Source organism: Lycorma delicatula, chromosome 1 (genome assembly GCF_047948215.1).
Source record: "Lycorma delicatula isolate Av1 chromosome 1, ASM4794821v1, whole genome shotgun sequence".
In the NCBI taxonomy this organism is placed as follows: Eukaryota; Metazoa; Arthropoda; class Insecta; order Hemiptera; family Fulgoridae; genus Lycorma; species Lycorma delicatula.
Genome location: NC_134455.1, coordinates 361,544,840 through 361,616,928, shown reverse-complemented (window position 1 = coordinate 361,616,928; position 72,089 = coordinate 361,544,840).

Below are 72,089 nucleotides of genomic sequence, written 5' to 3'. Positions count from 1 at the left end.
AGAGAACGAAGGAGAATTCTTGGAACAGGAATGGATGAAATTTCAGTGATCTAAGAACCTGCTGCCTGGCCGAAAACCAGATGATCATAATAATAGTATATCAAAACCGGTATGAAAATAAACTATGATATCAAGAACGATTTGAGAGAATGAACATCAAGAGAAGGAGAAATTTCGAGGAAATTACATTAAATGCAAATAAAGAGCATCATAAACTGTTGTTGAAATAAATTGGAAAAAAGATTATGCTCATAAACTGGTTTAAAGATATGTTAACTAAAATCTAATGTAATGACCCATTTCGATTGTTAAGCAATTATCATCAACATGGACACTAATGGAAAAGTACAGAGTGTCCCATATAAAACCCAACCCATCAATCACTCATCCATGAAATTTCAAAAGTCAAGCTTACTCCCCTACTCGTTACTGAAATGGACTCGTCCAACATCTGAACATCGCGGCGACGCAGTAGAACACTACCGATAGTAACAACAATGCAATCATAACGTTCAGTGTATAGTTTGAGACAAGATGGCGTTTTCGCTAGATGAACGTGTTTTCATTGTTGAGTCGTACTTCAGTACTAAATCAGCGGTTGCAGTGCAAGATTTGTTTCGCCATAAGTACCCAGATAAACCAGCTCCTAACAAAACATCATTATTAAGGTTAGTTGCAAAATTTAGAGAGACCGGTTCTGTTAATAACAAGGAACACAAAAGATCTGCGTCAGTGTTGAATATAGATACAGTCACTGAAATCAAAGACCGATTTCTCGCCTCGCCAAATAAATCGATCAGATGTTTGTCTGCTGAAATTAATTTGTCTAAATCAACTATTCATCGGGCGACCAAAAAATTACAATTACGACCTTATCGCATTCAAACGGTTCATCGACTTCTTGAGCCCGACAAAGAAAAACGGCTACAATATTGTCAATGGTTCCGTCGAGTTCTGCGTGAGGGAATTAATGTTATCGATTCGTTATTTTTCACAGATGAAGCACGGTTTAATTTGGATGGCTACGTAAACAGCCAAAACAGTCGAATTTAGAGTGCTGAAAATCCCCACGTTTATCACGAAAAACAATTACACCCACAGAAGTTGGGCGTGTGGTGCGGAAGAATGCGGAAGAACATCGCGGAAGAAAATAATCGGTCCTATTTTTTCCAGGATTTTGTAAGAATTTTTTTTAAGGAGAAAATTTTTTAATGAAAATATTATATCACAGGAAGGTATTACAGTTATAAAAATTGATATTTAAAGATCCTTTGAAAATAAAATTAAATGATTTTCACGTATCCAGTTTTGGAGCAATGAGGCGGTCGAAAATGTTTATGAAAATTCTATATTTCAACAATATATAGTGAATAATGAACGATGTATTCTAGGAGATGACTTTGATCTACTTTCTCCATAATTTTACTAAATTCGAAACGAAATATTGTTACTTTGTTGCTCAACTTAATTTTGCGAGCACCTTTGTTTATTATTTGCTCGATGCTTTTCCATCGATGTTTTCATTATTTGATAATGTTTTTAATAACTTTATACTTGATAATGTCTTTATACTTTCGCTATGTTATTCAAAGACATAAATGTTTACACATGCGTACGAAAACAAATTATATTCGAAACTTAAGTACTAATTTAGCGTAAACGCCAATGGTATTAACCACCATCTAATGACGAATTCAACAAATTATAAAATCGTTATGTTAGATAATTTGTTTTAAATTTAATTTGATTAAAATGTTGTTTAATTATATCAAATTTAATTTCTATATCTAATATAGAAATAATTATTACTATTATCATTATTATTTATGGATCGTACAAATATTTCACTAATTTCATGGTAAAATAAGTAATATTTTAACCCCGCTGAACTGACTTTCCATGTAGATACGAGATATCTCACGAAGTTAATGACAGAGACAGTTCTCCCAAAACGGGCATAAACGTGAATGCGCACGCACGTCTTTGCGTGAGAACAAAATTTTTGTTCACACACAATGACGTTTGTGTATCAGTTTATTGATAAAATAGTGGAGTAGAGAAAAATAAATAGAAATTGCGTTGGTTTCTGACAAATTATTTTTGCTTACTACGGTAATCAAAATAAAGTTGTACTTTGTGGTTGATTCTTTGTTTGGTCCAAAGTATCTTCCTATCTTTATTTAAAACCTTAGTAGTAATAGTGTTTTATGGCGAGTTAAGCTTGGATGCCGGCATTCGGGAGAGTTAACAGCGTTTTCACGAATAAATTCTCCTTTTGAAATACAAATAAAGTTTTCGATCAATGAATCCTGCCAATCATTATCTACCTTAGTCGAGAGTTCTAAGGTTTAAATCCTAATAAAGACAGTTACTTTTATACGGATTTGGATACTAGATCGTGGATACCGCCAAACGTCCCCGTGGTGGCAGTGTTGGGATAGGAAGATCTGTAAATAGATTAGAGAACAGACACAAAAGTACATGATATCTTCATGAAAATTAAAGGATGAAAAAGGCGGTGGGTAGGTCATGTACTAAAAAGAACTGATGGCAGATGGGCAAAATTAATACTTGAATGGATACCAATAGATGTTAAACGCCCTCGAAAAATACCATAGGCTCGTTGAATTGATTATATTATCAAGTACACTCGATCGAATTGGCACAAGATCCTTTTAGTTGGAAACATGCCTGGATCCTGCAGTGGCTCGACACCGGCTGAAATGATAATGATATACAGACTGAGCAACATAAAACCGTACCGATAATGAAACCGCTAACCAACACTATTTATGAAATACTTTCACTCAACTAGCGCTACCAGTGGATATATATGTTACTACTCATTATTTGTTTTATCAGGTGGTTACGTGTCAGTGCAGTATACGTTATGTTATGTTACGTGGTTATGTTGCAGTGCAATATTGTGAGTGCAGTTCTGTTTGTGTAAAATACCTTATTCAATCCAGAAGAGGATAGCTGTAGTTAAATCCTACATTCGTTCTGGATCGTTTTAAGAATCACATCATGTATTCGTAGAAAAATTTTCGAATGCCTGTATTCCAGTGAAGAGCAGCAAACAGGATTTAGTTAAAAAATGGCGTACAACAGGTTCGGTTTTAAATTTAAACGAAATAGGCAACCCTTTGTTAGGACTCTACAGGCCACTGCTGATATCGAAAGGAGAATTACTGCCAGTCCAAAAAATATCACTAGGCAAGTTAACCCAACAATCTGGTATTAAATACACATCCTTGTCAAAAAATTCTTCCTGAATTAAAATTGAATCCATACCGCGTTAAAACTGTGCAACAGTTGAAAGAGAGAGACAAATCGAAACGACTTGATTATTGCAACTGGCTTCTCGAAAACATTGTTGGTAGACAGATAGATTCGATGTCGTATTTGATATCACACGAGGCATGGTTTCACTTATCCGGCCATGTTAATTTGCAGAACACTAGGCATTGGATGGGAAGGAATCCTCACGAGTAATTCGAGCGTCCACTTCAGGATGAGAAAATTGGTGATTGGTGTGGCGTTTCCGATCGTATAGTGGGACCAATATTTTTCGACCGGATGGTCAATACACAAGTTTACCTCAGAATTTTCAAAGGATTTCGCAATTAACTGATAATGAAAAAGAATAGAGCTTCTTCCAACAAGATGGAGCAATGTGTTACACATCAAACGTTTCACTGAATCGCGTTCATGCAGCTTTCACAAACGATCGAACTGTCAGCAGAGGATGGCACTTCCACGTTCCCCAGAGTTGTCTACTTGAAATTTTTCCTTTGAGACTACTTAAAGGAGGGATTTTATGCATCTAATCCCCACAATATTGATGAACTGAAGGTGAAAAATCAACAATAAATCAACGCAATTGACTACACGGTTTGGCGTCAAATAACTCTCAATGACCAGTCGAGCAAAAAAGTGCATCGATGCCGTGGTGGTCATTTTGTATATCTTTTGTAGAAATAAGGTAAATAAATGCAACATTTAAATTTCGTTTTATGTTTTCTCATGTAATTCATCCGTATCATTCATAAATTTCATTCCAACCTGCCGATTAACCTGCCGATTCTGCAGCGGTTGCGTTGTCGGTTTGCTTATGTTGCTCACTCTGTATATCTTACATATATATATATATATATATATATATATATATATATATATATATGTGTGTGTGTGTGTTTCTAGTTGTGCTTCCTTAAAAAATGCTGGTCCTTTATTTCGTCTTCTTATTCTTCTAAACTAATTCGTAATGAAAATTTAAACGTCAATAATGTAATGATAAAACATAAAATCATACCAACTGTAAGCGGTGGAGCATGGTGTTCGGGGCGTTACAGTACGCTATCTTTGACATTTAATTAGGCTGCATCCTGAGGTGAGAGAATAAATAGTTGATCACGTCTTTAATCAACTCTTCCAGAGGGAGCTCACTTAATTCTCTATTCATTCCAGCATCTTAAGGGGAAAATCAAATGTAGTTTATAAAGAAGGACTAAAACAGATTTTTTGTAGTGTTTCTACTCTTCCAAAACAACACATCATCTACGAAAGCTAAACATCGCAGGTCAACAATAATATAGTATATGAATATTTCCAGGAAAATTCATCAACAGAAACAATCTGGAAAAACTAAAATCCTCGCCAAAGTAAATAGACCAACTTATCAATATGCAAGTTTGTTTTTAGTGTATTATATATACTCACTAAAACATCAATCTTTAAATTATGATAGAACATATTCTAAATAAAAATTCAAAATTCATATATATTTACTAGCATCCCTGTCTGGCTTCATCCACTCTACACGGTTACTTACGTTCCTTTTTACGGTCAATTTTTTTTTTTTTTTTAGGTTTTTTAGTCAAGTAACCGGAGACAGATGCAGCCAATTGCGTCACACATACAGTAACAATGGCAGTGGCTGTGTTTGTTGCTGCGCTGCGCTGTACACTGTTGTACTCCCTTAACTTTTTTAATTTCGTTCAAAAAACCCGAAAATGGTTTTTATATATATTTATCTGAAGAGTATTTGCAAGCTCAAATATACTCAATTCTCATTTAATAAACTCGGAATTTCGAAAGGTTTGCAAATATCGTTCAAATTTTTTACTGCTCTTCACCCCTTTCAAGGTTGAATTTTTAGAAAATCTGTAAATTAGTTTTTAGATTTTCACATAAAGATTACACACACCAAAAGTCAAGCTGTTATCTTCATTTGTTATTGAGATGTTAAAAAAATAGCCGGGTCTCAAACAAAATTCAAAAAACCCATTTTAACCCTTTAAACTTGGAATTTCAAAAATCTAGAATATAATTTGAATAAATCTTAGAATCTATATAAATAAAAATGTAAATGTTCGTTTGTTCAAAATGTTAAATCTCCGAAAGTTCTTGACCGATTGTTTTGAATTTTGACACAACGTTACATTCGAATACGCGCGTGTTTCTATATACCTACCACTTATATACCTAAGATGTCACACCAGTGACAGGTAAAAACATCCTTTTAAAAAAAAAACAGCGTTATTTGTTGGATGTAAAAGCAACACACGCTATACTAAATATTTTACGATTTCATTTTAATGTTTCCGATATGTGTGTTCGCTATAGACTAAAAAAATGCTGGGCTGATTTACGCGCGGGGAAAACGGGAGAAAGGGTAAAATCGGAATAAGGTAAAATCGAAAAAGGTAGTAAGGGAAGAAGGGGAAACAGGGAAAATCAAATGGAAAGGGGAAAGAGGAAGTGGGAAGGAAAATGGTGGTGGAAAGGAAAGAGGAAATTTGGGTAAAGAGAGAGGGAAAATGTGGGAAAGTGAGTGATGTAGAAAGGAAAATGGGAAAAGGGGGAAAAGAGAGAAAGAGTAAAATAAAAAGATTAAATTTTGCGAAGTTCCGTAATGTTCATTTTGTTAATGTTTTTTTATCAAATTTTCAATTTTATTAATTTAATCTATATGTGTAAATATATATACTCAAATCTAGTAATATGAAAGCATTAACGAGTCTGTTAGTGTACTTATAAATAAATTTATTTATATTTTTTAATGAAATATTTATACTGGGAATGAAGGTGGAAAACTGAATTCTTGCTTTTCCTTTTCATCAACTCAGCATGATAAGAATTTATAATCAAAAAGGTAAATTACAACCATTTATTTTATTCATGAGTGATTTCTCATTACAAGCTTCTTATGTATCTTTTAATCCGTATAAGTTGTACTATGAAGATAGATGAAATTAAATTTTTAATTTTGATTTACCTTTTGTTTTTTTCTTTTTTTTTTGTTGACAAAGCGTATCAATAATCAATTAATTAATAATAAATTTAATTAATAATTTATTAATTAATTAAGATATAATTAAGTATTTATGTTATATAGATGATAATTTGTGTTTTGTAGATGTATGTGACTGCCTGTAACAGCACAGTTAATCATTCTAAAGATAAGTAAAAAAAAGTACACACAATCACACACATAATGCATTTATTAAACTCATTCAACATTAAATAAAACTGATTTTTAACTCAGTTTTTTTATTAAACTGTCCATTTTTCTAATTACTTCATTCTATTTTTTTTTATCTTACTTTATTTGTATTAATCCATTCCCCAGTTATTTAAAGCAGAACGATTCTTTTTTAATTATTATTTATTTTGAAAGGAAAAAACACAAAAAATCTACAGTGATTTATTTGAATCATTCAAACAATGGAAAATATACGAGTAAAATATTATAATTAAAAAGTTAAACAAATATTTAAAAAATATAACGGTAAAATATTGTGCTATCATAGTACTGGTGTGCAGTAATTACACTTTTTGTCATGTCCAGTCTTAACGAGAAATTTTGTCAAGAGAATCTAGAGCTTATAAATTGTTTTGTTTATATGCAACTAGAAACAAACTTTTGTTAATTACTTTGAACAAATAACAGGGCAGTCTTTATTAATTTAATAATAATGAAAAAAAAAATCCATATTTTGTAGGATAAAATAAATATTACAACTGTTTTTATTCTATAGTGTTCAAACAGTGATGTAACATTTTGGAAGAACGTTTTCTTCTTTGGTTACTGGTTTAATTGAGAAAATACAGGAAAAATGAAAATAAACAATGAAGCAGAGAATATTTATTCATTGTCTTCCAATACATTAGATGTGCCAGATATACCCAGACTGGAATGCTTTTCCAGAAAAGTGTGTGTGGATGCACTAAACAAGTTCTCCATCAAGCAGCTGTACGACAAGTTCCATGATACAAGGAATGTGGCAGATGCAGCCAATAGTGGTCGACGGAAAGTGCTGACACCAAAAAAGTTGATCGACGTGCAAGCTGCATATTCGATTAGTCCCAAGAAATTTGTGCGACGGCTGTCTAGCCAGTCTGGTCTCTCCATTGGTAGTACCCACATGTGCGCGTTTAAAGGTGCATATGTACAGAATTCATGTTTTTAAGGAGTTGTTACCTGCTGACACTGGAAAACGTGTAGCTTTCTGTCAGCGGTTCATGAAATATGTAATGCTAGATCGTGAAGAACTTGATGATTGCTTTTGGTCTGATAAAGCATGGTTCCTCCATGAATGCATAGGATTCCCGAATTTTTTGTATGGAAAATCCACATCAGCTGAAAGAGTCTACTCTGTCCGAACAAAAATTGGGTGTTTTTTTGTGTAATTTCAAATAGGCGGATCTTCATGACATTCTTTTCATGGCATTATATCAGTGAATCGTGATATGCAGATAGTGCAACAATTTGTAAACATTATACCTGCAGACCGGCTAGAGTGCACGTGGTTTCAACAGGACAATGCTTGGCCATACAACCAACAACACTATGACTTTCGTGGATCCGTGTTTTAATGGAAAAGTGATTTCGAAGGAGTTGTGGCCCCCTCGATCTTCTGGTTTATCCCCTTCTGAGTTTTTTTGTAGGGATAATTAAGGAATTCTGCTTACAAAACTCATCCTCACACCGTTCCTAACTACGGAGCGAAATTGAACAATGTGTCGCTGCAATTCCTCAACAAACGTTACATCATGTTTAAGAGCATACAACGTCGTATTCAATTATGTGAATCGCAAAATGGACCACCACTTTCAAAAATTATTGTAACTTACTCGTTTTCCCATAAGGTTGCTCACTTTTTGAGCACTCTAGTATTATTTATCAACTCTAGATATTGTTTTTAACAAAGAAGTTTTCTTTAAATAATGCTTGAAAAAGAATTTTTTCTTTACCTTTACTATGCTTTTTCTATTCTTACCTACTGTTTTAAACAAAATAGATTTAACTTTTTACATTAATACTTTTGCGATATCAAATTATCGTTTGTTTTTACGATTTTATTTGTTTTCAAAATTAATAATATTTAATTTTTTTTTCAGAATCTTAGTTAAATGCTTTTATTGGAACAAGAAAACGTTCAAATTAACCACATATTTCTCAACTATTACTTTTTATTTTCATTTAAAGAAATATTTAATTTTCTTCCTTCGAAAAAAAGATTTGGCTAAATATGTTTCGAAAATGTTTAGATACTAATTGTAAATATTTGTAATCAATGAAAACTATAGAGAAATATGAGAAAACAATAATTGCGCAAGCGTTAACGCGTATCGATAAAATATTGTACCGCACCAATAAATCGGTCTCCAGTGTCCGACTAAACGAAAGACTCGAAGCGCCCGAAGTAAGAACGGATATCGGATTTGGCAAGAAAGACCAATCTTTTAACTTGATCCTCCCTAATTCGAAGCACGAGTTGGCAGTAGTCGCATCTTTTACTCTTTTGAATTTTTTCTTCTTTTTCTATCTTTAACCGGCATAATTTTTTTATTTTTCGATTTATATTTTTGTTAATCTATATTATCGTTTACTCAATTACTTTTAATACAAGGTATAAAGTAAATGATTTAAAGATTTTTAGTATAAAACTTAGTTTTAACATAATTAATTTGTTTTATTCTACTAACAGATCTTACAATTGTGTAATCGATTGCATTAAAAAAGATTATTATTCAGCCTAATTTGTTTTAGATCATAGAATACATAATGCCCTCTTTAGCTCGTCACTAATGATTTGAAGAAATGAAAATGTTGAGTGAGGGAGAATATTTCATCATCGATTCGTCAGTAAAATTCACCCAGCAAGAATACTCCTTTTATATCATAAAGCAGTTTTCAATAATCCATAAGAATAACATTAAATAACTATAAAAATGTATTATATTTTATGGTATAAATATATTAATTTTCTAATATAAAGCTATACATATTAAATAATGTGCAAATTGATTATTTTAAGTGTATTTTTCTAAGGATCTCTAGCTAAAAAAATTTAAATATGGAGTCATTTATTTTTTTGTTCAGTAATTAAAAATAATAAAAATTATTTTTCCAGTATGGCACCTTACTTTTTTTTTATATAAAGATCTACGTTTGTTTTTTTTGCTTTTTTGGGGATAGAGTATTTCCCCGACAAAAATTTTAATTTTTTTCGCTATTTTTCCCTAAATGTAAAATTTTCCTTAGATTCAGAAGCTATATTTGTTCTCCGGTCAGACCTAAAAACACATAAATTCAACTTAGACTTAGCCTCAAAGTATAAATTTAAAGGTGTAATTACAAGTGCAAGAAAAAAATGTTACGAAAATGTTACACGGTTTATATTTCATTATACATCAATTTATAAAAAAATATTTTGACAACTGTAACTGAATAACTTTCATGAATTTAGGGTACTAACAACAACAAAAACTTTTACAATGAAAAGCTTCAAAATCCTGAACATTTTTAGCTACTTCTTGAGTTGTGACTGTAACACAGCTCTAACCCCAATGTTTTTCTTTTTTATCCCCAAATCACAAATATAATTTAAATAAATCATTCGTATGAAGAAAACAAATGAACCGTTCATGCGCTGCGCGCAGTTGCTCGGTGAACCAAGTGGTCCGCTCTGCGACAATAACAGCTAAAATAATAGTGTGCGGACATACATCAACCAAACCCACACACTATTCTTTTTACTGCCTAATACAAGGAAGTATTGCAATCATGAAAAATCTTGGTTTTCAGATTTCAAAAGAAATATCCATTTTGACCATCCCTGAATCCATTTTGACTAGTTTCGGCGTGACATTTGTACGTATCTCGCATAATTGAAAAGATGGAATGTTGAAATTTTGAAATTAATATTGTTGTAACATCTAGTTGTGCATCTCCCCTTTTGAATGGACTGCCCGAAAAAAGTCCCAAAAAGCCCAAAATTCAAAATATCTGGATTTTGAAATTTTTCTTAATTGCAGTAATAAATCATCATTGACATTTTTTCAACGATATATCATAGCTGGTACTTATTTTCATTGGTTCCAGAGTTATACCCAAATAAAAGTTTAATTAATAAATATTTGGATCTTAGGGGGGAAGGCACATCGGTTCGAATCAGACTTAATCTCCTTTTTTTTAATTTAAATATATTGGTTTATTAATAATTATTTGACTCTGATTGTAAAAAAAAATTACATTAAATAATTATTTAATAATATTAAAAAAAAAAAAATTTTTTAAGTTTTAGAAGTTATCACTGAAATAGAATTTTATGCACTTTTCATTTTAAAAAATGTATATACGCTTACAAAAGCGTGATGTGATGTCCACATCAGATTTTTTATGGAAAATATTTTTATGGGAAGGTCCCGTTCCGTTGCCGGGCCTTCTGTGCGCTCAATTTATAATATACCTAGAGGTATATTATAAATATAATCTTTACATGGAACTAGCAGTTAATGATGTTAAAGAACAATTTAGATTCGGAGTAACAGTACAAGGTGAAAAGATAAAGATGATACGATTTGCTGATATAGCAATATGCTGTATAGCAATATATGCTGAAATAGCAATATAGCTATATGCTGATATAGTAATTCTAGCCGAGAGTAAAAAGGATTTAGAAGAAACAATGAACGGCATAGATGAAGTCCTACGCAAGAAATATCGCATGAAAATAAACAAGAACAAAACAAAAGTAATGAAATGTAGAAGGAATAACAAAGATGGACCACTGAATCTGAAAATAGGAGGAGAAAAGATTATGGAGGTAGAAGAATTTTATTATTGGGGAAGTAGAATTACTAAAGATGGACGAAACAGGAGCGATATAAAATGCCGAATAGCACAAGCGAAACGAGCCTTCAGTCAGAAATATAATTTGTTTACATCAAAAAAGAAGAGACAGACTACATATTAAGGCTTTTAACTATATTTTTCCAAATGCTTCTTTCTTCATCTATTTGTCGCAATACCTCTTCATTTGTAACTTTATCCACCCATCTGATTTTTAACATTCTCCTGTAGAACCGCATTTCAAAAGCTTCTAATCTTTTCTTCTCAGATACTCCGATCGTCCAAGTTTCACTTCCATATAAAGCGACACTCCAAACATACACTTTCAAAAATCTTTTCCTGACATTTAAATTAATTTTTGATGTAAACAAATTATATTTCTTACTGAAGGCTCGTTTAGCTTGTGCTATTCGGCATTTTATATCGCTCCTGCTTCGTCCATCTTTAGTAATTCTACTTCCGAAATAACAAAATTCTTCTACCTCCATAATCTTTTCTCCTCCTATTTTCACATTCAGTGGTCCATCTTTGTTATTTCTACTACATTTCATTACTTTTATTTTGTTCTTGTTTATTTTCATGCGATAGTTCTTGCGTAGGACTTCATCTATGCCGTTCATTTTTTCTTCTAAATCCTTTTTTATTCTCGACTAGAATTACTATATCATCAGTAAATCGTAGCATCTTTATATTTTCACCTTGTACTGAGATCCGATATAAACCGCATATTCTCAAATTGGACCGATTACAATACTTTCCCTTCTACAGCTATAGTGCTAGACGGGAAAAACGTTCTCGTATAATTTTTTAAGTAAAGTTAACCCGCCGGGGATAGTCTAGTGGTTAAACTCATCAAAAACTCAGCTGATCTTCGAATTCTAAGATTTGAGTTCTTGCAAAGGCAATTACTTTTATACGAATTTGAATACTATATCGTGAATACCGGTCTTGTTTGGTGGTTGGATTTCAATTAACTATACATCTTAGGCGTGATCGACCTGAGTCTATTCAGGACTATATGTTTACCGGTACAGTTACACTTACGTTTGCAGCTTCAGGCTTGGCAAGCCGATTGTAGTCATTCCATTTATCTATAACACACAGCCAGATCTGGCAGCAAGCTGGAAAAACTAGTTGAAATATATATATATATATATATATATATATATATATATATATATAACTAAAATTTCCTAAATTAGTACTTCTATTTTCACTGTGTTTTTTTTAATTATAATTCTATTATTTTATTAATGCTGAACATTTGGAAAAAAAACAGTTAAATAGCTATGATGAGAATGTTTTCTATCTTCCATATCGTTAAAAAAAAAATGAATGAAGTTCTCTTTGCAATTTAATTCATTTCATGTGGTAATATTGGTTGATATAAAATGGTAAAAATTACTCAGTTGCTTAGAAATACATGTTTTGTTCCGAATAAAAAGAAAAGAAAAATCTATTATAATTGTTATTATTATTTTCATTGAATTCGCTTTGCCGTTAGCAGTTTTATAAATTGATATACTTTTTATTCATTTTACATGTGAGTAATGAAGCTCGTTAGCGAAAGGAAATTTTTAAAGACTATTAAAATTCTATTTAAAGTCAACAAATTCTTCTCATTTAAATATATATACTTCATTAAAATTACAGATTTTCTCCTCCTTACTTCTTTATACCTCATAGCTGCATAATAACAACAGTAAAATTTATGTTTTAGCTTAAACATTTTTTTTTTTTTAACTAAAACTTAAGAGGGCTTGAGGCAACATATATAAACATATTTTTTTATTTACCTAATTTTTTGTTAGGTATACATCTATACATAAATTTAGATGAACATATTTTTGTGTTTTAACACTGTTGGGGCAAGTTAGAAAAATAAAATGACACAGCTCGTATTTGCCAAAAGAAATTGGACTTTAATTAGAGAAAAAACAAGTTAACCTTATCTTAAATCATAACCTTAAAAAATTGAATGAAATTACAGAATAAACATAACTTAATTCTATACAGAATTTATACAAGGAATATCAGCTGAAATTAACATATCATAATTATAATATTAAAATGAGAAATACATAAACATACATTTTTGAAATAATCATTATGAAAATCTACAATTTATCACACAAATAAACTGCATATAGGTTAATAATATGAAAATCTGCAATTTAACAAAGTCTGAAAACAAAGAGAACTTAATCATCTTTTTTACAATTATAAACTTATAAACATAGCATCAATAAACATAGTTTAACTGGAAAACTGTTGCATTACTGACATATTCTGTAATAATGAAAATTATCAATGAACAAATGTCATTAACTTAGAAAAAATAAACTACAATAATTCCAGTATAAAAAAGAGTTAATTACAATATAAACAAATTGTAATAAGTGATCATAATAGAGTTCATTTAATAAGTAAACTATCTTGAAAATATGAAATTACAAAGAAGTCCAAAAACATAACTTCACATCAGGAGTTATTTTCTTTAGATTAATTTAAGAAAATTAATATGAATTCAGTACATGAATAGATAAGAATTAATCTCTGCGATTAACAAATTTCATTAGATTAAATGATAGAGTCAGTATTCAAAAAACATTTCAAGTGAAAAGGTAATTTACCCTCAGTAACTGAATTTTGAACATAGACTTTTGATGAACAACCAGAATATTATTAATAATAGTTATCAATAATAATATATGAAATATGTCACACATGAAAAATAATAACATAACCTATATCTAAGCCACATTTCATGACTACACTTGAGTGAAGAAATGGCTGTTTAATCTTGAATTTCAAATTCAAAATGTACAATTAGTTGTGTATTTCACTAATTTTAATAAAAGCATAACTGTTTAATATAGAAAATAATGAATAATTTGAACTTGCCGTAATCACACATAAATATTTGTAAAAGATGAGCTCATGAAATTAAAGTACCCATATATACATACAGTTTATCCTTGGCGTAGGCTACAATGGCGAATTAAAATAACAGAGGTAACAATTTGTGAATAGAAATTGAATAATACGTAGCATCTCAGATATGTAGCAACGAGTTTGGAGAGATTCTGCATAGATGAAATTGGCTGGTTTGTAGTAACGGTACCACTTTCAATACTGAATCAATACTGAAATACTGAAAAATACTGAATACGGTTTATCTACTGAATCTAAAAATTAACTTAACAAAGAAACGAGGCAAAACGAAACATAGAAATCTGTAGAATTCACAAAACACTGACGAGTAGAGCAAAAGAATATGATGACTGAGAAATACCACAACGTTTATGAAGGCACGAAGACGACGAGAGTATTAACACAATAAACGAGAGAGAGAGAAATGCAAGCTGGTCCTCCAGCCTGGAGGACCAGCCTGGTGCTCCGTACAACGTGAGAATCTGAACTGGAATGTAATGAAATCATTTGGTTACTAAAAGAATGTAACTTTGAGTCCAGTAATGACATAAAAGAAAAAAAAATGATTTCTGTCTCACAGTCCTTTAAATGGCGTACAGCAGCTATACAGTATAACTATCGACTTGTACTCCTTTTTTTAATAATAAATTTATTGTATACACATTAGATTTAGCCGCAAAACTAATACAATACAATAAGCAATTATACTCTAACAAGAGCGTTATAACGGACCTGAGTAACGGATTCCTACCGATTAAGAAAAAATTAGTAGAAAATATGATGATTGGAGGAATCCAGAATGAAGCTTAAAGGAATCATTTTAGTAAAACGAACATCGTTTAATAATTGTCCTTTGTAATATTGCCCGCAACAGATGTTCAATGAAAAGGGGTTACCGGACCAGAGTAGGAATCTCATGGGAAAATGTGAGGGCGGACCATCATCATACTTCGAGTCGCGTCGTTCCTGCAGGTAAAGAATATAGGAGTGTAAACCCTCCGGAGAAGACTAGTTGACGGTCAATCTGTGAAGAAAGTCTGGGAGAGAGAGCTACGATAAAGTTCTGCAGGTGTTCTAAGCGAGAAGTTATTACGCGAGTTTGAAGCGAGAGTATTCTGCGAGGAAGTCATTGAAGATGCGATTAAGGTGACGTGACAAGTAATTCCAGAGTGGGCAGTACATGAAACAAGAAACAGTTCGGTTAGTTACCGTTACACTATAAGTGAAAGAGATAATATAATAAATTTCATTCATGAATTGTTAGGGTAGTTTTATTTGTGAACAGCAAAAGTACGTTATTTTACTATCTATTTTACTATTGTTTTTAATACAAGTGGTTAAAAGTGTTAAGATTAGAAGTCATGCCAATGTCTTTTGCAATGGGACTGGATTCAATATTTAACTACCTGTAAATAAATCTGACGATTGCTTTAAATTCTGATTTGTATATAATCACTGTTTTTTTTTTATTATTACAGACATTTATTATTATTATTATTGTTGTTGTTGCGGTTGTGATTATTTGTTTATTATTGCCATTTATTATTATCATTGTTTGCTGCTGTCATTACTGTTACTATTCTAATTATTATTGTCGGTTTATTATTCTTATTATCATTGTTATTACTAATTTGTCTTATTTTATTTATGTTCTTAAACTAATAAAATGTAATTATGTAAACATTTCCAACTGTCAATCTCTCAATATTCTGATCGAGCCGCGAACACGCGCCAATAGGTTAGACAAAAAATAAATAAATTCCTACACATTCAATTACATATTCCTCAAATTCCTACATTCAACTAATGAATACCCGAGACGTTTTATGTTCTCAGGTCAAATAAAGTAACCGACCAAGTTGGTCTAGTCGTGAACTCGTCATCGCAAATCATCTGATTTCGAAGTCGAGAGTTCTAAGGTTCAAATCCTAGTAAAGGCAGTTACCTTTATACGGATTTGAATATTAGATCGTATATACCGGTATTCTTTGTTGGTTAGGTTTCAATTAACCACACATCTCAGGAACGGTCGAACTGAGACTGTAGAAGACTACACTTCACTTACACTCATACACATCATCCTCATTCATCCTCTGAAGTAATACTTGATGGTGATTCCCGAAGACTAAACAGGAAAAAACCACACATCTCAGGAATGGTTGAACTGAGACTGTACAAGACTAAACTTCATTTACATTCATTCATATCATTCTCATTCATCCTCTGAATGAATGAATCACCTTACGGTAGTTCCGGAAGTTAAATATAAAAAAATAAAAAGAAGAGGTCAACTAAAGTGTTAAAACAAGTCGATAGGATAAAGATAATGGAGAATTAACGTCGTACACTTTACGTTTCCAAATTTTTTAGGTAAAAATTAGTCCCTACTTTTCTGCTAAGAATAAATAAAATCGTTTTCAGAATACAATATTATAAAATAACTGAAGCTTACTGAGTTTGACCTCTATTCTCTACTTAAAAAAGGTTTTAATTTTAAAATTATTTTTAAACAAGTAAAACTATCGAGAGTTTTAAATAAATAGCGGATTATATTTAAAGCATATTTATGCAGCTAACCTTTATTATACGAATATGTATTATGTGGAACAAAAGAAACGGTGTAGTATATATTTAATTGTTCAAACGCAGAGAGTTTCACAATAGTTTTGTTTATTCTAATACATGTAACGGTGGCTTGTATTGTGTTATTTTTTATTAAAATATTGGAAATATATAGAGTTAAAATTTACATATTCATTACTAAAAAAAAAATATTGAACCTGATGCCCTTTCTCATACTTAACTAGGATTTTTTTTTAAATTAACACATAATTTTACAATAACCTAGCAGTAATTACCATAAAAAAAAATTTGGCCTAACTTAAAAACACACAAAGTAATTTCGATTAATAAAAATAACGTTTGCAGTAAAACCTTTCTCTGAAATTATTTTTTTTTTAAATTTGATCGGTAAATAATAATACATTACATAAACCATGTAAGAATTGAGTATATATTCTACCTTCATGAATAAAAAGAGGAATGCTCCTGCATTTGCCTGGATATTATTAAAGGAAAACGTGTTGAAATTCAAATCAGAACAGCATCGAAAAATAATTAATTAAGAAGATTAATTAAGAATTAAAATTAAGAATAGATGTAATTAAAGCATTATAATAATTAATTATTTTAACAAAAAAAAACTCTAAACTTAAAAAAATATAATAAACGTAGTTGTAGGACTTTCCCGTCACGCGGTTTTTTTTTCTGATGGACGGCTCACACACACAAAAATTAATTAAAAATATTTATTATTTTATTTAAATATAATATTTTTTATTTATTTAATACAATGATTCTAAGTAAAGCGCGCGCGCATACCCTATTTCATTCGCGCGGCTGTGGCGGTACTTTCTCTTTCTCTTCATCTGTTTAGCCTCCAGAACCACCGTAAGGTATTACTTCAGAGGATGAATGAGGATAATATGTATGAATGCAAATGAAGTATAGTCTGGTACAGTCTCAGGACGACCATTCCTGAGATATGTGGTTAATTGAAACCCAACCACAACACCGGTTTCCACGATCTAGTATTCAAATCCGTGTGGCGGTACTAGTGGCAACTTTATACTGTTTTACACTTTAAATATTATTCATTTATTTAACTTTCCTTTCTTTTTCCTGTTTAGCCTCTGGTAACTACCGTTTAGATAATTCTTCAGAGGATTAATGAGGATGATATGTAACGAGTGTAACTGAAGTGTAGTCTTGTACATTCTCAGTTCGACCGTTCCTGAGATGTGTGGTTAATTGAAACCCAACCACCAAAGAACACCGGTATCCACGATCTAGTATTCAAATCCGTGTAACTCACTTTTTTAACTGTACCTCTCGCAGTGACGTCACAAAATAGCAGGCGACTACAACAGCTGTACATCAGTGCTACACTAGCTCTTCTTCTAGTGGAACATATACAGAAGCCCATATAACCCATATACAGAAATAAACTGACCAAGTTTGTTCAAAGTCTGTCCTGTAGCCCTGAAGGAGATATAAGGTGTGAGACACCAAACACACACGTAAATAAGGACATCCGGAAAATTTCCATCCGGTTTTTGGGTTTTCTGGGTTTCTTAGTGTCAATACGTCAAGATGTAGTGAATACCGCATATGGCCAAATTGCACCGATTACAATACTTTCCTTTCTAAAGCTATAGCTCTGCTATAGCACTGAAAAGTCTGAAAAGTAAAATGAAAACGGAAGTAAATTAAGATCGTTTCTGGTAAGCCGAAGAAATGTGTTAAGTTGCACGAAAACAGTTCTCTTTTCTAATTAAAGATGGATGTTATTGTTTTTTTATGAATAAGGGATTTGTTTAATTTTCAATGTATACAACTATAAAAACATACAGATAACTTAAGATTCTTAATTTTCTAAATATCGGTTTAAACTGTTTTTATTTATGGGTTCCAAATAACGAACTGATAGCAAATTTTTGTACCTTTAAATCTTCTCCTGGCTTTTTGAGTGAATTCTGAGAGATAATTCTATACATCAGACATAATAAATAGCATTAATAACGATGACAAAAAACTAGGCGTTTTGTTGAGGGGATTCAAAGAAAAAAAATACGTTTCAATCTTATTCCAAATGAAGTCAATTCGATCGTCACAAAAGAAATTTGAAAAATTCCTGAAATTTTGCTTGATGGAAAACAGAGATTTGTCATTAATGGAGATTCTATTCGTGCGATTACCAATGTTATTTGTATCTGAGAAGCACAACGATACAATTTATTCATATTTAAAGTTAAGAAGGTTACAATATTGGAAATTAAATGTTACAATAGATACAAAGAACTGGTTTTTTGAAATGATAATGTAAAAGTGATTTTTTTTTTTTTTGTTTTAAACGACGATTATTTTTAATAAAGAGACGTAACACAACAGTAGTTCGAATTAAATTTTATTTTTTTAGAATCGGTAAGCATATTTTTTTTTCGGCTTATTATGTTTGTAAATTGTTTTATGTTACATGTTTTATAATTTTTTATTTAATTATTCATTTAAATAATTATTTTAGAAAAAGGTCTGTGACAATGCGTAATTTGAAAAGGACATAAAAAATGCAGTTTTAGAATGATTCTCTTCATTAATATGTAAGGAAAGAAATAGAAGTGTAATGAATGAGATAAAAATATTATTTTAAAGAGAATGTAATGTTAACGTAAAAAAACAGCTCATGTGTACTTATGTACGCATGCAATAAGATGTACTTCTTTGGCATACATAAAAAAATATTTTTTTTACGAATTCAAAAAAATTTGAACTGAGTCAATGATCGATAGACGACATTAAATACTATGAATAAAAGTTTGAATAAATAACATATAAATAATGTTTATTTTATACAGTTTAAAAAGTATTGGAGAATTCGTTGTCATATAAAACATGGTTCATCGAATATATTTCGATTAGTTTAGTTCCATTAATTCTTCGGATGAAGACTGAGTAGACACGAGGGTTATCAGCGGCTTATGATGTGAAAAATATGATACAAATAGTTTTATTTTATAATAGTGTATTTTATCAAAGATTTTGTTTTTGGTAAATTAAATATTATTTATGTAAAATCAAGAATTTATCTGATGTGTGCTATTTTCTATTTCATTAAAAAATATAATTTTACTCATAAAAAAAAATACTTACATAAATATAACCTCAAATCTTGTTAAATAATTTTTAAAAAAATAAATAAATATACACTGCAATATAAATAAAGTTTTATGAATATGAATATGAATATGATCAATATTCATAGTTTAAAATATCCGTCTTCAGAAATCCGTGTATATAAATATATATAATTATTACAAATCAATGTCTGTTATGCTTAGAACTCGTACTAATCACTTAATTACATTGAAAAACTGATGAATTACACACTACACGCATGTGCGTGCAAACTGATCTACTTGGGCCTGCGCAAATCTTCAGGTGTGTTACATCGGCGCGCGCAACTTTCGTAACTTGCTGAAAATACACTCTGATCAGCTTTTCCTAACGCGCCAAAAGAAGTATAACTTCTTTTGACAAAATATAACTTCTTTTTCGACCAAAAAATTGGTCGAGACTCGAAACTGAGTCTTCAAAGAACAAAACTATACGAAGGAAGCAGCCTTAGCCACTCTACAAGTCCATCCCCAAAAGCCAACTCATACTGTAGAACGAAGGATGTAAAAGTAACACCACTTCTTGTCAAAATTAGACAGACATTCCCAGTCATATTGTAGGTTTATTATAAAAGCATTTCTATACGTTATATTCTTTATACCTTTAGTTAAATCTGGTACATCATGAAAAAAAAATGTGTATCATGAACAAAAAATATGTATATAATTGTTTTATCTCTTTCGCTAAGTGCTTGCAAATCATCAAATTTTCAGGTAGAGGGTGTCTTGTAAAATATTTGAAAATTGTAATTCTAAAATATTTTGCATATATTACTTTCATACAATTATTTAACAAAACTTGGTCTCATACACTACAATGTGTACATTCAGTCAAATTTTTTTTATGTTTTTCAATCGTATATACGACAATTGTGTACAGTTTTTGAGCTTTTTATTGAAATTAGATCGTTGACTTTTTTTTAATGAATGACAATTTTTAATACAACCTAAGATTATATCACATAAGAAAATTATGTTGCACGAATTTAAAAATTATCATACTGAGGGGTTATCTACCCTAAGAGGGATCCTTTCCACTATTCAATCTCCATCCTTCTCTATTCCAGATAAACGTTTAAGTTGATGTAACCATTTTATTTCACATCTTTGCTCTCTTCAAAATAAATCAAAATTTGACAGACATTCCGGCCATATTGTCCCGACTTCGATAGATTAAATATACGAACATTGGTACTAGTGAATTATAACAGCGCCACTGTTGTTTGGAGGTTAACCAGCGCGACTGGTGGTGAGTTCAACAACAACATTCTACTTCTTATCAGTAAGATAATAAAATAAAAGTATTTAAGTTAACGGTGAACTTATAAGTAAAATGTGTTCATATAAAATTTGGGATCTCCCACATCCAATTAACATGTTTAGCGTATTAACATGTTCGGCGGCGTTCCTCAGGGATCGATCCTCGGTCATATACTATGGAATGTGGCGTACAACCGCCTTCTGAGTATGGAATTACCGGGGAATTCCAGGATGGTTGCGTACGCCGACGACCTAACACTGCTTGTGGCTGCAGGTACCGAGGACCAAGTTTAGAAGACAGCCAACGAGGCCATTAGAAAAATAAGTGGCTTGCTTAAAAAAATGTAGATGGAGCTGGCTCCAAATAAGATGGCGGTGCTGTCGATGGTGAGCGGCCGAAAACTTGAGATATTTCCAACAATGTGGACGGCAACATAATAAAAGAAGCCAGGTCAGTAAAGTATCTCGGTGTGCAAATTGAGAGATCGGGGCGTTATACAATCCATGTTAGGGAATTGGTGGCAGAGGCAGAAAGAACCATAATCGCGTTAAAGAAGATTATGTCTACAAAAAAAGGACCTAAATTCAGTGTTAAAGGCTTACATTATCAGTGACTGCATCACTACTGCTATACGCACCCCCAGCTTGGAATTCTGTTCAACAAATTAAGAGGAGCTGTGGGCTACTTCAGTCATTTCAACCCAGACTGGCGATCGAGTTCACGATGGCGTACAGGACCGTATCGAGGATGCGGTCGGTGTGTAGCCGGAGTGCCACAGATCACCCTCCGTATAGGCCTGGTTACCAGAGCCCACGAAGGGACTAGCCAAATGCTGATGGAAGAGTGGAAGGCGTCCTGGAAAGTCTCTACCAGTCTCTAGGAGCATGAACCAGGTGCTTGATTCCTAGACTGGAACGGTGGGTCCGGAGGGGTTGTGGGGAGTTGTCATACTTCCTTTGGCAGTTCATTTCAAGCCACGGGAATTTTGGCTCGTACTTCAATAGGTTTAAAAGAAGAGCCACTCCCAAATGCATCTACTGCGGGGCGGAGGACACTCCAGAACATGTGTTCTTCGTCTGTGGTAGATGGGCTACTTTTAGGGCATTACCTGAGCAATCAAAATCCGGGGAACGTAGTTGAATTCATGCTAGGAGGGATCAGGCAATGGGTGCTTGTATCAGCGATGGTATCAAACATACTCAGCACGAAAGAAGAGGAGGCTGCGAACTGGTTCGCTGTTTGAGTTGACAGTGTACTCCGAAGGATATTGCTCCAGACCACAGTGGAGGTTGAGTCTTGTGAGGTAAAGACCTCTAAGTAAGGCGGAAAAAAAAATCACCAAAGAGCGAGAAGATGAAAGAAAGCTTCCTGCGGAGCTGTCATCAGTCCGTGCTTGTGTGGACGGGACACAGTATTGAGGCACGGAGACTCTGAATTCCCTGAGCCCTAAGGCACCTCCCGGGGCTGTTTAATGCTTAACTGCTAGTCCGGCACCGGGAGGGGAGTTGATGAGATAGAAGGTTTAGTCGGTAAGGCGCAGGCACACACACGCTCTCTAATAACTTCTAGTGGAACCTGTTAGCGAGCTCGACACTTAGTTTGTAAATAGGGTTCCTCCGACTCACCGGAAAAAATTTTTTAAAAATAAGGTTAGGTTAGGTTAACTTATAAATAATTAAATTAATAAATAATTCAATTTATTATTTTTTTTTTATTAATAATATTAGTAATAATTCAATTTCTAGTTTTATGTTTCTACTTTATTCCTAACATCATAAATTTACAAACCTGTTATATATAACCTTCCAACCATAGTGACGCCGTTATAATACAAGTACCCGAACATTTCTATAAGTTATATTCCGTATACAGTTAATTAAATCTGTACATCTTGAACAAAAAATACCTCACTCTCCTTTATATTTAAATAAAAATGTGCAAGTTTTTTTTATATCTATTTTAATAAATGTTTGCAAATCTAATTAGGTTTCAGGTCAAAGATATCGTGTAGAATATTTGAAAAATTTTAAGTAAACTATTTATTATTAGTCACTTCGTATGATAATCCGGATATCAAAAAAAAAAATTATATCTGATCAAATGAATCAAAACTTTATCCACATATTGCATTGTATTGTCTGTTATATTTACTTTCATAAATAATTATTAAAATTTTATGTTCTACTAATTCGTTAATTTTAAAAATTCAAATGAAATTCATTTCAAAGTAATAGTTTTTTATACAATTTTTTCATTATTAAATGTTCTCTTAATTAAACAAACTTTGGAGAGAATAATGTAAACAATACTTAAAGATTGATTGAGATGATCAAATCAGGGTTTATTAAATACGATTTGCTTTACGCATACCCTCACAATAATAGACAGTACAATATATGTTAATCGTATAAAAAATATGAAAAAGACTTCAAAAATTTATTTAAGGAGTTCTCTTTGTTTAATGTATTCGATGGTGAATGTTAAAAAGTATTTTACTGTTAAAAACAGTAAAAAATTTCATAAATATTTATACTTGTCGACTTATTTATCTTATTAAACATTTTAACAGCTACCCAGAAATTTATGTTTCTTAAATATTTTTATATTTTTTTCTGTTTCTCCTAGAAATAATAGAAGATTAACGCATCATGCGAATATCTTACAGACATTTTTATGGTGTTAAATTCTTTTTAAATATTTTGTAGCGAACAAAGCGTCAGTTGATCTCAGCAGTTAGAAAAACTGCTTGGGTAATTTTGCATTAAGCGTTTTATCTAAACGCGAACGGAGATGGCTTGCATTTAATATTTTATTTAGAAGTATAAAAATGTAATACAAACACATTTCATGGTAAATACTATTTATGCCGTTGATTCTTATCTACCTTATTCAACTAAAAGCAAAGTTATTGCCTGGAGTTTTAATACTCTCTCTGCTGTATTAGTTTATTCCAATGGGCAGAGAATTTTCTTATAATCTATCTCAATTTTATTCGAAATATTGAAATGTAATAGCCAGCAATCAAACTTTTTTTAGATGTCTTTCTCGACCAGTTTTTTATTAAATTTTATAAATTAAGCGAGTTTTATTTGCAGAAGTTTATTGATATACATTAACCTATATTTATAATATTAAATAGTTCATAAACCGGCGTTGCTCGGGTATTTGTTTATCCCAATCTTCTATTAGACAGGAGAAGAAATAAAATATATCTAAACCTAAACTCAAAGTATAATTTTATTTACAGTTTTTTTTAAAAGCAGAAGTGTAGTATACTAATTACAAGGTGAAATATTTTACAAATTCACTATAATATTAATTTAACACTAAACTTTATTATTAACAACATTATTATTTTCCCTTCAGGAGCAAGAATAAATAGGTTCTTTGGTAAATACTTGATGATTCTACCGACACCGAATTCTATTCGTTCTAGAACCTTCTAGAAGGTTCTAGACTAAACTTGGACTAAAATGCCATCGGGACTGTCACCGATCAACCTAACGACTCCGAAAACTATAGATCCAACACTAATATCGGTCGTTTTCGATTATTTTTATATGTTAGCCCCTTCCCAATACCCTAAAGTGCTAGTGGTGGTGGGAAAGGCAACCACAGTATTCCTCCACAGTATTTTTTTCCAGTATTATTAAATAAATCATACGTGTACCAAGTTTGGTTGAAATTGCTCCAGGCGTTTCAGAGTTATGATAGAACATACACCCAGCTAATATAGATACATCCGTTCAGATAAAAGAACGTATAGTATAAGCCTCTGTCTTCGCAGATAAAGAGGAGGAAGAGTATCGAGTTTAGCAACAAAGAAGATTTGTGGTATTCGGGAAGAGTGATCGAACCAAGTTTTGACCGAAAGGCAAATCTATAGTACTGAAATATTTCGTAATTAAGAGAAGTGAAGGAGATTTTAATAAGACAAGTCCTTTCGTGATAGCCCGGATATCACGGGAGCTGCTGGTGGACCAGTAAAAGATGAAAGAAAGACTGCAGTAGGACTGTTCGTTGAAACGGTCAACGGCCTACAATCTTCACGGTGTTAAAGGCGAAGAAGATTGGACTATTAGACGTTGAAGTATCACCAAACGGAACACTAAATACGTCGAAGGGTGTAGATGTATGACTTGCTTAACTGCACCAAAGAGGAGATCATCGAAGAAATCTGTAAGTAAGGAGTTATAACTTTTTTTTGCTTTTTTTAAGAGGTGGAGGAACCCCATTTACGGGCGCCAAAGCAGTGACGGACTCGCTAACAGGTTCCACAAGACAGTAAAAAAGGCGTATGTATTCCTGCGCACTAACGACTAATCCTCCATCCCTGGTGACACGCCCCTCCTTGGAATAGCTGGTAGAGCATTACTTTAGAAGGAGGAGGGTAGGAGGTAAGTGCCTAGACACACATTTAGACAACAAAACAAATAGCAAGGCACATACACGCACAAAAACAGATCCAATCCTAACAAAAAAAACAGCTCAAAACAACACCAAAGCATAACGTACAGAAACACGCTCACCAACAATTCTCGCAACACTTATACTTACCATACGCATACTTACATGCCATCAGCTTTAGCTCGGAAGTGGGGGAACCCCCCGGGACCCCAGTCGGTGGAGTGACCGCGGCTTTATTGGATCCAGCCGACCCCCACAAGGTCAGGGGGGCCCTCTAGACACTTGCCCGCGGCCCTTTTCCCCACACCGAGACCTCTCTCTTTTTCCTGTTTAGCCTCCGGTAACTACCGTTTAGATAATTCTTCAGAGGATGAATGAGGATGATATGTATGAGTGTAAATGAAGTGTAGTCTTGTACATTCTCAGTTCGACCATTTCTGAGATGTGTGGTTAATTGAAACCCAACCACCAAAGAACACCGGTATCCACGATCTAGTTTTTCAAATCCGTGTAAAAATAACTGGCTTTACTAGGACTTAAACGCTGGAACTCTCGACTTCCAAATCAGCTGATTTGGGAAGACGCGTTCACCACTAGACCAACCCGGTGGATTCCCACAACTGGACCTACCGGGACTCTATTTAACCTGCGGCTTTCTTCGGCAGAACGTAATTTCTTCATAACGGATTTAGCATATCGGGCAAGAGCGACCTACTGATTCTCACTGGTTTCCTGGTATTCTCACATAATTTCCTGGAGGTCCTCAGGTTCAAACATTTCCTCTCTGCCAATAGCACCCACGATCTCCTCACGCTCTACCACAAATCTAGAACAGCGAAAAATTACATAAAAAGGCGTCTCTTTAACCCCACAAGCAGGGCAGCTATCTGAGTGAGCCAAACCTATAGATATACGCCCTAAATTCACCATGGCCTGCCAGCAACTGAGTAAGATTTAAATCCTGTAAACCATGGGTTCTCCCAGACCATCTCTCAACATCGCAAATCAACCTGTAGGTCCATCGGCCCTTTGCACAGCAGTCCCACCTCTGCTGCCAATTCCTTAACATTTCCTCAGTAATTGCCGCACTCAGTTCTTTCTTTTCAACTGAGGTCATAGCCCCGTATTCGTGCATCCTCTTCCTATGCTTAATCATGAAGTCAATCGGGAGAAACCCGGAAATGACCTCCACAGCCTTCAAGGAGACAGTCCTGTAGGCTGTCGCAACCCTGAGACAACACTTCGTATGGAGAGCCTCTAATATGCCTCTGTATTTTCTATACTTAATAACATCCGCTCAAATTTCTGCACCATACAGTAAGGAGGCATAAGCCACTCCGGTGAGTAGCCTTCTCCTCTGTTGCCCTCGGTCTCTTAGATTCGGCAAAATGTCCGCAATATAGCACATACTTCTCTCCGCCTTTTCAGAGGCTTCAAGAGCATGCCTACCAATTCTCAGTCTAGCGTCGATCCAAATGCCCAAAAATTTTATGGCGGCATTAGATTTAATTCTTCTACCCTCCAACTCAATCATCACTGTTGGTCTGCGTTTAGCAGAAGAAATTACAACCATTTCGGTTTTCTTCGGCGCCGTAATAAGTTAAAACTTGTCCTCGTTTGAACACCCGGCGTAGTGGAGAAGTACAGCCCTCCGCGCTGCACGTATTAACATTCAACAAGCCAAAGTGCCCAGAAAAAATAAAGGCTGACTTTCACATACAAGACGTCCGTCCATTCGTCCTGACACCATTGCGATGCTTTGAATGTCAGCGGTATGGACCCATAGCGGCACGTTGTACTAGGAAACAGGTCTGTGTTTGTGGTGAACCGCTCCATCCTGATGACCTATGCAGGGATCCACCTGTCTGCATCAATTGTCAGGGGAATCATTAATCTAGAAATTGCCCATTATATAAAGAAGGGGTAGCATTCCAAGAGATTAAGACCATTCAAAAGGTGTGTTACGTCGAAGTAAAGAAAACTATTAAAACTAGATCACCAAAGACAATGTCATATTCTGCAGCCTCATTCAGTGTAAAGGATGTTACTGTGGAACTGGCTTCAGCGTTAGGAAGTTTGGTTGAACGTATCGTCGACAACAAATTTAGGAATCGTCCAACCAGAGAGGATAGCTTAAAAAGGCAGAATGAAATGCTGTTAAGCAAAAGTGTTCGTCTCTTTTGAGTAATGAACCTTTGAAGACGAAGGACAATGAATGCAGGCAAGAAAAGAAGACTGCATCAAAAGTTGAAATCACCAAAATCCCCGAGCAGGGAAGTAACAAGGTAGAGGTGCAAATTTTAGAAAAGGAAGATTTGGAGAAAACTAAAATGGAGCCTCCAAAAACGTAGGTATTTAGCAGAGAGGGCGAGGACTTTGGACCCCCACATGTTTTAGCGGTGAGTGCATCCATTATGACTGTGATGTACTTCTCACCACGCCATAGGAGCCGGTGTCGTCTGATGCCGGCAGTAGGCGATCCTCCGCCAGAGGAACTGAAGAATCAATCTCAGAGACCTCAGATGTCTCAGAATTTAACATCGAGGCCTTTAGAAAGATGACAAAGAGGAATAAAAAATGATGGCCTAAGGACAAACCTAGGCGATAGGCATTAATATGAAGCTCGCTTATATACGTTTTGACAATTTTTAATGAAGGAATGAGTATTTTAATTTTTGCATTACATGAAAATTTAAAAAAAAATTGATTGAAGTGTCTGTGTGTTTTTTAAGTGGCAGGTCCCCTTTACACCCTTATCATTATGTGCTAAATATTTTCTAATTAAGTAATATTATGTAATTTTATTTTCCTATTGCCTAATTGAGGTAGTTTTTAATTTTTGGAAACGTTTTTAAAAATCGTTTATGTTTTTAAGTAGCAAGGATCCTTTACACCTTTGCCATTATGTGTTTCTATTGGGTTTTAATCCCATGACAAGTCTGTTTTTTAGATGATCTCTATTGACAAGTTTAGTCCAATGGCTATATCGCTCGTGTTTTTTTATCGGGAGGGAAACGTATGATTTATCTTTTTTGATGTGGAAGGGGACAATGACCATAGCAGTGGATGCCCCTGAAATTTAAAAAATAATAATAATAACCTTATTACTGCAGTTAAGAAAAAGTCCAACATCCAAATTATTTTGGATTTTGGCCCTTTTTGCACACTTTTGGTTCAGTCAATTGCATTAAAAAAGGGAGATACACAATTAGATGTTACAACAGTCCTAAATCCAAAATTGAAACATCCTACCGCTAATCGTTTTTGAGTTATGCGATAAACATAAGTTCATATACATACGTACATATGTACGTACAGAAGTCACGTTGAAACTAGTCAAAATGGATTCAGGGATGGTCAAAATGGATATTTCCGTTGAAAACCGACATTTTTCGTGATCACAATACTTCTCCTTTACTTCGTATTAGGAAGTTAAAATATTTAAATTTTAAAGATCTAGCTTATTTAACATTTTAGTTTTAAATATTTTTTACGATAGTTCTATTTAACACATATGGTTCTACAATATGAATGTAACACGTTTTGCTCTACAGATTTGTAGAAGAAATGAAGCCAAGGATGATGAAGCAAGAAATAAACGGGCAAGTAAGATTCATCTCTAATGTTCTAGGAGAAGAGAGGATGTTTGGGTTTAAGTTTGTTACCGCTAGTAACACGATAGTATCGAGTTCTGAACACTTACTGTTTGAACTCGGCAGCAGTATTACACGCTGCAAGGGATGCTTGAAATTCAAACAAGATTGTTCATTACTGAATAATTTTACCATATAATAATTTTAATATGTAGAAAATACAGTTCATTTCTGATTTAATCTTCATAAATTTATTACTTTAAGATATTATTTATATAATTTAATATGGGTTTTTGTTTTTACATCTTTCTTAAAAGATGTAAATTAAATTACATTGAAAATTAATGCTATACATATATATATATATATATATATATATATATACACTGAGGAACAAAATATTTTGTATTCAATATATACAAATCTTAAGTAAATTATTCTTTCATAATAGATATAAAATAATATAATTAATTGGCTTCTAGCGCAAAAAAGTCGAATAAAAAAGAAAAGTAAAAAAAAAAACAGCATAATTAACATCAATTTAATTTTTGCTTAATTGCAGATGTTCTTTTTATTTCAGTTAAAACAATAATTAATAGCCTCGTATAAGAGTGTAGTCGACTTTAAAATATAGAAACTTTTTTCATTTAACTTTTTTTAAGGTCCCTTTTCTTGCTTTACTCATTAATTTTTTGGAATAAAATTGTAATTGTTACAAATAGTATAAATAATAAAACTCGCTTTATAATATTCTAATACAAACCATTTTTATACTTTATTCTACTGTAATAATTAGTTATAAATGCGATTTAGTAACCCTGTTCTTTGCCAAATTATAAAAGCTTAAAATTAACAAACCTTTATAAGTTTTAAAGAAAAAACTTTTATACAAGAAGGTACAGTAAACAAAACAAAAATGCACATTTAAACTAATATAGAGTGGAATTTAAAACTTTTATGATTTTTTTATTTCAGCAGTACAAAAAAAAAGTGCGTTGTGTTATATAACTGCCTTTTCAAGTGATATTTTTTAAAATAAAATTTGAAAACAAACTTTTTGTATTACTTTTAAATAGATTTGAATAACTCCTTTTCATTTAAAGCACAGAAGTTAAGTTTATAATAAAACATTTAACGTATGTACGTTTAAAATATGTACGCTCGTTTCTCGAGGTTTGCCTTTTCTAAAAAAAAAGTTTTTATAAGAAACAGAAAGTTTACTAACTTAATAACATTGAAATTAAAAAAATAATTATAAAAACTAACAACAGAATATATCTTCAGTTTGAAATCAGGTGAAATAAATTAAATAAAAAAAAAAAAATTAGGAAATCTTGAAATAAATCTTACGACCAATAAAATAAGGTAAAACGAATAAGAGTTGAGCAGTAATAAAAATTTAAAAAAACACATTGAAATTGAGAAAATGTTAAATTCCAACAGAAAAGCCTTTCGGTCACCTTATAATAATGAATTATAACAGGCTCACATTCCATTCCTTAGTGGTTCAAAAAGACTTAAAAAAACTGACAACATAGTTGTACGACTTGCTATCACGCGGATTTTTTCTGATGCGCGGCTTACACGCACAATTTAATTTTAAATATTTATCATTGCGTTTAAATATACTTTTTGTTTATCTAATTCAATGATTCTACTAGCTAAAGCGCATGCGCATATCGTGTTTCATTCGCTCGGTTGTAGCGGTACTAGCAGCCACTTTAAATATTTTTCATTTATTTAAATCTACCGCTCGCCTGTGACGTCACAACATAGCGGTTAACTACAACAGCTGTACGTCAGTGTTACACCAGCGGTCCTTTTGATGACAGAAGGTATTGACGTACTTAGCCACTAGTTTATTTAGAGCATTTTTTTGGGGGTAGGGGTGCAAATTGGCAAACAAAGTGTTTTTGCAAATATTATTTTTTTAAATTTTTAATAAATATGGCTAAGAAAAATAATACTTTAATTAGGCGAAATCTCAAGATACCGAAGGTGATCTTGCTCTAGAGCCTCACCCATTTGACCTTTTTAGTTGAAAATTTAATAGCATCAATGCCCTATACATAAAAGTAATCTGATCACGTTTGATCAAAAGTAGTTCAGTCGTTCTCCAGATTTAAGGTGATTTAAACTGCGACACCGAACACAAAGGTATATTCAAATTAATTACGGTATGCGCGCGCGCTTTAGCTAGAATCATTGAATTAAATAAAAGAAAAAATATTATACTTAAATAAAATGATTATTTAAAATTAAGTTGTGTGTATAAGCCGTGCATCAGAAACAATTTGCAGTTATAGAACTGTGTTGTTTGCTTTTTGTTAATTTTGCTGATTTTAATTATAATAAACAAAAAATATATATTGACATGGTTTAAAGTGCATTTGTTGCCTTTTCTTTTGTTACTAATGAAATCAAAAATTAATTGCCATCTGAACGTCTACGCTTCCCTTATATAACGTTTTTCCTGTTTATCCTCCGGGAATCATCGTCAGGTATTACTTCAGACGATGAATGAGAATGATGTGTGTAGTCTTGTACAGTCTCAGGTCAACCATTTCTGAGATTTGTGGTTAATTGAAACCCAACCACCAAAGAACACCGGTATTTACCATCTAGTATTCAATTCCATATAAAGGCCTTTTTCATATAAGGCCTTTATTTAAACGTTGGAACTCTCCACTTTGAAATCAACTGATTTGCGAAGATTAGTAAATTTCATTTTCTTGTTAGACGGAGCTCCTCCACACTTCGCCGCAATCGTGCAGAATTTTCTTAACGGTCATTCGGACGAGAAAGGTGGATTGCCTGGCCCCAAAGGTCTCCAGACATTACCCCATGGATTTCTATTTTGGGGTTTTTTAAAAACATAAGTGTATTCCATTCAAGTTCGAAATCTAGAACGTTTTAAAGGATTACTAAAGCTGTTCCTTCTATCACGATGGATATTCTTTGTCATGTATGATAAGAGACTGAACGTCGTCTTTATATTTACAGGGAAACTAAGGTACACACATCCAAATCTACTAAACAGGTAAGAAGCTTGGAATGTTTCTCCTTCTTTTAACAGATAGTTCATCTCCTCTACAATGCTTTGCTTCTAATTTTTAATAATTTAAAACCCCACTATTATTTTACGCATATATTTACGTAAATTACAATTTACGAAAGTAAATAAATTAATTTGTGACAATAACGAAAGTACAATTTTTTTTTAATATTGACATCAATTAATCTGACTCTTCAATTAATACCGGTAAATCCCCTTTACTTGCCTACTGCACGGTAGTCATTTTTAAATTATACAATTAAAAGATTGCAGCGAGATATTTTGCAAAATGATATTACCAAACTGAAACAATAATTACCGAATTTGTTTGCCATAATCATTTAATAATAATCAGTGTGTGAATACCGGTTTCCGAATCGGTTAAGTTATTTGTGTGATATACTTTCATATAAACGAAACCTTTCGTATTAGGTGATTATGAACTAGGGACCACAAAAACCTGGGGGTAATATCGTACGTATGTAAATGAGCAGAGGTGTTTGAAGCTTAATAAGTTTTGACTGAATAAACCGATTTTGATGAAATTTTGTCCAGAGACTCGTGTATGGGGCAGTTTGTTGGTAAAATTTGGGGGTCAATTTTCTCAAAATTTTATAAACATAATTCCGCTTTATATTAAACTAAGTACATGCCTGTTTGCTTATTATACATTTTTTTTTAATTTTGCCCCTAAATTTCCCCTTCACCAAAAATCAAAAAAGCTATCTTTCCATTTATTCTAAATTTTTTTACCGAATTTTTTTTTTTTAATGTCTTTCTAGGCACTCTAATAGTGTAAGTGACCAAAAAAGTAATACTTTGAGGGTAATATTGGGGGTGGGAGAGCCGATTAAAGTTTAAAAATATTGATTTAAACATTTTTTTGGTTTATTTAAAATTTATTTATAATATTGCAGCAAAATTTCATTTGATTTCATCCTCCTCAACCCAAACAAGAAATCATAGGTAAATTTTTATTAATTGTACATTTTTCAGTTGATTTTTTTTTTTTTAAGTTTTTTCCATTTCAAAAGTAAACGTAGAAAAATCAGATAATTGTCTTGGAAGGTGACTTTTGAGATGGGAAAAAAAGAAACAGATTTTAATGTCGATTTTAAAACTTTTTACTTTCTTGTACTAAGTAACGGAAGTATTGTAATCGCGAAAAATTTCGGTTTTCAGATTTCAATGGAAATATCCATTTTGCCCATCTCTGAATCCAGTTTGACTACTTTCAGCGTGACTTCTGTACATACGTATACGTATGTTATGTATGTACGTATGTATCTCTTGTATAACTCAAAAGCGATTAGACGTAGGATGTTGAAATGTTGGATTTACGACTGCTTTACCATCTGCTTGTGCACCTCCATTTTTATTGTAATCATTTATCGTAATCATATTTATTGTAATCAAAAATTTGGATTTTGGACCTTTTCTTAACTGCAGTAATAAGCCTTAACTGGTTTCGGCGTAACGTCTGTACGTAAGTATGTACCTCGCTTGAGTGGTCGGACCCATTTTAACTTCCTTGTACGAAATAAAGAAAGTATTGTTTTCGCGAAAAATTTCGGTTTCCGGATTTCAAAGAAAATATCCATTCTGACCATCCCTGAATCCATTTTGACTAGTTTCATTGTGATGTCTGTACGTACGTATGTATCTCGCATCGCTCAAAATGATTAGCCGTAGGATGTTGAAATTTTAGATTTAGGACTGTTGTAACATCTAGTTGTGCACATTCCATTTTTATTGCAGTCGACTGAACAAAAAGTATCCAAAAATGTCCATAATCCCAAAAACGTTGGATTTTTTTCTTAACTGCAGTAACAAGCCCTCATTGAGAGGTTTTCAACGATATATCATAAGCGGTACTTATTTTCTTGGTTCCTGAGTTATAGCCAAATAAAATTTTAATTAATGAAATTTGTATCTTACAAGGGGAAGGCACATCGGTTTTAATTTAAATATATTGATTTATTTATAATTATTAACCCCTGATTATAAAAACGTTTTTACAATAAATAACAGTTCAATAATAATAAATAAAAAAATATGAAAAAAATATCAGAAGTTATTAGTGAAATAAAATTATATGTACTTTTCATTTTAAAAAATGTGTGTATATAATATAATAGCCGTACAAGGAAGTCGTGTGGTGTCCACTTCAGATTTCTTTGGCTTATTTAAATGTATAATGATAATTTTAAATATAACTTCATCATAAATTACCCTCCCACAACCTATAAAAAATATCATAGGGTACATTTTTTCTTGTATCATTATTTGTCTACGATATAACCATAAATAATCAATTCCAAAAAAGTATTTCAACTTTGTTGTTAGAAGTTTTTTAAATTCATCAATAAAATCAGCGAATAAATGTACAATTATAATAAAATTATAAGAAAATTAAATATATATATATAGATCTTTAACAAGTAAAATATAAAGTTCTTATAAAAGAACATAATTATGGTACAATCAAGAAGTAGAAGGGAAAATGCTTTTTCTAGTTAAAAGTATAAATAGCTAAGAGCAAGATATAAATAAACTTTACTTTAAATGGAAGTATTTAACCGCAAAAAGCATAATGAATATATTAGGCAGTAATTTACCCTTACAAACTGTTACAATCCCTTCATATACAAACCACGAGTATAAAGGAAAAGCATCATAAAAACCACAGTATTCGAAAAATAGCCATTAAAAACTATGCTAAAAAGATATCTTAGAGATATGTAAAATTTTTACTCGAATTGCAGTTTTTTAACAGAGAATTTAATAAAATATCACTCGTAAACAGATGAGTAGTAGTAAGACAAAACAAGCCTGATAAAGAATGATAGGATAAACCATAGGAAAAAACAACGAAAAAAGGAAGCAAGCAACTGTAATTAATTGTACATAATTTACTGCAAGCAGTAAAATAAAGAAGATACGGAAAGTTACGTTTTAAGCAGAACCTTCAGTATGTTTCCTAGAATAATTAACATAATTTAAAGAGAAAAGACACAACTATGGATCGATGTAATATTAAGAATATATTCAGTTACTATAATGTATAACATTATTTTGTTAAATGATATTCTCAAACTCGTCTATTAATGATTAATATTAATTTTTATTCCATGAATAATGTAATTTTTGTTTTACAATCGTTTTTCCATGATTTTTTTTTATTAAATCTTTTAAGGACGAGTGTACATTGTCGGATAACAATTACAGTTACGTAATGATGCAATTAATCTTTAATCAATGTTTTATAAATTATACAGAGTGTTCCGAGACGTATTCGCCGAACTTCAGGAACTAATTCAGGAAAAAAATGAGCAACAGAGCTCATATCGACATAAGTCCTTTATTGCTTTATTTTTTTTTTTTGGATGCCATTTTGTGATTTTCAACAAAAAAAATTATTTTTCAGGAACGGGTAAACCTATTGTAATTAAATTAAGAAGATCTATGACTAGTGTTTTTTTCTGCAAAATAAAAAATTTTTAAACGTTACCTTCAAATTTTCTAAATGGCATTCAACATAATTTTAATTATTTGTTTGATCAAATTTTTCCTTATTACAAAATTTATTAAGTATTTTATTTTGAAATAAATGACACCTCATTTGTAAAAATCTATTGACAATCAATCGAGTTATTCCAGATAATTAACCCTGCACTATGCTTGCACACCGTAATGCAAGCTCATAATTTTTTTCCTGTTTTTACTTCATCAACTAAATCTAATAAAAATGATTAACACTAAATAAAAATATTAAATTAATAAAGAATATCATCTTACATTAGGATACGAAAGCGTACTCCACGGTTTACAGGACTAACGACCACTTTAAATCGATTTGATATTGTGCCTATTAAGGTAGGTTTCTTGTCTTCGAAACCCAATTTTTTCCACCACCCGGGCCAATGTTTGGTTATATCAAAGTACTTTACTTAGATAAATTTTAGGCCCTTATTGAAAGAATAGAATAGTAAGAACTTTAAATGAATTCTGTATTTAACTTAAAAAGAATTCTATACAGAAGAATTGAGAGGAGAGTGGAGGAAGTGTTAGGAGAAGACCAATTTGGTTTCAGGAAAAGTATAGGGACAAGGGAAGCAATTTTCGGCCTCAGATTAATAGTAGAAGGAAGATTAAAGAAAAACAAACCAACATACTTGGCGTTTATAGACCTAGAAAAGGCATTCGATAACGTAGACTGGAATAAAATGTTCAGCATTTTAAAAAAATTAGGGTTCAAATACAGAGATAGAAGAACAATTGCTAACATGTACAGGAACCAAACAGCAACAGTAACAATTGAAGAACATAAGAAAGAAGCCGTAATAAGAAAGGGAGTCCGACAAGGATGTTCCCTATCAAATGAAACAATGAACGGCATAGATGAAGTCCTAGGCAAGAACTATCGCATGAAAATAAACAAGAACAAAACAAAAGTAATGAAATGTAGTAGAAATAACAAAGATGGACCACTGAATGTGAAAATAGGAGGAGAAAAGATTACGGAGGTAGAAGAATTCTGTTATTTGGGAAGTAGAATTACTAAAGATGGACGAAGCAGGAGCGATATAAAATGCCGAATTGCACAAGCTAAACGAGCCTTCAGTAAGAAATATAATTTGTTTACATCAAAAATTAATTTAAATGTCAGGAAAAGATTTTTGAAAGTGTATGTTTGGAGTGTCGCTTTATATGGAAGTGAAAATTGGACGATCGGAGTATGTGAGAAGGAAACATTAGAAGCTTTTGAAATGCGGTGCTATAGGAGAATGTTAAAAATCAGATGGGTGAATAAAGTGACAAATGAAGAGGTATTGCGGCAAATAGATGAAGAAAGAAGCATTTGGAAAAATATAGTTAAAAGCCTTAATATGTAGTCTGTCTCTTCTTTTTTGATGTAAACAAATTATATTTCTGACTGAAGGCTCGTTTCGCTTGTGCTATTCGGCATTTTATATCGCTCCTGTTTCGTCCATCTTTAGTAATTCTACTTCCCAAAAATTCTTTCTTTTTATTTATTTTTAACAAATAAATTGATTAAAACTATCATAAAATTTACGCAAAAAAAAAATAAATATTTTTACTCGAAATTAGTTGGAATTTTATGTTCCAATCTTGTAACCGATTAGTGGACCTAAAAAAAATGTTCTAATAAATTTGAAAAAAAACAGTTTACTACAATTCTTTGAACTAATTTTTGTGATCTTCAGTGTTAAAACATATAATGTATGCAATCCATCGCTTGTGTTGACGATGAAATTAATTTACAAACTAAAGTTTGAAATTCGGGTTAATTAACAACGCTAAGGTTGACTTTAAATACCTTATGGTGGATATTAAAAGACTAATAAAACAGAAAAGACTAAGATTAGAAGGTATATTGAATCGTATACGGGTGAAAGAATCACTGAAGTGTATGCTTATTCTTTAAAAAATAGAAAAATATTAAGGATATGATTCTTTTATTTTAATTTACCGACTCGAAAATGAAAAAGAGTTTCAATGAAAAAAAATATTTCACAACGCCCCAGTACAATCATCGTTAATACATATTTTTTGAAGCAGGCTCCAAATTTAAAATAATTTACTACTTTACTAGACACGGATTACGAAATTCTTTTGAATTAATTAAAGCTAATTTTAAAATTTGTCACCGACTTCAAAAAATAAGTCTATAAAAGAGACTGCTCATAAAAAGAGAATAACGTTGCCTTGAAAAAAAAAAATAGATTTGGTTTAAAAATGATTTAAAGATGCGAAGGAAAGATAGGATTCCGAGTCAAGTGTCGTATATGAGTAAAGGACTGACTAAAATACATGGATACAGGAAATATTTGTAATCAAAAGAAACGCGGTCTGAAAGAGAACATCGATATGATTTGAACCGCAAGCGTTTTTCAAATAGACTCAAGAACAAAGATCAGGCTGGTTTCGTTGATTCATATAATTATTTGTAATGAAATACCTAAAGAATTTTCATATAGATTGACTGTTGCAAGAGAACGTCAACGTTAAATATTGTGAAACGATAGCTGATGAAAAAAATACTCGTTTACAGAGAATGCGTGTAGGGTACAAAGTATCGAATAATATAAGGCGCGTATTCTATGTAGAACCTTTTCTAAAAGCAATAAATATGATGTTACCACTTGATAACCATATGAGAACTTCGGGGGATAATTTATATTGTATTATTATATACAATTTTAAAATAGCTTACCAAATTCCAGTTTAATTTCCTCGAGCGCTTTTGGCTATTCTGCCATCTTCACCAGGAATATATTTATGATTAAAATTATAAAACTACCGTAATTGAATTTATATATATAAAACAATTAATCGTCATTTTATTATTCGTCAAAAATGTTAAAATTATATATAATAATTATACCCAACTGGTGCGCTTGGTGAAAAGCTACGCAAAGACTAAAATATGTATACTACTATATAAAGAGAAAGGAGGGTTTTTGTTTGTTAGGGATAAAAAATTTACTCGATCGTAATTAAATTTTTACCAACATTTTTTGGCATTAATGAGAAGGTTTTTATATATTACATTTCAAAAAAAAAAAAAATATATATATATATAATAGTGGAAATGGTTTGGTTGAAACACAAACTATAATAAATTGAATTAATGAACTGTAGCTGGGTTTGAACTGAGTGATTCGACTCAATCGAATGAATAATATTACAAAATGAATAGAACTAAATTTACGTTAAATAAAATAATATTAAATAAATTTAAAAAGTTTCTGTTTAATGATGCAGTCCCCGTGGGGACTGCGTTTGTGGATAGAGTAGTACGGTACTACTCTACGAGTACTTCGTGCGAGGCTAGACCTATCATCACCATCAACTGGTAACAAACGGGGTTCCCCTGGAACACTGTTTTAGGAGATGCAATGGGATACTCTTATATTATCCCTGCAAACAATCGTCCGATTTTAAAAATTCAAACGGGTTATTTGTTAGTAGGTTGAAGGCGGTTGTTCGATGTTGTAGCGTCCTGCGTGGGTGCGAAGTTAACCATGTGATAGTTAGGAATGGGTGTTTCAATATTGCTCTGAAATTTTGTTAATTGTTATTTTTCTTGTAAGATCTAATCCAATCTTTCTCAGTCGAGTAAGTTGAAGGCTAACTTTTGCATGCATCAGGTACACTATCTATCTACCAGATCGCGGTTATTCAGAAATGTTGTCTTCGCAACCAATCTTCCTATTTTAAAAATTCAATCGAGTTATTTACAACCAAAACAGCCACTGCCACCGTTACTGAATGTGCAACTGACTGCATCTGTCTTGACGAAAAAATTTTAAATAAAAAATAACTGACCGCGACAGGAAACGCAAATTACCATATAACGCGGGTGAAGCTGCGATGGAGAGCTAGTATAAATAAATGTAGTTGAGGTAAACCATACATTCTTTTAAGGAAACATTTTTGGACATTCTCCAGATCCTTCCCGCTTTTAAAACCCGAAACTTCCGCACCGCACGTACATCAGAATAGATTTACATGCCGTATTAAAACCTTTCTGCTTGATTGAGTAAGGAACCCTATCTTTTACCAATAAATATTTTCATACATTATTTAACCCGAATTTCGAGATAGATGTCCTTTCCTGAAAACAACATGATAACAGAGTTGTAAAGGTAATTACTAATTATTTAAACTATTTAAAACAATTATAAAGTTAAAACTAAATTAGTTTTAATCTAACAATTTATAACTTTCACTAGGAGATAGGTGTATGAAGGGAGACTTTAGCAGATCTCTTATTCACTCGCTTCTCCAGTACCGTTTAAATTAATTTAATTCCTAAATCGAATCCTACAGTAAGAAAAGAAAAATATAGTCCTTAAATGACTAAAAATAAATATTCTTTTTTTAACTAATTTTTTCATGTCTTTGGATAAAATTAATTATAAACACAAGGTTCAAAAAATGATGAGACGGGATAGTTCATTAAAATTATTAAAAACCTTCAATTACTAGATTTCATTGAAGAATATAAAAAGACTGCAATAACTTGTAGGATTTCTAGAGAAGTTTAATTTATTAAAAATCCGTTTATGAAAATTTTCAATCATAATAACTTTTAACCCTTTCCTTTAAATTTTTTTTCAAGGATTGGATATCCCTTTATTGATTTAAAGTTCATGCTTTCTTAAACATTTTTTTATTTATTTAAGTTTTATCTATCCGGTTTTTATAAGAAACATTAATTCGTCGGAGATAATCTGAATTGGACGTTTAAATTCGTAAGATGTTTGTAAGCTAAATTTATTCTTTCCAGTTGGATTACCTGAAACGACATCTATTTATATGTGTTATATATTTAATCAATTTGTGTTAGTATTTCAGAAGTCTTTTATAATTTTTTAACTACTGTTTATTTATCAATTAATTTTGGTTGTTGTTGATATTTGTTACTATAACGCCGTACTGGAGTGGTTTTATTTGGGAAGGCATCATCTAAGTTCGAATCCAGATCAGGATTAGAATTTTTTCACTAGCTACATAAATACATTCTCACCATTATTAACTGTAGATTAAAATATTTTTTGCTACTGAAACAGGAATTATTATTTATACTTGAACTTTCCCTTCTAGCGCTATAGCTATAGAAGGGAAAGTATTGTAATAGATCCGATTTGGGTACATGCCGTTTTCACCGGCTCTTGCCATTTTGATACCTAAGGAATCCAGAAACCAAAAAAATCGGAAGGAAATTTTCCGGATGTTCGTGTTTGTGTTTGATTACGCCCAATAAATCACCTTTTATCTCCAGAACTACTATATCGATTTTGACCAAACTTGTTCAGATTCCTTCAATATATGGGGCAGTGATTCTATTACATTTTCAAGTTAAAAGGTCAAAGGGGGTGAGCCTCTAAAACAAGGTTCACTTTCAGTATCTCGAGGTTTCACCTAATTAAGGTCATATTTTTCTTACGCACATATGTTAACAATTAAAACATAACAATATTTGCAAAAAAAATTTCCAAAATCGCACCCACACCCCAAAAAATCGTCTAAACTAGTGGTTAAGTGGGCATACTGCGTCAATAGTACCCCTTCTCACCACAATGAGCGTTGGTGTAGCACTGACGTATAACTGTGTAGTCGTCCACTATGTTGTGATATCACACGTGAGAGGTAGTATTAAATAAATGAATAATAATTATCGTGTAAAAAAAGTAACTCGTCTGGCTAGGTCTCGAGCTCGATCAACTTGGTACCTGGTGCATTAAGCCTTGCGGCTACGCCTGTCTGCCGACCGGACAAGCGAAATTTATTTTTATCTAATTTGTAAAATTACAGTAGTTTAGTTTAGTTTAGACCGTCGCCGCTTCTATCGCCACACCCGCTTGAATTAATTACGGTACGCGTGAGCTTTAGTTAGAATCATTGAAGTAAATAGAAAAATATCGTATTTATATAAAATGATAAATATTTTTAATTAAGTTGTGTGTTTAACACGTGCGTCAGAAATAACCCACAGTTGCAGGCTTTCCTGGAAAGCCGCTTTTGCCACGTTACGGGAATGTCCTACAACTATGTTGTCAGATTTTTTTCATTTACTTTTCTATTAATACTTTTTTCCTGATGATGATTGTTTAACAATCGAAACTACACGTAGGTTTGATTTCAAATATTTTGTATTTGGTTTTAAGCGTAATCTTGTTTTTTAATTTATTTGAATAACCGTTCATTTATTTGTATGCTATAATTTAAAAATTGTACATTTCATAATTTACGCTAAACTGTGTATTACCAAATAAAGATATTTTTAATAAAAACTGTAAAGGATTAGCACAGAATCAAATTTTTTAAATGCTGTAAGATTTTATTAGGAGATATTCGTTTTTAATACAAAAAATTTGCGATTCGTCAACGGCTCATGGAATGAAACAAATATTTGAGTTCCTAAATCAGTCAATATATTATACAAATTTATTTCCAAAGAAAGCTCAATATATATATATATATATATATATATATATATATATATACATTTTTTTTTTGCTTCTAACTGTTTACTTCCTTGTGCGAAGTAAAAGAAGTATTGTGATCGCGAAAAATTTCAGTTTTCACATTTCAACGGAAATATCTATTCTAGCCATCCCTGAATCCATTTTGATTAGATTCGGCGTGACGTCTGTACGTACGTAAGTATATACGTATCTCGCATAACTCAAAAACGATTACCCGTAGGATGTTGAAATTTTGCATTTAGATCTGATGTACCATTTAGTTGTACACCTTCCCTTTTGATTGCAATACACTAGACCAAAAGTGTTGAAACTGTATTTTCAAAATCAAAAATCCATTGGATTTTGGATTTTTTCATAATTACAGTAATTAATAAGCCCTCATTGAGAGTTTTTCAACAATATAATCATAAGTGGTACTTATTTTCATTGGTTCCAGAGTTATAGCCAAATGAAATTTTAATTAATGAAATATTTGAATCTTATAAGGGGAAGGCATATCGGTTTGAATCAGACTTCATCTTTTTTTTTTTTTAAATTTAAATACATTGATTTATTAATAATTATTAACTTCTGATTACAAAAAATTACATATATTAAATATATGTAATTTAATAAGCGTACAAGGAAGTTATGTGATGTTCTCATCAGATATTTATAATTATAGTAAAAGAAATATAAATTTGTATATAGTTTACCTAATTTGTGACTAAGTAATTATTCATTTATAGCTTCATGTATCTTGGAAATTTATTTATTTAAAACTTCAGTAAAATGTTTCATTTATTTTTTAATTTAAATTTTAAATTTGATTTTTTTTAATATCAATATTTTCTCTACAAAAAAGGTAATTTTTTTTTATTTTCCCGGTTAAACAACTGTACAAAAATAAAGTTATTCGAATAAATTCATCAACTCAAAACACGTTATTTATTTATATTTCATAAAATACACTACGCCCTATCGTTTTAAATACTTTGAAAAGAAATGTATATTTTTAAGTAAATGTTTAATTTAATTTCTTCTATTTTTCTTTATATAACGAAAAAAAATAACGTAATAAAACATATTTAACTAATGATTCGGTACTTGTAGGAAAGGCTTTTAATACTTAAAAAATTAAATACGTAAATAAAATTTCTCAAGGAAATTTAAATTCATTACCGTCATTAGGAATTTTAAAACCTGGATGATATTATCATGACTTAAATTAAGTTGCTAGATGACTGAATTTAATGGTTTGAAAATAATTTAATTACAGAATGGAACATTAAATTAAGTTTATATCTATTTTAATGATTTAATGACATCACTTATTACAATAATATTAATATATTCTTCCGTTTTACACTTTACTGTTTTAGATAAAATTGAATACTTTTAAGAGTCGTCTAAGACCGAATAAATAGTAAAATTGTATTCTAGGACTAATCTATCTTTTTAATATTTAAAACGGTTTTAATCCGCTATTGAAAATATATAATAATATAATTTAACTTGTAGTTTAATATTGATGAATTCAGAATTTAAATAACATCCATACTACTTTAGGTCTGATGGTTTAATTAATTTGCAAGTAGTACTTTAACCACTACACAACCAACGCCGCTTAAATGGATATTTTTACGCAGCCAGATATTTTTACATGGATTTGAATACTAGATCGTGGATACCGGTGTTCTTTGGTGGTTGGGTTTCAATTAACCACACATCTCAGGAATGGTCGAACTGAAAATGTACAAGATTAACACTTCATTTACACTCATACATATAATCCTCATTCATCCTCTGAAGAATTATCTAAACGGTAGTTACCGGAGGCTAAACAGGAAAAAGAAAGGTTTATCCTTTTAGATATAAAATTTTCCAAATAACGATCTGCTGAATGAATTGATTTATAGATAGTCTCACAAAGAAACTGAAAGAATTTCAGGACGTGTTCTATAATTGAAAATAAAGAAAAAAGTTCATATAAACATGGAACAAGAAATTTTTCTTCTTTTGGCTGTAGAAAGCAAACGTTTTCTCTCTGATTTCTGTTCCAAGGGTAAATAAAACCGTACTAAAATTCATGGAACTTAAAATAACGTGTAAATTTGATGTTTCCATATGGTTTTTGAAAAAACCTGCCTGGTTAGTCCAGTGATTAAATACGTCATCGCAAAATCAGCTGATTTTCGAAGTCGAGAGTTCTAAGGTTTGGGTTCTTGTAAAGGCTTTGAATATTAGGCTCTAGATACCTGTGTTCTTTGTTGTTAGATTTCAATTAACCACACTGGGAAGAAAACGGCAAACCAGACGTAAAAACCTGCTAGGAAAATTCCAAGAATATGGAATCGTCAAGGGTCATGACTATAGATAAATTTTACTTTTTTTTAAAACATGAAAAATTTAACAAAACAGGTACCAGAACTGTATAAAAAAAAAACAATAATTTTCACAAAATTAAAACATAGAAAATTTGTATCACAAAGCATAATTGTCAGTAAACAGATAAAATATTTCCTAAAATTTAAGTAATTTAACTCTGAGAAGATCTGCATGTAAAAATGTCAATAAATCGACATCGACAGCGGTATTATTACACCTATAAAAAAAATTTAACGATAAAATTAAACACAAAACAATATATATATATATAATACGTATGTGTGTGAAGATAATAAAAGTATATAATTATTATTAAAATTTGATCACTTGACAAGTATGCAAATACAATTTAGATATCTGGATCGGATTTAGAACCCACAAGTATTCAAAACTGTACAATTTGAAATGGAAATAAAATTATGGAGACCTGTAATTGAATGTAGATCTGACTTTTTTTTTAAAAAAAACATGAGCTTGGTATGGAAATTCACTCATTCGAGTACAGTCTGGTTGCAATGCATTTTTACTTTCCAAGCGAAACTTAAGACTGCTCAATGGTTGCTATAGCAATCATAGAGCTGCTACCTATAGGGTATCTATTTGGCCGCTAGCTAAAAGCTGTAAGGGGAAAGTACATAGATCGGTCGAAAATTTTGATGGATTTATGTGAATGTCAACGTTTTACAGTCGTTTTGGTGGAAAAACAGTTTTACCACCAAAATTACCCCTCAAAACACTTAAAGAAGCTAGCGCAAAATTACTATTAAACACTCTGATACTCTGGATAAACAATTTATTGTCAAACAATTTCTCAATTCCACTGGATAATCTTGGATAACCTGTTCCAAATTCATTAACTTTCCATGGTTGCAACAATCTGGAAAAAAATGTTCTTTTCCAACAATTCTCTCTTCATCCCAACCCCGTAGGAGAAAGACACCCACCTTGTGACGTTACCGATCGCCACACCACCCCCTCCGTTCCAAGCCCTCAGGGGCTTTACCGGAGGTCGTCTTTAGACCCTCTAACGGATTACATCTCACAGTCATCAGCCACGCCTCGGTCGGGATGCCAACGATGTAAATGCCTCGGCAGACATTTGCATCAGTAAATACATATCAAATTTTGCCTTCACGTAGGCCTCAAACCGACATCTTCACATTCAACCTAACATGATTACCTCAAACTAACTAACCGAAACCGCGGAAGTGGGGACCCCGCGCCTAGTACAGATTTGATAACCGTTCGTGACTGTGAATGCCTCAGAAAACGAACGAGTTTAAATTTAAATCAGTGCTACACTCATACCAATCAAAATTGTATTTTACGCAACATAGAAATTCACACCTTCACCCAAATAAGTCGACCAGTTTAGGTCACCTAACAAGGGGAACGCAGCCTAATTCCGATCCGCGCAGGAGCCGGGGACAAACCCCGCACCCCAACCCGGTCCCATCATGGTGTCTCGCGTGGCATTACCAAGTCACGATCAGGACCGCCACCGGTGGAGGGAAGCCACGGCCCCGGTCGCACGGGCTACCATATGCCGGCAGTGCAGCCCCCCTCCCACCAGCGGGAGCCCCAAAAGGGTTATCATCTTTATCTGCTTTTCTTTTTACTCGGTTTCGCACTCTATTATCTTACAATCTCGTACTTTTTTCTTATTAGACTCTTTTTTCTTCAAGTTCTTTTTTATCTGCCAATCTTTTACTTCTTCTTTCCATAGACTTATTATCACTTTGATTCGCATATCTTAAACTATCGTCCAATAATTTCTTTTTATTTTGTTCCAAACTCTCTTTTTCTCGTTGACTCGCATGTCTCAAACTATCGTGCAAAAGATTGTACACTCAAAATTTTCATCAAGATCCGTAATATCCATATGGAAATTCACTCAACACGAGAGCTGAAAGCTTAAATATATATATAAAAATTAAATTAATTAATTTATTATTTATGTATTATATTCAACTTACGAAACAAATTATCGGAATACGAACTAACCTTCCGACAAAATATCGATAGATTCTAAATGGATAATCGATATTATTTTCAATAATTTATTTTTATCGAAAACAGTTCTGTTTTAAGATCTGCTTTGATATTGAATTAATGAATTATGGTAACAGAATTTATTAATTTATTTTATAATTATTATTACTGTTGTTATTTATTGTCTATAAACATTTAAGAAAAAAAAAAAAACTTATGATTTTTTGACGGCCAGTATGGTCGATCATCTAAGCATGTACTCACCTAGAAAAAAAAAACGCACACACAGACACACATACAAATGCCCTTTAGTAGGGTAAAATAGTTCCCACTGAGCTGGTCTAGTGATTAACTCGTCTTCGCAAGTCAGTTGTTTAACAGCTGATTTTCGGAAATCGAAGATTCTGAGATTCTGAGAATCCTAGCAAAAGAAAGTAACTTTTATACAGATTTGAATACTTGACAGTGGATACCGATGTAAGTTTGTGGTTGGGGTTCAATTAACTACACATATCAGGAATGGTTGGCCTGAGTCTGTATAAGATCACACCATTCATGTGTCATAAATATCATCCTCTTCTCACTTGTCCATCGTGGGTTTCGTATTGTTCTGTAGTTGAAAAAATTGCAACCAGCACATTAGGAATAAAAATCAAAATATTAATAGTTTCGTAAATATTAGTTTTATTGATTATATTTTATTAGTTAAAATGTTAGGCCTTTAATTATTAACAAATTAACACCTTATTTATTCAAATCGGTTGACATACGGTTGAGATAAGACTGAAATTGTTTAACTTGCTTGCAAAAATTATTTCAGAAAACAAGTACCAAACTGTCAGACTGCAGCCATACCGACAAGCAGGTAAAAGGGTATTCTTTTCGCAATTATACAATAAATTCAGTATAATTTTAATGTTACAAACGTCATTTGGCCAAAGGTCATTTTGGTCATTTGATGTTTTTCGCAATTGTACACCAAATATTTCATTGTCATTAATATATAAAAACCGTATGGTACATTTGATATATAAAATATATCAAGGAGAAAGCATGAAAAATTATGCGATCCTTTGTCGGCTAAAAAAGCCGACAAAGTAATTTGTCGACTTTATCAGCTGTAATTTGTAATTATTAAATTGTTTACTAATCTGTCACACGACGTCATAGATTTGTTGATTTGAAAGGGATTATACTTGAACGAGAGTATATAAAAATAAGACATGTGTAATCTACAATTAATTTTTTACAGCGATTTATTTTTTTCACGCCAAATTATATGGCGGACAAAATAACAAACACTGAATTTTTTTTTATCCCATTAATTATTGGTGTACTTTTTATAACTGATAATAATTATTAATATCATTATCGTTCTTGTCCTATCATTATTTTTCTTGTCTTGTTCGTTATTCCATCAACGAATGATACATCTAAATAATGACAATCAGAACTCTGCAAAACAATATGCCTTCTCTACCTTTTCTACGGAGGTCTCGAGTTCGAATCCCGGTCAGACATGATATTTTTCATAGGCTACGAAATCCCATTTCCATACACCCACTCACAAGCTTCAAGTTTTGTAGCGAAACGATTAAAGAAAAAAAAAAGTCGTCATAATCGTATTCATAAACTTTTATTTTAGTTTACATTAAAAAAAAAAATCCCTTTCGGCACACCGAAAAACGGAGGTAAATTTCACGGCGCTAAGTAGGACATAAAAAATATTTCCACCTTAAAGTTAAGAAAAAATTCAAATTTACTCAATACAACAATGGGTGCATGTGAAAATAATTTCATTTGTTTAGCATACGACAAGTCCCATCTTCTTACTATTCCAGCAATATTTTGGTCATCCCTTGCCGTAAGGTTTGGTCATATCAAAAATTGTTTCAGCCAAAGTTTTGGGTAATGTTTAGAGGATTAATTTAACTTTAACCCGATACGATACTGTGCGTATTAAGAGAGGTATGATTTTTTTTGTCTTCGAAACCTCATTTTTTCCACCCCCTGGGCCAATGTTTAGTGATAGCAAAAAACGTTACTTATATAACTTTTAGGCACTTATCCAAAGAATAGTAGAAACTTTAAACGAATTCGATATTTTACTTAATAAGAAAGTTATAGCGATATTTTGTTTTTTGGAAAAAGCCCCCCCCCCCCCCATTTCCATTGTCAATTTTGGCCTATAACGAACTCGACCGAGATTTTGGGTCGTTATATTTTATGTATCAAGTTGAATGTGATTGGTGTAAAATTACGGCAGTTATCGTGTCCATAAGAAAGTGATATATATATATATATATATATATATATATATATATAAACTTTTGAACTGACGGTGGTTTTGGGATCTGGGGGATGTGAAACGCGAAGATATGTCAAAATTTTTGGGAAGTCAAATCATGGTACTCATTACAATAGGTAGCTTTCTTATGAAATCTACCTGAAATATAAGTATATCATCATAAGACTATACGTGAACTTCTGTAATCGGGTTTTAATTTTTTGTGAAATAGATTTATTTAGTAAAGTAAATATTATTCATACCTAAAAGGAAAAAAATAATTTTTGAGAATTATAATTAAACTTAATTCGTCTCCTAAATTTGTATTCGTAATTATTTTTAGTTAATCCAATTTTTCTTCAAAAATAATGGTAAATATTTATAATATTAGGACATAAAGCGGTTAGTAATTTTATTAGACGCGAGAAAGAAGATTTTTAGGAGAAGGGGTATTCGTTGTTAATGGGATTCGGTCAACATCAGCACATATTTTATGCATTCCAGAACACGAATACTCACCCCTATTTCCAACGGCACACACCCTCTCGCTATTTTCTCTTCACAGCTCCTTCTCATACTCCATCTTCTTTTATCCCTCTTTTTACTTTGTTGACCTTTAACTGAAAGTCACTCGTCCGTGTTTCTCGGTTGTGTTCTGAATAGTAAAACACAGTCGATAATTCTGTTCTATACTTTATTATGTAGTTAACTCCTCCTGTTACTTAACACAACATTTTTCTTCCGAGACAAATTATTTACAATTTGAAATCTTTGTGAAGTTACAAGATATCTGCATCGCAAATATGCTCTTATTAATATTAAAAGCATATATTCTTATATGCTTGGCGGTGGATCGATTTACATATACCACTGAATCGAACTAATCGTTCTAGGTGAAACCAATTTTATTCCTAATGAAACATAAAGTAGATTTTTTCTCCTCCCTTACTCCCCTAGCCCGGATATACAATCAAGTAAAGCTCAGCCCAAGAGAGCGTCTTTCAACTCTAAGAGTGTCTCTCCACCTACAGGCAGTACGTCCGGCATGGCAGTTTAGCCTTCCCGGTGGATCTTTTTTATCGCCTGCCTCTAATCTCCGAAAAGAGGTGTACCGGGCCCGACTATGATGTTCCCGAACCCCTCCCCGGAGACCAGGTCTCGGTGTATACTTTTTAATGCCTCACGCCTCTAATCACTGAGCAGGGAGAACCGGGCTTGACCAATTCGTCCCCGGCCCCGCAATCCAGCAGCCGGGTCTGAGTCTTTTATTTTGACCCATCCCAGCCTAAGAACCCCGGAGTACCCGATCGATCATCGCAACCGCACACCTCGGCATGCCGGCCCTCACGACCAGGGCTATCCGCCCTTCCGTAACTCGAAAACCCTCGCTGGCGCCCCTCCTCGACTTTGTTGCCTAGCACCTTAGTGGCAAACGAATTAAAAGCTCTCCAATTTTCATCTGATGTCAAAATAAAACCTATTAAATTCTCTGGCTAGAGCCCATCCAGGCAAGCCTGTCTACATAAAACGCGCCATTCCTCATACTCTAAGAATGTATGTTCCGCAGTATCCACACTACTACAATACATGCAGCAGGAGGAACTACGTCTGCCGAACCTATGTAAATAATACTCGAAAGTCCCATGACCTGGTAACATTTGTGTCATGAAGAGATTCATTTCGCCATGATCCCTATTTAGCCAAAGATCTATGTCTGTAATTAACCGCCTGATCCAATTAGAACCTCCACATGTCATCCATTTCATTTTACAGGAAGTTCTCGTAGCCTACATCGCATCACGTTTCCTCGTACCTTCTTCATTCGTTCTTTCACTCGCAGCTCAATTGGCGGGGCTGAAGCTAGCTAACAGGCTGCATCATATGAAATGGCCCAATATCCACATATCACGGCCATCAACTTACGGCGATGTTTAATTTTGAAGACGAGTTAAATTTCTTTTAATATCTACAGCAGCGCCCCAAGCCGGTGCAGCATACAGAAGAGAAGACATGACTGTAGACACTATTAATCTTCTCTTGAAAGCTCTCGGAGCAAATTGAATGGAAAGCCGCATGTTCAATGACTTAAAAGTCTTCTCAGATCTCGCGCAAGAGTCAAGAATGTGTTGCTCAAACTTACAGGATTTACCAATCCTGATACCCAAATATTTAATTTTTTCACTAAACTGCAACGATTGGTCACCCAGTCTCAGGTTTATACCGCCAATACGTCTTCTCCTCGTTAGGCGGTGAACATCCATTTCTGGGGAGCAAGCTCCAGCCTTTGATTAACCATCCAGTTACTAATACTAGTAAACGCCAAATTGCCATGTTCCTCTAAATCTGCTTCCGTCCTGCCACTCATCAGGACTATGAGATCGTCGGCATACGCCACTAATTGAGTATCTATCGGCATGGGAAGGTTAAGAACCCCACCGTACACCAATAATCAACCATAATAAGGGGCCCAGGACCGACCTTTGAGGTACCCCACCAAAGACTTGGAATCTTAATTTAGCTCCCAATGTGTCGGCCTCAATCCACCTCTTAGTAAAGTACTCTCCTATTTGTCTTCTTAGATAGGGACTAATTCCCTTCCTCGCAAGCGCTGTCATTATGGTATCCCAGGTAACAGACCCGAACGCATTCCGTACATTAAGCATTTCCTAGTTCTCCAGGTACCCCTTCTTTCCGTAAAAGCCCAACTAACCACTTTCTTAATAGCCTGCACCGTAGACCGTCCTTTCCAGAAGCCGTACTGAATTATATGAATACCAGCGCCCGCATTAAGCTCCTCGATCACACGAGACGCTAGCATCCTTTCCACGGCCTTTCCCGTTAAAGATAGCGATCAATAATCAACATTAGGCACGCTTTCAGGTAGATTTTACCATCCGAATAAACTTTCATTACAATCGAGTTTCCGCATCGATAACTCCGAAACCGATCATCCGATTTTTACCTTTGATAAACCAGGTTTTAGCCCCGTAAGTTCTACATTTAGTGGTCGTTTTCAAAATTTGCTTTTTCTTAAATGAAATATTTTTTTAATTATTTCATAAAAAGGAACCCTGAATTTAAGCAAAAATTTAAGAGATCCCAATATGAAGTTTATTGTAACAGGCAGAATCAACAAACTCTTTAAATTTGTTTTTTCTATTTTTATTTATTTATTTATTTTTTTTATAAGTCCTGCTAGTTACAAGTTCCTACAAAAAATCATATTTGACACAATTTAACTGACTGATTAGTAGAGTTAATTCTAATAAGTAGATATTTAGATAAATGTATGATAAACAATTATTTAAAAGTGTTATACTTTCTTGTTCTCTGTTGTTGTCTGTGTATTGATCTGTTGTTGTTCTGTTGTAGAAGGAAGTATTATAATCGCAAAAAATTTTGGTTTTCATATTTCAACGGAAATATCCATTACCACCATCACTGAATCCATTTTGACTAGTTTCGACATGACGTCTGTACTTACGTACGAATGTAATTCGCATAACTCAAAAATGATTAGCTGTAGGATATTGAAATTTTGGATTTAGGATTGTTGTAACACCTAGTTGTGCACTTCCGTTTTTGATTGCAATCGACTGAACCAAAAGTGTCTAAAAAAGCCCAAAATCCAAAACAAATTGGGTTTTGGACTTTATCTTAATTGCGATAGTAAGCCCTCATTGAGAGCTTATCAACGATAGATCATAAATGGTACTTATTTTCATTGGTTCCAGCGTTATAGACAAATAAAAATTTAATTAAAGAAATATTTGGATCTTACAACGGGAAGGCACATCGGTTCGAATCAAACTTCATTACCTTTTTCTTTTTTTAACTTAATTTTTTAATTTAAATACATTGATTTATTAATAATTAATAACGTCTGATTGTAGAAAAAGTTTTACGATGAAATAATTCAATATCTACAATAAAAAAAAATTATAACTATATATATACGAGGTGCGACAATAAAGTAATGAGACTGATGTGAAAAAAAATGTTGCTTACCGTTTTAGTCATGTTAAGTGTTGTTTCCTTCAAAGTAGTTCCCCTCTGATTGCACATACTTATTCCAGCGCTTCTGCCATTGATGGTAACATTTCTGGAACTCATCTTTTGTAATATCCTCCAAGACCCTCGTCACAGCTTTTTGGACATCTTGTGTTGTTTGAAAATGGTGTCCCTTGACCGCTTTTTGACTCTTGGAAATAGAAAAAAGTCGCACGGAGCTATATCTGGTGAATAAAGTGGCTGTGGTAGTACTGAAATTTGTTTTGAGGTTAAAAATTGCTGTACTGACAGAGCAGTACGGGATGGCGCATTATCGTGATGCAGAATCCAATTATCAGCAATGTTGGCACGGACACGAAGAACTCGTTTACGAAGTCTTTCTAAAATTTCTTTGTAGAAATATCGGTTAACTGTTTGTCCAGGAGGCACCCTTTCTTTATGAACAATTCCCTTGGAATCGTAGAAGCACACAAGCATGCATTTCACTTTTGACTTTGACATGCGAACTTTTTTTGGACTGGATGATCCCTTTGAGCACCATTGCGAACTTTGGCGTTTTGTCTCTGGATCGTATTGAAAAAGCCAACCTTCATCACCAGTGATAACACGGCTCAACAAATCTGGATTGATTTCCGTTTGCTCTAACAGATCGGCTGCCACATTTTTCCGTGTTTCTCGCTGTTGTTGTGTGAGATTTTTGGGGACCATTTTTGCACAAATCTTTCTCATACCAAGATCTTCAATTAATATTAGACGAACCGTTTCTCAATCGATGTTGAGTTCTTCTGCAATCATTTTCCCGGATAATCTTCGATCAGATCGTACGATTTCAGACCCCCTGGTCAAGTTGACATCTGTCCGTGAGGTTGATGGTCGTCCATTCATCTTCAACCTTCGTTCTGCCTTCACTAAAAATTTTATGCCACCGAAAAACTTGAGCTCTTGACATAACCTCCTCTCCAAAAGCCTTCTGAAGCTAAGTTAGTAAGTTGTCGTCGCGTTTTCACCCAATTTAACGAAAAAAGAAATGGCATACCGTTGCGCAATATTTTCCGGTTTCATTTCTGTGACGAGAGACACAAATACGTGTTCACTTATTACAACACAACTCACGACTGAGTGGTTGCATCGATGTGCCGCTTGGACTAGAAGTAGCTTATAGACCAAGGTCAAAGATGGTGTTCCTAAGCAAGCTGCAGGGTTGACACATCTTGCAAAGAAAAATCAGTCTCATTACTTTATTGTCGCACCTCGTATATATATTAAAAATATCAGAAGTTATTAATAAAATAAAATTTGATGTGCATTTCATTCTTAAAAATGTGTATATGTAATTTAATAGGCATACAAAGAAGTCATTTTTTTTTATTAAATAAGAATGGCAGCAGTTGGTTGCGCTATATAGTATATGACATACAAACGAATTCTCGGTGGTAACAGGAGAATCAGCTAATTTCAGGAGTTACCAACCATTTACATACGGTATCTGTTTTTATGAACCCGGAATCCAAAAATTAAAGGAAAAGAAAGCTTCCTCTGTTTTATGGTTTTAACAAATTTTGATAAGCGATTTTAAATTCCGGTAGAAGTAATTTGATTTAATAGTCTAGTTTTTTGCTTTAAAAGGACTCTCGTTACCGCCTATCCTTTGCTATGTTAATTTTAGCTATATTGAAGACCCATTATAGTTGGTATTAATGCTACAGGCTCAAATTTTTTTCCGGCAACTTCTTACTTTAAGCGAATTAAATTCATCTTGAATTATAACTATAAACCACTTTCCTAATTAAATATAAATTAACTACAATAAATGTTTTTCAATCTTTTTAGGAATTTTTATTTATTTTAACGGATAATTGTTCTCATTACTTCATAATTTTAGATATATTGAAAGATATATACTTATAGAATAATGACAAAAAAATTCAAGTTGTATTTTCGGTATTTCCTAAGATAATTGGTCATAAGTATAGAAAAGAGTTTTTTTGGGGAAACGGGATTTAAAAATTACAGAAACAAGTTTTTTTAAATTACCTGTTTTAAAACTACCCAGCTTTATAGTCTGGGTCATTAATGTTAGTTTCCTGATCTTCTAGCTTTAGCGTTTTTCTTCTGCTTGCTTGTCTTACCTTTCTCTGCATTTCTTAAAGTGTTTTTTCAGCCTCGGTTACCCGTTCCTTGTCAGTCGTTTTTAATAAAAGATTTACGCTATGAAAACACGGTTGATTCCAACATGCCGCAGGACATCACAGTTTCTAATGTTTCAATTATTATATGTTGACGCTGCATCCTGTACTTCAAATTCTAGTGTTTCCCACAAAAATATTTTTTGGTTACCGGTCCAAATCATGTAACTGGTGTTCTCCGTCTGTCCATGGAGAAATGTTTTCAACAAATCTTCAATAGATAAACTTTGATATGTTGGCTTTATAGCTTTATAATTGAAGAACAAACAGACATTGAAAGAGAAGTTTTTTGTGGTACCAGTTTTTACTGGTACCAGTTTTTACTGGTACGTTTGCCAGATTTACTGGCAAATCTTAGCTTCGTTTTTTTGGAAAGCAGCTGTGACAAATTTTTTTTAAAAATCAAAGAAAATTTATTTGTTAACATAGAGTTATGAATCTTATATCAAATTCCAAACAACGATTTTTTGACCCGTTACCGGTTACGAGTGCCCTTTTGGAACTCGATATAGTTTGGTACTGTATTGTAGTTTTCAACCAAAACAAGAAACATAAAAATATATAAATTAAAATTCCGCTTAGCAACCAGTGTCATTAATTATTATATTCTAGGCTTTCGGAAGTTATTTTTCCAAGTTCAGGAACATCTGATAAACTTGTATCTGAGTATTCACTTCACATGTTAATTTGATGTAGATTAAAATAAAATTTCAATAAATATAGCAATCGATCGTCAAGTTATACATTTGTACTTCTAGTCGATAAAAGCGTCTCAGTTGTTATCTTATTTTAATCTACATCAAATTAATATGTAAAGTTAATACTTATGTACAAATTTATCAGATGTTCCTGAACATAGAAAATAATCTCCGAAAGCGCTAGAACATAATGATTAATTACATTTTTGATAAGCGGAATTGTAATATGTATGTATATATATATATATATTACATATACCAACCAGCCATGCTAAATAAAATTATTCTAAAACAAGAAACATTTTAATAACTGAAAAATCCATAAACAAAATCAATAATTTGCAAAAAATTAAAATAATTTACATAAAATTTCAAACTTACTATTACAATAATTGCTGAAAATGTCCTCCTTCACTGTTTACATATTTTACTAAATTTAAAATTCCTTGACTGAATCTTCAGCCAAGACACTTTTATAAACTGTTTAAACTTTTTTCTTAAGACTGTTTACTAAGTCTCTAACTGTTTACTTACAGTTTATAAACTGTTTAAACTTTGGTCTTTAGAGACACTTTTATAAACTGTTTAAGCTACAAAATCTGTCTACATAGCTTTTTTAGCTTATATATTTAAATTTAAACATTCAAACAAGAAATCTTGTCGGCTTTCTGATAAGGGCTACCTATAAACATTGCAGTTATTAAATTTTTTTCTTAATATCAACATAAATTTACGTACATGAATTTCTCGAAATGAAAATATAATTACGAAAGATATTTGAAAAGAAAAGTGAGGTACACAAACTAAATCGGATGTATATACTCGAATTTAACGTAAGATACAAATCACTCGCGTAAACAGAATAGCAATTTTCTCAAGAACAAAGTTCTTATATCAAATGTAATAGGAAGTAGTTTTCTGTTTACTTCTTCATTGGATCGTTTAAATTGTTTCTCATTAGGATTCTAAGCCACGGAAATGTAGTCAAAATGTAGCTTTGTGAATGACACTTTCTCACTGTTCACCAGGGGGATTTGTTGCATAATTAATATCATTGCTTTAGGAGAAATCAATTCTGTCTAATGCTTAATGTATCTCACGTACTTTGCATCCATTACAGCAATAGAACAGGTTGAAACATAAAGTAACAAATATACCCCATTCTTCCATAAAAAAAATGTGGATTATACTTAACTGAGTATATTCAGTAGAAAAAAAATAATTTCAATTTTAAATCACGTTAAATTTACTAAACATAATTTTTTTATTAATAAGATACCTACTTTTAAAATACTCAGATGAAAATAAAATAGAATGAGATGTCTCTTCGATTATCAAAACACCGATTTTCTGTACATCTAACTATCCAGACTGCTTAATCCGCACTAGACAATTTAAAAAATCTAAAATCCTTTTCAGATGATGTTTTGATTTACTTGAATAATCGAAAATATATTTTTATTTATCTTTGCTTTTAGCGGGCTTTTAACTGACTTTTTTTTTTTAAAAATCGTATTGCAAAAAACATAATAAATTTAGGCTGAAAAATTAATTATAATTAGTTAAACTAAATTTAATTCAACTTCTGAAAATATTGATGGAAGCACATTAATTGGTTGAACATGAACTATGATGTAATATTTGTTTTTATTCTCTTTGTGCATCCAAGTACAGTAGAACAAAATAAATTACATCATTACAGCATTCATTATCTTATCTACTAATCGTAATCTAATAATAATAATATCTAATCCTTGTATACGAAACGGTGCAGAAGATGTAAATATCAAGTAGATTCGCGAAGTTCGCACTACTCGTACGGGAAGATTTTAGCTCCTCAAATAAGTGTTATTTTGAGCGGTATATCTATAGTTTTTCTTGTTTAAAGTGACAAAAGCATGTATAATAGTGTGTAATTAAACTTTTTACGAGTTCGAAATTCAATCAGTTACGTGTGGACAAAATTATAATAATTTTAGTGATTTCGTGCATAAACGCGTATAGTGATAAGTTATAAAATATTTTAAAAACTTTATTAGTGCCTATTTCTAGTAAAAGTGTTTTTAGAGTGTCTGAAGATAGTTATAAAGTGTGTTTGATAATCAGACTTGGTAAGTTATTAGATTTTAAGAAAGTTTTTGATATACTGTATATTAACCTGTATGACCACGTGGTCATACTTCACAGACTAATATTTAAATTTAGGAGACTTATTTGGTGATCAACTATATATAAAATATTTATAACTGTATAGATTTAAGGTCTAGATACATTAAATTTTTAATAAGTGCTTTGGAAAATTTTTTAAGTTTTAAGAGCTACGTGTTTTGGTAGCGAAAGTTGGTCAGTCTGTCTACTACCAACTGCTCTAGCTAGAAGAAATAAAAAATTTAAATATTATTGTAAGTTATATAGAAGAAGGCAATCTCTCAGCTGTTCAGCGGGAGATTTATAAAAATTGACTTAGAAAAATTCTAAGTCAAATTTCTACAGTTCAAGTCAAATTGCATGTTATATAGGGAAATACATATTTCCCTATTTTTTTTTTGTCTTCAGTCATTTGACTGGTTTGATACAGCTCTCTAAGATTCCCTATCTAGTGCTAGTCGTTTCATTTCGGTATACCCCCTACATCCTACATCCCTTACATTTTGATTTACATATTCCAAACGTGGCCTGCTTACACAATTTTTTCCTTCTACCTGTCCTTTCAATATTAAAGCGACTGTTCCAGGATGCCTTAATATGTAGTCTGTCTCTTCTTTTAACTATATTTTTCCAAATGCTTCTTTCTTCATCTATTTGCCGCAACACCTCTTCATTTGTCACTTTATCCACCCATCGGATTTTTAACATTCTCCTATAGCACCGCATTTCAAAAGGTTCTAATCTTTTCTTCTCAGATACTCCGATTGTCCAAGGTTCACTTCCATATAAATCGACGTCCCAAACATATACTTTCAAAAATTTTTCCCTGCACTTTAAATTAATTTTTGAAGTAAAAAAATGATATTTCTGACTGAAGACTCGTTACGCTAGTGATATTCGACATTTAATATCGCTTCTGCTTCGTCCATCTTTTATAATTCTTCTTCCCAAATAACAAAATTCTTCCACCTCCATAATCTATTCTTCTCGTATTTTCACATTCAGTGGTCCATCTTTGTTATTTCTACTACATTTCATTACTTTTGTTTTGTTCTTGTTTATTTTCATGCGATAGTTCTTGCGTAGGACTTCATCTATGCCGTTCATTGCTTCTTCTAATTCCTTTTTACTCTCAGCTAGAATTACTATATCATCAGCAAATCGTAGCATCTTTATCTTTTCACCTTGTACTGTTACTCCAAATCTAAATTGTTCTTTAACACCATAAACTGCTAGTTCCATTAAAAAGCAACAGGGATAGGGAATATCCTTGTCGGACTCCCTTTCTTATTACAGCTTCTTTCTTATGTTCTTCAATTATTACTGTTGCTGTTTGGTTCCTGTAAATGTTAGCAATTGTTCTTCTATCTCTGTATTTGAACCCTAATTTTTTCAAAATGCTAAACATTTTATTCCAGTCTACGTTATTTAATGCCTTATCTATAAATGCCAAGTATGTTGGTTTGTTTTTCTTTAATCTTCCTTCTACTATTAATCTGAGGCCGAAAATTGCTTCCTTTGTCCCTATGCCTTTCCTAAAACCAAATTGGTCTTCTCCTAACACTTCTTCCACTCCCCTCTGAATTCTTCTATATAGAATTCTAGTTAAGATTTTTGATGCATGTCTCGTTAAACTAATTGTTCTATGCTCTTCACAATTATCTGACCCTGCTTTCTTTGGTATCATGACTATAACACTTTTTTTGAAGTCTGACGGAACTTCCCCTTTTACATAAATATTACGCACCAGTTTGTATAATCGCTTCCTCACCTGGACTGCGCAGTAATTCTACAGGTATTGCGTCTATTCCAGGAGCCTTTCTGCCAATCAAATCTTTTTATGCCCTCTTACATTCAGATCTCAGTATTATTTCTCCCATTTCATCCTCTTCAACTTCCTCTTCATCCTCTATAACACTATTTTCTAATTCATTTCCTCCATATAACTCTTCAATATATTCCACCCACCTATCGACTTTACCTTTCGTACTAGAAATCAGTGTACCATCTTTGTTTAACACATTATTAGATTTTAATTTATGTACCCCAAAATTTTCCTTAACTTTACTGTATGCTCCGTCTATTTTACCCATGTGCATTTCTCTTTCCACTTGTGAACACTTCTCTTTAATCCACTCTTCTTTCGCTAGTTTGCACTTCCTGTTTATAGTATTTCTTAATTGACGATATTTCCTTTTACTTTCTTTACCACTAGCATTCTTATATTTTCTACGTTCATCCATCAGCTGCAATATAGCGTCTGAAACCCAAAGTTTTCTACCAGTTCTCTTTATTCCGCCTAAGTTCGTTTCTGCTGATTTAAGAATTTCCTTTTTAACATTCTCCCATTCTACTTCTACATTTTCTACCTTATCTTTTTTACTCAGACCTCTTGCGATCCTCCTCAAAAATCTTCTTTACCTCCTCTTCCTCAAGCTTCTCTAAATTCCACCGATTCATCTGACACCTTTTCTTCAGGTTTTTAAACCCCAATCTACATTTCATTATCACCAAATTATGGTCGCTATCAATATCTGCTCCAGGGTAAGTTTTGCAATCATCGACTTGATTTCTAAATCTTTGCTTAACCATGATGTAATTTATCCGATACCTTGCAGTATCGCCTGGCTATTTCCAAGTTTATATTCTTCTATTATGATTTTTAAATTGGGTGTTGGCAATTACTAAATTTTACTTCGTGCAAAACTCTATAAGTCGGTCCCCTCTTTCATTCCTTTTGCCCAGCCCGTATTCACCTACTATATTTCTTTCCTTGCCCTTTCCAATGCTTGCATTCTAATCTCCAACTATTATTAAATTTTCATCTCCTTTTACGTGTTTAATTGCTTCATCAATCTCTTCGTAAACACACTCTACCTCATCATCATCATGGGCGCTTGTAGGCATATAGACGTTTACAATCGTTGTCGGTGTAGGTTTTGATTTTATCCTTATTACAATGATTCTATCGCTATGCATTTTGAAATACTCTACTCTCTTCCCTATCTTCTTGTTCATTACGAATCCTACTCCTGCCTGCCCATTATTTGAAGCTGAGTTTATTCTAAAATCACCTGACCAAAAGTCGCCTTCCTTTTCCCACCGAACCTCACTAATTCCAACTACATCTGCATTTATCCTATCCACTTCCCTTTTTAAATTTTCTAACCTACTAACCTTTTTTAAACTTCTAACATTCCACGCTCCGACTTGTAGAATGTTCTTTTATTATTTTCTGGTGACCCCTTCCTTAGTAGTTCCCACCCGGAGTTCCGAACGGAGAACTAGTTTACCTACGGACTATTTTACCAAGGAAGGTGCCTCCATCATTCCTACATGAAAATTCAGAGAGGTACATTTTCTTGGAAAAAAGCAGCTGTAGTTTTCCATTGCTTTCAGCTGCGCAATACTCAGAGGACTGAGTGATGTTGATATGGCCGTTTAAGTCGTCCTAACTTATGCCCTTAACAACTACTGAAAGAGCTGCTGCCTTCTTTCAGGAATCATTCCTTAATTTGGCTCTCAACAGATACCTCTCCGATATGGTTGCACCTTCGGTCCAGCTACTCTGTATCCCTGAGCACTCAAGCCCTTTCACCAACGTAAGGTCTCATGATTCATAGAGGAGATTTCCCTATATCTCAGCTTAAGGGCTCTCTAGTCCCAAACCCTTTTGGGTCTAGGCATACTCCTACCCCCTACCCTTCAACCACTTTTAGTCCTTGACATATTGTCACCCCCCGAACCAAAAAAACCTTTTTTACCCCCTAAAAAAATTCCCTTTCCCCAAGCCCATCTCTACTATCAAATTTTTCTATCAATGATTTTAAGGGATTTATCGACATAACACACGTCAAGTATGGATGATCACAGGAAGACCACTGTTGGTGCTCTGGCAGGTGGAAGTGAACCTGCTCCTGGATGCGTAAGAAGATCGGGCAGGAAGGGATCAGTAAAGGAAGCGGAACGTAAAACGTCTACTCAAGAGGTAAAAAAGAAGAAATCGGAAGTACTCCGCATGCTGAATGACATGGTACAGGGCTCTTGGAAGCCGCAAGAAGCACGAAGGCAACTGCAGAAAAAAGCTCAGGATGAACAAGATCCCACATAGGAAATGGAGAAAACGGAGGTGATGGAGCTCAAAGAACCCTCTAAAAAAAGGACCACACTATCGTCTCCGGAACCGGAACAGGAAGCTCTCTGCGAAGGTGAAGACTCTGAAAGGACAGTAGGGTCACCGACGAGAAAACGAACCCCGGTAAAGAAACGCAGGGGCCCGGGAGAATCAAAGGATACTGAACCCACACCAAGTGAGGAATATAGTGAAAGATTACTCAACGTAATCGATAACCTCATTTCGTTTTGTGATTCTGATGTAGTACCAGAAAACATGGTTAAAGGACTAGCACTAGTGATAGGGCTAAACAACTAGTGTTGTCCTTCAAAGGAAAGTTTGTGATGGCTGGAGCAAGCGTAAACCAGGGTATACAGATTCTAGGTGAATATCAGGAGACGAACAAACTAGTAGTATCCTCGGGAAACTTGGAGGAACTACAAGACATTCTTGAAATGAGGCAAGGGATCGTCCCGAAACGTGAAAGTTTGTAACTGAATCCCAGTAGCCGTTGAGTACAGCAGCATAGTCTTTATCGGTTCCAAATGACATTGGATGCAGGGACCACTTTAGGAGGCCTGTAGAACTGCCCCAGGGATTTGGGAAAGATTAAAGGTGGGTATCCGTATTCCTAGCGGCACGATATTGAAGGAATCTAGGAGTACGGAGATAATATATCCGGACGATGCCGATGCGGAGAAGCTGATGGTATCAGCTTCTCCGCTATCAGAAAAAAAATTCATTCGTTTTATTTCAATAATGTTCTTCCTAACTTGAACAAATATTAAATGCCGTGAATACCGATTCTGAACTACCGAATTTTTCTATAAATAAAATCAATGAATTTTCGTTTCGTGTCCAGAAAAGAATGATCTTTTATTTCATTGAACGCAGAAATATTATTTCAAAACGTAAGGAATATTTAAGAGAAATTAAGCGATTTCGTAAAGAGGGTAAGATAATCTACTACTTAGATGAAACTTGGGTTAACCGCGGACATGTACGGGATGGATAATGAAATAAAGAGCGCAAAAGACTCTTTTATGAAATCTTTGTCAACTGAGGTGAAAACACGGTCTGGGAAAGGTAAAGGATTAATAATAACACAAGTAGAAAATGAAAATGGGTTTTTGAATGGTGGTTTATGGGTGTTTTAATTCATAATTTCAGAGTATTACGATGAAATGAATAGTGACAATTTTATGCAGTTATATAAAAAAAAAAACTTGCGATATTGTTGCTGAAGGATCCGTCATAGTAATGGTTAGTAAGCCTTACCATTGCCTGAAAATTGAAAAATTTCTCATCACTTTGACCCGAAAAATCACCGAATGGTTAAAATCGAAGAAAATCGCGTACACCAAAGACAAGTTAAAAGTAGAACTTACAAGAGTGGTAAAATCAGTTAAACAAAAAAATATATTCATTATGAAGTAGAAGAAATAACACAATTAAAAACTTCTGTCGTGTTCTGTATTTCTCCATGCGATTGCAATTTTAGCCCGATAGAAATGATATGAGCACAATTGAAAAGGCTACACTGGAAGTATTAACACAACGTTTAAGTTAAGTGATGAAAACAATTTATTAATAGCAGGTGTTAATATAGTAGATGCAAATTTTTGGAAAAATTGTATTCAGAATGTAATTAAAGAAAAAGAAAAAGCATGGGAAGTGGACAGTTTGTGTGAAAATATTGTGATAAATTTGGGAAACGATGACAACAGTTCAACAGACAGCAGCTTATCGAGTACTGAAGAAATACATTGAGGTAAAATATATGTTGTCCTGTGTTACGTGATAAAATTTTAATACAGCGATATTGTACGTTCTTAATTTTAACTTCCTTTTACGGAATAAAGATAGTATTGTGATCGCGAAAATTTTATTTTCAGATTTCAACGAAAATATCCATTTTGACCATCCCTGAATCCATTTTGACTAGTTTCATAACTTGAAAATGATTAGCCGTAGAATGTTCAAATTTTGGATTTAGGACTGGTATACCACTTAGTTGTGCACCTCCTCTTTTGATTGCAATTAACTGGATCAAAAGTCCTCCAAAAACCCCCAAATTCAAAAAAAATTGGATTTTGGACTTTTTCTTAACTGCAGTAATAAGCCTTTATTGAGAGCTTTTCAAGTGGTACTTATTTTTACTGGTTCCAGAGTTATAGCCAAATAAAATTTTAATTAATGAATAATGGGATCGTACAAGGGGAAGGCACACCTGTTCGAATCCGACTTCATTTTCTTTTTTTTTTAACTTTTTTTTAAATTTAAATATGTTGATTGATAATAATTATTAACCCCTGATTGTAAAGTATATATGTAATTTAATAGGCGTACAAGGAAGTCATGTGATGTCCACATAAAATTTTTTATTACATTATATGCGTGCTTTGAGTGTTTTTTTTTTTTTTAATTTTGCTGGAATACATTTATTTTTTAATATATTTGTCTTTTTATTAAGTGTGATAACTATTAAAAATAAAAATAATATTTCTAGTAAGTATGATAAATCTTTTTTAATTTTTCAATTATCCAAATTTCTGATTATCCGGGATCGGCCTTGTAAAGGGCCAATCCAGATAATCGGCGTTCCATTGCGTGCATGTTTGTACTTGAATTAAAAGACTTAAATAAATTTAATTTGCTGTAATTTGCAATTAATGACCGAAAAAGCAGAGTTAAAAATCACAAAGCATTCAAAGCCTGTACAAAGATGTACAGGAAACAACGCGCAGTTACATTTTTTTTTATTATTATTGATAAAATTTATTTCCGTTGAAAACCGTTTAGCTCCCTATAACGATCTTACGCTGTTCTGCAGCAATAGTTGGCTCCATAACTTCCGATCGAGTCAGTCTTTCCTGACCCAAATTTTCACAGTATTCAGCCGTACAAATAAAGGATTTGTTTATTCAAATAATGTTTCACAGAATGAACTTTTGCTGATTTGATATTTGATAATCAGTATATACGAGTAGAAGTAGACCGCAAAATGGAGAGTGGCAGGAATAGTGTTTTTCTTCATAATTATTATTTATTAAATTAAGTTTCTTTTGAAAATTGGAAATGCTCAAATGTTTTTTTTAATTTCACCCGCCATAATCCTTACTTGCGAATTTTCTTTTCTTTTTCTTTTTGAAGAACTCTTCATTAGTTATTTTAACAATTACTATAAGTAAAAAAATAAAATTATGATTTGTTTTTTACTTTCCATATTTTTACACGACTGTCTAAAAAGGAATATAATGTAGTTAGGGTGTAAGGTAATGTAGTTGGAGTTTGTTCACTGTAGCAGTTCGGTCAAAGACCGAACCGATTTAGATGTATTACCCCGAGTTGGAATCCTTACGTTACCGATAGATAGTACCAGACTATAAAAAAAAAACTATCTTGTAATGATCTGCACGGGCCGGACATCCTATTTTATTTTTTTGGCAGCAGCCGATTAAAGCAGAAATTTTAATGAATTGAATTAATGAACGGTGAACTATGAGTCTCTATAACTGTATTAGCTGGGTTTGAACTGAATGAACGAATCAAATCAATCGAATGAATAATGTACAAAAGTAATAGGATTAAATTTACGTTAGATAAAGTAATATTAAATAAATTTTAAAAATCATTCTTTAATAATAATGAGTATTCCGTGGAGACTGCTAGAGTGGTGAGGTGATACAAGCACTTCATGCAAAGTTAAACCAATCATCAATATCAACCGTTAACAAACGGGGTGCCCCTAGGGCGCTATTTTTGGAAGGTGCAAAGGAGTGTTCTATAATATCTCGGCAAATAATCGTCCAATTTTCAAAATTAAAACGGGGTGTTTGTTAATAACTTGAAGGCTAACTTTTGCATGCATCAGGTGTACAGGTTATCTAACATATAGTAACATATAGTAAACGTTATCTAACAGATAAGTTTATTCTGAAATTTTGTTATATCTTCGCAATTGAAAATATGAAGATAGATATTTTCAAAATTCAAACGGGGTATTTGCAAGTATAATACAAATCTCGATGGAACCAAACCAGAACAAAAATTAATTGACCTAATCAAAAAAATCGAGTGGTCTGCGCTACGCTGAGACCAGCTTGAGGCGGCGTGTTCCCACAAACGGTCTTTGTAGAGTACGATGAAGTACGATTGCAGGTAATGCTGTCAGCATCAGATTAAGGATCGAACACACTATTGTTCAATTTGTTGCTTTAGGGTAACAAGGCAAACTGGAACGGAGTATGCTGCCACTAATATTATGCTGGGCTGTGACGGTGCATAAAGTAAAAGGGACTACCCTAGATAGAGCTGTCGTAAATCTGATCATTCACTTATTTGCCAAAGGCCAGGCCTACTTAGTCACATGAGTCGCATGAGACCATTGGAGAATTTAGCCATTACTTTTTTGGATCCCAGAAAATTGTTGTATGATCCGTCATAAAAAGTCGATCACGGTAAAAGATTCTCTCAAAAAACTCAATCGCTTGAAAGTCTGTTAGTTTAGATCAGTATAAACCAATTAAATAAACCCACCGGGTTGGTCTAGTGGCTAACGCGTCTTCCCAAATCAGCTGATTTGTAAGTCGAGAGTTACAGCGTTCAACTCCTAGTAAAGCCAGTTATTTTTACACGGATTTGAATACTAGATCGTGGGTACCGGTGTTCTTTGGTGGTTGGGTTTTAATTAACCACACATCTCAGCAACGGTCGAACTGAGAATGTACAAAACTACACTTCATTTACACTCATACATATCATCCTCATTCATCCTATGAAGAATTATCTAAACGGAAGTTACCGGTAGCTAAACAGGAAAAAGAAAGAAAAGACCAATTAAATAAAAAAAATTGAAATATTTGCAGTTTTCTCATTTGGCTCAGTACGTTAAATTCATAAGTTTTAGTATCGTAAACCTCTCTCGATGATCACTAAAAAGTATAAATAATAAAAAAAATTATAAAAATTAAAAAACACGAGTGGTTATAATAATAAAATAAAATAATAAAAATCATAATAGCCTGCTATATTTACAAATTGAACTACAAAAAAAACCTTTCGGCACGCCAGAAGGCGGAGGTAGATTTCACCGGTGCTAAGTAGCGGATAAATAAGATCTCCACTTTAAAGTTAAGAAAAACTTCAAATTTACTCAATCCGACAATGGTTGCATGTGAAAAAAAATTTCCACATGTTGACATACGACAAGCCCCAAATTCTTACAATTCCAGGAACATTTTGGTCATCCCTTACCGCACGGATTGGTCATATAAAAAAATGTTTCAGACATACGTTTTAGATAATGTTTAAAGGATTAACGACCATTTTAAACCGATTCGATACTATGCCTATTAAGGGAGGTATGATTCTTTTCCAAAAAACCCAATTTTTTCAACCCCCTGGACCAATCGTTTGTGATATAAAAAAAAATTACCTATTTAAGTTTTAGGCCCTTATCCATAGAATAGCAGGAAAGTTTAAACGAATTCGATATTTTACTTAACAAAAAAGTTATAAAGATATTTTTTTTTATAACGCCCCCCATTTGCACTCCATAGTCCAATTTTGCCCATTAACGAACTCGACCGAGATTTTTGGTCGTTATACTTTATGTATCAATTTAAAAGTGATTGGCATAAAATTACGGGAGTTATCGTGTCCACAAGAAAGTGAAAAAATAAAATATATAATATATATATATATATATATATATATATATATATATATATATACACACACGAGTATATAAACTTTTAAGCTAACGATGGTTTTGGGGTCTGCAGGATGTGAAATGCGAAGAAATGTCGAAATTTTCCGGAAGTCGAATCATGGTATCCAAGTATCCATAGGTAGTTGAGTGGAAGCTTGTGTTGCGGTCGGACGTATTGTTGTGCGCTCTGTCTTATACTGTTTTTTTTTTTCGGATCAACGGTTTTATATCTGATTTTTGGAATTGGGAATTGACGGTGGAAAATTTTCGGAAGTGTTTTAATATAATTTGGTGATTTTTGGTTGCGGACTGACCTTTTTATTGAATTTTTTTATCTGAGTAGCCTTATTGCTATTGGCAATAAGGTTCATAGTTGACTGCTGGTCGCAGTGGTTAGTGTGAGTTAGTAGTGGTGTACCTTGAGTTGTTTCCAATTCGGGTGTAGCTTATCTGTAGTGGATGGCATAGACAATTGTAACTGGCATCGAATGATAATATTGTTTATTATTATTCAAGTGATAAACTTTTGATATTGGAATTAATTTAATTAATTTCGGTTGTTCAGAGACAAATTTTGCAAGTCAAGCGACAAGCTCTGGCTTGTTCGTGACGTCATTGAAATACAAGTAAACAAGGACTTGTAAAATTTTCAGAAGTTTTACTGTGTACTAGTAGAAATTTTGCAGTGTTTGCGAAACTCTACACGGGCAAACTCCTATCCTCCATATCTCCTATAGTTTTTACCATAGAACCAAAATTCCCAAATATCTATCCGAAACCAAAGATTTCTGACCTTCTGACCCCCTCATATTTTGACCCCCCCTTATTTTTGGGGGGGCACCCGCCCGTGTGGGGTATCATAGGACTCGGAATCAACCCCTGATTTCGAATCCGAGTCATGAGAAGACGAAGCTCGCTTCCAATAGAAGATAAGGCCTCTCCAGAGGCTGGGCCCTCGAGGGGAACTGCCGGAAGGAGGGATGGTGTTTCTGAAGTCTCAGAAGACATGGACATTACAGGATTAAATCAAGGAAAAGCAAAGTGGAAGACAGTAGAGGGGAGAACCGCCAAGCGGCCGAGAGCAGGCTCATCAGAAGAAGAGGAGGCCCCCCTTAATTTGAAGGAGGTTACGTACAGGCTGGGTAATGCACTATTACAGCTTAGGCAACTAACTGGCAAGGCCAGTGTAACGGCAATCAAGGCTCATGAGAGGGAGCTGACAGAAATATATAAAGATTTACAACGAATAAATGATGAGACTCCAGACACAGTTGACCAAAGTACGCAAACCGAAAGTCATGGCAGGAACGAGATGTCAGATATTCTAGATGTAGAGCTGACAGATGAACAACTGATAGACAGATTACCCACACGATGGTCAACCTGGGTAATGAACAGGCTGACCCAGGAGAAAGATCTAAGACCAGGAGATGACAGCTGTTTTTTCATCGAATTGAATGGATTAAAGCCATCCAGCCGGTATGCTGGGACGGCACCTGGGGCAATGATCTTACAAGACTCCACCATCCTCGAAGATGGAAAGATCACAAATACCGGAACTAGGTACACGGTAATCTATGACTCTAGAGAAGGAGATAAGATAATGGCCTCTCATATTATAAAGGCCTTACGAAGAGCTGCAGGTAAGCTGGAGTCAGCTGTCTTTGTGGTTCCCAGTGGTCCAGCGGGCATCATAGTGAGAAAAATAGTAATATACATGATGAGAAAGGGTAAGACCTTGCCGAGTATGTTACTCCCCAGCCTGAGCGAACAAGGGAGGGCAAGGTCGAGGTCGGTATCAACAAGAAGGGGAACCCCCCCCCGGTCGTTGAAAGTAAAACGGTCGTAGTAAGGGCCCCCGGTAAATTTTATGCCGATCTGTTGAAAACCATGAAAGAAAAGGTTAAGGTTGAGGAGGCCGGCGAAATACTGTCAATTAAACAGGGAAGGGATCAACAACTAAAGGTCCGAATTAGTGGGGCGCAGAAGGCGGGGGAGTTTTCCTCCCTGCTGAAGAACATAGCAGAGGATCTCCAGGTGGATATAAGAACAAGAGGAGACCGCAGAACAGTCGTTCATGTAAAAGACATGCTAGGCGACACTACTGAGCGAGAGGTCAGGGAAGTGGTAGAGAAGGTACTAGGACAAGGAGAAAACTTTCAGGTCACATCACTAAGGGAGGCATTTGGAAACACAAAAAATGCCACGGTGGTCACAAGTCAAAGGAATGCAACGAAATTAATTGCAGCAAGGCTGAGAGTAGGGTGGGTGAGTTGCAGGGCCTACATCCGGACGGATATAGAGAAATGTTATCGATGCTGGGATGTCGGTCACAGCAGAAGAGAGTGCAGAGGCCAGGACCGTTCAAACCTCTGCTTCAACTGTGGTAAACCCGGCCATGAAATTAAAGATTGCAAGGAGGCGACCATATGCCTGGACTGTGGAGCCACTTCACATAGGACTGGGAACCCGTGCTGTAACAAAGGTCATGACTAAAGTAATACTAGTTAATAATAACAGGAGCCTACTCTCTAGTGATTTGAGCATAGAAATAGCAGCTAGATACGAAGCGGACTTCCTGGTGGCCACCGAACCTAATGTGTATTCGGCGGCCAGAGAACAGTGGCTGACCGATGGGAATGGTGATGTGGCAATTAGAAAGATTGTTGGAAATGTGGATTATGATCTGTATGATAGAGGTGACGGACTCATTGCTGTTGAGGTAAGCGATAAGATTATAATAGGTGTATATATCAGCCCTAACTGCAGCAGGGAATCTCTTAAGAACAGACTCCTTGACCTCCAACATGTCATTATACGAGCTCGGAAGAGAATTGTAGTCCTTGGAGACTTTAACTGCAGGACTGTTCTAGCTGGAGCGGTCTCCTCGAACGCTAGAGGAAAACTCCTGGAGGAATTGCTGGCAGCGACAGGAATGACATGTATTAATGACGGAACAGCCACCTACCAAGCAAGAGCGCATCAATCGGTCCTGGATTTAGTTATAACTGATGGAAGGATGCGCACTGATGCAGCTGATTTCATGGTTCTTAATGACGAAACAGCCAGCGATCACAGAGCCATCTTTGTTAACTTCAGAGAGCAACGGCCAGAAATAAGACAGATAAATAACAATATCAGACTGTCTGATCAACAGATGTATAGAGTGGCTAATAATGCGGCAAATAGAATTAGAAATAGTACCCAGATAACACCTGAAATATTCCAAAATATAGTTAAAGAAGAGATGGCGAACATACCGAGGAGAAATAATATTAAACATAATATGGTCTACTGGTGGTCCAGGGAGATAGAGGAACAGCGTAGAATTATGCAAAGACACAAGAGGACGGCCCAGAGGTTGCGAGCTAGAGTTGGTTCGGAAATAGGATGTAACATTGCGACAGAGCAATATAGGCAAGCGAGAAAGACGCTTAACTTCCTCATAAAGCAGGCCAAAAGAAGGAAATGGTTAGAACTATGCGAGGATTTGAATGCTGATCCGTGGGGAAGGGCTTTCAAAATAGTAACCAAGCGGCTTGGGAGACAAGCTCCGACACTGAATGAAGAAAGTTATTCCCCAGAACGGAGGAGCAATATAATAGAGAGGTGATAGAATGCCAGGAAGGAAAATTTACACAAAAAGAGGTCATGGAAGCTATAAATAAATTAAAAAATAAGAAAAGCCCCGGCCCAGATGGCATCCCAGCGGCCATCATTAAGATAATAGCTAGGATCGTACCTTGGGAAATAGTCGATGTAGCCAGCTACGGCCTACAAAATAGAAGCTTCCCTGAATGCTGGAAAGAAGCAAGAACAGTCTTCCTCCCAAAGGCCGGACAAATTCAAGAGAACACAGCATATAGACCGATTACGCTCATAAATAATATGGGTAAAGTAGTTGAAAGGTTGTTAGAAAATAGACTTAGAGAGGAAATAGAGGAAAAACAATGTCTACATCCGGAACAATACGGATTTAGAAAGGGACGGTCCACGGTGACCGCAGTCGAGAAGGTAAAAAACTGGGTATTAAATTGCAGAAGCGGTACATGGAGGACTAGAAAAATCCCCATGATCATAATGCTTGATGTTAGAAACGCATTTGGTACGGTCCCCTGGACAGCCATCATTGAGGCGCTTCAAGCCATGCAAATAAGTAAATACTTAGTAAATCAGATAGATCAATATCTGCAAAATAGGTTCATAGAGGTCAAAACCCTAGAAAGGAAAGCCATATTTCAGGTATTCGGAGGGGTGCCGCAGGGATCTGTCCTTGGCCCAACCTTATGGAATGTTTTCTATGATAAAATCTTCAGGCTGAACTACCCCGAAGGGGTATCGATAGTAGGATACGCGGATGATATCGCAATATTAGTAGAAGACAGAGATATTAATGAACTGGAGAACAAGGCAAACCAAGCGCTTAGAA